Source organism: Pinus tabuliformis, chromosome 7 (assembly GCF_031772625.1).
Source record: "Pinus tabuliformis cultivar Carrire ecotype Pingquan chromosome 7, CPIR1, whole genome shotgun sequence".
NCBI lineage: Eukaryota > Viridiplantae > Streptophyta > Pinopsida > Pinales > Pinaceae > Pinus > Pinus tabuliformis.
The window spans coordinates 995,333,450-995,405,538 of NC_142293.1; the positions used below are offsets into that span (position 1 = coordinate 995,333,450).

General features: G+C 39.4%; 1 protein-coding gene and 1 long non-coding RNA gene across 3 annotated transcripts; one reads left to right on the top strand and one right to left on the bottom strand.

The window, feature by feature from the left end:
* The first annotated feature begins 14,045 nt into the window (after window positions 1-14,045).
* On the top strand, window positions 14,046-27,253 carry LOC149250944 (uncharacterized). The gene is made up of 2 exons (XR_016266850.1): window positions 14,046-14,581; window positions 27,198-27,253. It is a non-coding gene; the product is annotated as an uncharacterized LOC149250944 (long non-coding RNA).
* LOC149250945 (uncharacterized) lies at window positions 20,818-43,449 on the bottom strand. Of its 2 annotated transcripts, none has more exons than XM_089459287.1 (6): window positions 43,005-43,449; window positions 22,052-22,217; window positions 21,661-21,854; window positions 21,446-21,473; window positions 21,215-21,332; window positions 20,818-21,129 (listed from the first exon to the last, which is right to left on the bottom strand). In XM_089459287.1, the coding sequence occupies exons 1-6, from the start codon at window positions 43,314-43,316 to the stop codon at window positions 21,048-21,050; spliced, it is 900 nt and encodes a 299-aa protein (XP_089315413.1). In that variant the 5' UTR covers window positions 43,317-43,449; the 3' UTR covers window positions 20,818-21,047. The 2 variants fall into 2 exon arrangements, with proteins under 2 accessions (XP_089315413.1, XP_089315414.1); XM_089459288.1 differs by having other exon boundaries at window positions 21,215-21,323; window positions 43,005-43,445.
* Between the last annotated feature and the right edge of the window lie 28,640 nt (window positions 43,450-72,089).

Here is a 72,089-nt window from a genome sequence, read left to right on the forward strand (position 1 = left end):
ACGTATTCTGTGGTTTCGCGAAAGGTTTGGCACACCCTTGCCTAGAACTCCAGAGTAGTTTCTTTTGGCCTTTTTCAAACTCTATAACTGAAAAAGTTTGTCCGAGCATTTGTCACTTCGGGCTCGTTAATACATCGAAGGAGACTAGAGTCATCTTTAGCTTTTTCTCGACTCTTAAAAAGTGAAAAAGCAAGTTGTGTCTAAAGCGTCGTCATAATAAAATTCATTCTAAACGGAACATAATCACCCCTGATTCCTACGTTGATCTTAAGGTTGAGAACATGGAACGCACCGACCAAGGGATTCCACATGATGGGAACCCTAGCCCTTTCTCCTCTTGGGGAGAAGTTGGTGCGCCCCACATGGCCACATTGTCGCTTCCAGGACTGACAATTGGCCTGCCAGTTTGGCTATTCTCAACCGCTGTAGTTCAGACCACCACGGTTCCTGAACAGTCGAGTCGACAGTTAGACCCGTCTAGAGCTACCCTCCAACCTTCCACTTCTTATACGCCTTCCTCCGATCCTTCTTCTTCGAGAGGTCAAGCCGCCAAAAGTGCAGCTCCCATAGAAAAGAAGAAGAAAGAAAAGAAGCAGAAGGAGCCAAAGGCGCCTGGGGGCAAGCAGAAGGTATCTAACGAAAACCCACGCACAGCACGGACCGGGCCCAAATCACCATGTGTCATATGTAGAGGGAACCACTTCCACAGAGATTGTCCCAGTATTCCCCGGATACTAAGGGACTGGTCCCCTCGTTTGCACGATTTGGAAGCGTCAACCTCTGACAACCAGGTTGAATGCTTACCGTCGACCAGCGAAAGTGAAGGTTCTAGACAACGAAAGGGATTGAGATCCCCCTGCGAACTGTGTGAAGGCAATCACACCCTTCGCCGTTGTCCCTTTTTAGACGAAGCAAAGAGAGTTTTGGAAGATCAACCGGTGGCACCGGTGCTACTTCCTCCTGGATATCAAAAACTCGCGCCAAGTCCTTCGTTGGTCGAAAATACAGCTGCCCCGCTCATAGGGCCAGCTGAAGTGTCAGTCGCTGAAAGTGAACCTACTGAATCCGGACCGGACGAAAGTCCAAAGGTCGAAACGGCAGTTGACCCGGTTCTCCCTTCAGAAGTTTCACCTTCACACACCACAGTCACTGAGGATTCATCTTCAGTTGACGCCCTCACCGAAGAGAGTAAGGATGACACCGTCCAGGTTCTCTTCATCAACACCGATTCTGATGAACATCAGGGCAATGTGCCCACTCCTTTATCGCAGGAAGGAGCGTCATCAGGATCATATCCGGCCGTATATTCGGTCCCACCACCAAGCAACCTAGTTGCGTCCTTTGATTGGAACCAACTAGGCAGACCCCAGTTACCAGCCAGTATACCATTTAGAATTATAGTCCAAATATACCAAATGGTGATGGCTGGAACTATCATTGATGAAGGGGCATCTGTGAGTATCCTGTCCTCTATTGCTTGGAAAGCACTGGGTTGCCCGGCGCTTTTGCCTGAGAAAAGAAATCTCTCGGGTTTTGACAGAGGAACCAGTCGACCATTAGGGATTCTACCTAATGTGCCTATTACACTGAAAGGGAAGGCTGTCAAGATGAATTTGATGGTCGTCCAAGGACCCTTGGATTATAACCTACTCCTTGGACGAGACTACATATATTGCATGGAAGCAATAGTCTCCTCGCTCTTTCGAATAATGCGTTTTCCATACGAAGGAAGGATGGTCAAGCTCGTAGACCAACTTTCATTTCCGGGATCACGCATCGCAAATAGTCACATACCTACCCTGAATGGTCTATTTGATCTTTTCGATCAAGAAGGGTCTCTACCTCCGGTTCTTCTTCCTGATGAAGGCGAGTGATTCGGGAAAAGAAGGCCGGAACCCAGGGGGCATGCATCCTGGTCTGCTCTGGAGGCAGAAGAAACCTTGGGTGTAAAGTAGAATTTCCGCGGAAGAATATGACTAGTCCGTACCCCGTCCCCTCCTTCATCTTTGTGAATCTTCCTCTGAGCCATCTTCGTGGAGAAGAAGGACAAGAAGACAAAGAGAGACTGGGAATCTCAGAAGGGGCTGTTAGGAGTGGGGTTGTTCTAGAATAGGATTCTTCTGTCAAGGTTACTTGTTTGACAAAGGTCATTCAACTTTGTCTAGATATGTAGGCTCTACCGAAGAAGGGGATCCGTTTGCGGCAGCAAGTAGGTACCGTCTTTGGGTAAAAGGCCAGCCTCACCCATTAAAACAAATGTTTTAAAGGATAAGTAGGGGCAGCCCCCAAAGAAAGAGATGCTATTTGCTGCAACAAATTGTAACCATCTTTGGATAACCTAATGATAGACATCGCCGAAGAAAGATTCTGTTTAAAAGAATTAACAGAACAATCTTTGGGTAACCAGAAAGAGGTAGGCCTCTCCCGGTAAAACAAATGTTTTACCTGCAAATTGAGGGGTAACCTTGAAATTAGACTTACACCTGGGGGCATGCAAACCTCTTAGAATGCAAGCACGGGCGGCTATTTTGTTTTTTAGTTTTTTAGGTCCTCCCTTTAAACCTGTAGGTCTAACCCGTTAAACTCATAGGATTAGCCGATACCCAGCTTGCATAAAGAGAGGATATGGAGCATAGCTTCGTGAGATAAAGCTCCTTAAAAAATAGAGATCTCACACGAGACCTTTCTACATTATGACTGGTAAAATCGAGCAGTTTTAGCATAAAGTTCATGCTCGTTAAAAAATAAACGCAAGATCCGAGCAGTTTTAGCACATAGTTCATGCTCGTTAAAAAATAAACATAAGATTGAGCAGTGTTTTGGCGCATTCAAGCTCGTTAAAAAATGAACCCATCTCGGTAAATAACCATTAAGTATGTAACCTGATCAACCATAAAAGCCTTGGTCGTGTTTTGCACCTGCCACCTCCACTTTCATTTGGCCGATCGTTCACCTCCATATGATTGTTTACCCATTTTGAGAACAGCTGCGAAGAGTGATTTCACCTAGCCATCCTTGTGACACTGCCGTGATTGGAAAATTCCAACCTGTACCTAGAATCAGCTGCTATCCCGGTTCATCACTCGTTCCTCAAAAGACGAGTCTTCTTTAAGCTCTTTTCAACTGACTCGTAAAAGATGAAAAGATTGCCGAGTTTTGGCCTTCCAGCTCGTTAAACGACCGGAAGAGCTATCCCTCCTCTAGATTTTAATCTTTTTGGACCTGAGGGATTATTGCACAAAAAGATTGAGCGCTTGTCTAGTTCGGCTCGATAAAGCTATCGAACATTCATCCCTTCTGTATTGGTTTATACTTTTTTGGACTTAAGGGATTAGATGACGAAAAAGGACCCCTGGAGTCTACTTTACGTACACTTTTCAAACTCTCTAAAAATGAAAAGGACCGAGCTGTCTTTGTCGCTGGGCTCGTTAAAAAGGGGTGATAAGCGACAAACTTGTCTATAGACGAGAACGAGTTTCCCTATCGCTAGGCTCATTAAAAACATAGCGATGGGCTTGCCCGAAGGGCAGGTTATAGATCAAGCATATGTTATCCTCCTCAAGCTTGTCAAAAATAAAGAGGTACTGGTCAGAAATGACTGGGGAAAAATTGGGAAGAACCTCAAAGCTTAATGGTAGCAAGTCGCTCTTGAACATGACACTTTTGCCTCCGTAAATATCGGGTTGGGTTATTATCATTCACCGGTCCCTTCACCATGGTCTCGCCATACCATCCATACATGGGGTAATGCTACCGATCCATCTCATCAGTGTCGTTATATGTTCAAGAGATGTCATTCAGAAAGTGTCAACCGGGTCCCATCCACTACCATACATCATCTTTCATCCTTCCATGACCGCCACCCTGAATCATATTTCACAGATCGTTTTCACCATCATCACCAGCTCCGTTCCGTGTCACTGATGTGGGATTCATTAAGGCCCTCCTTTGACGGATCGCTTCTTGTCGACATCAGCTCACTATCCAAGAAGTTGATCTAGGAACACCCCCTCAGTACTTTGAAGCTTGCATGCCTCAATGGCAAGTTTCTCACTTCCGGCGATAGGTATACATTAATGACCTTCGACCGGGGGACTTTGCGTGGTGTTCGACGTCAGATCCTATATTCACGCCACGTGAATTGTGCTGCAGTACCTTGAGGGTCATCATCATTATCGGTGATTCCTCTTGCGCTTGTTAACAGTTTACATTATTGACTGGTAATCAAGCGATGTCTTTCCATGTTCGACTTCAAGAAATTCTCACATGGATCGACTTGTACTTAGTGTGAAGATCGGAAGTTTGAAGACCCCGGATCTAGTTTCATCCATCCGGGCTGCGATATATATTCAGGAGATAAAAACATAGACATGTGCAGCAGATGATTATCCTACTGAAAGGATGATAATTAAAAGCAGAGAATTATCCGTCTCTTATCAGACGATCGTCTGTTTATGTACGGCAAATGTATTTATGAAGCTGAGCATGGGAAATGCCCGCCTCAGCTAGATCATGAAAAGAAAGTATGAAAAGATAATGTATTGTATTGTATTTTGTTACAGGTCACCTCCCGATGATTGAATGAACTTCGGATCCTCCTAATAAAGCATTTCACCCGATAAACGACCTCATACTTTAGGGGGCAACTGTTATAGACATTTTTGTGCCTCACAGCATGGAGCATGAAATGTCAATAATCTGAGGGATCCAAAGTCCTCAAACATGTTGTTCTTACCCTTAGAAGAACAAGGTCAGCAAACCACAGCTCTGCAAATCAGTCTTCCACTGAAAAAACACTCAAAACAGGTCAATTTTGGATCAAAGCAGCTGCTCCAAAGGGTACCTGCGTTGCATAGCAGGTGCAACAAAGGCTACCTGCGTTGCAAAGCAGGTAGGACAAAGGCTACCTGCGTTGGGCGTAACTGGACATGTGGAGGAATCTTTTTCTCAAAGTGCCAGTGCCCAGGAAGCTTCCAGAAAGGCATGTGATCAAAAGATTCGCCTAATAATGAGTTAAGAGCTTCTAGAACTCCAAGTGGAAGGTAGAAACTCCAAGTGAAGGACTGAAGAACAACTGGAGTTGAAGAGCACAGCAAGTCACACATCAACATGACTTGCCTTCACTCCAAAACTCTATATAAGGATCTCATCCCATGGGATCTGGAGGCCGGAATTTAGCGCAAAGAATTGCTGTTGGTTTACAGTTGTGAGCATTGGGTGATTGCTTGAGGGAGGTGAAGAAGAGATTTCTCTCCGTCGGGAAGGTGATGCTGGATTGGACCTCGCATGGTTGTATCACCGCCTGAACCTTACTTCCATATATTAATAAAGCATTTGAGGTTCTTCTATTCGCATGTGTTTCAATGATGAATTGTCTTACTTGCGTCTTTGATTTATGCTAATCCTTGAATCATTTATACATGCATGCCTCTTGTAGTTTCCTTTTCTTGTCTTATTTGCAGGATCTCGTGTAGCTGGGCCCGTGAAAAGACTTGGAGCTGGGAGCGAGCGGCAAACAAAGGAGATAGGATCGACCATTTGCGCAAGACATCAGTAAGTGGATCTATCCCTTTTATCTCTTGCATGTTATAAAGAAGAAACTTTAGATAGCTTTGCTTTCAGCTGTTGCTAAGGAACTGTCACCCTTAGAGTGGGTTAGGGTCATTCCGAGTTGGATACTTTCCCCCACAACACTATTGTCTTCTATAAACCCCATAAACCCCGATAACGTGACCTCATACCATAACTTTATTTTTCCTTATAACTCCGCTTACACTCTTATAACTCCCCTTTTCTCTGTTTTCTGCCGAAATTTTCCACAAACCCATATCCTCAAACTCCCGGGCGCAAGGTCTAAATACACATGACTATATGCATTTAACAGCACTGTCGTTGTCCCTGTCACATCAACCCCAAAAACGTGCACGTTCACCCTTCGTCGTTCTTAAATCGCAGCCGTTGATCATCCCGATCCAACGGTCCCCGTCACCCCAGCCCGCGCGTTAAACTTCGCGCTCGTTCCCTGCCATCCGGTCGTCCGTCGTTAGATGCGATGGTAGACGCTTTCCCTGCTCGCGCGACTTGCGTGCGCGTTAACCTGTGAGGGCGGTGGTTTTCGTATGCCATGCGTCGTATTCTTATTGGATCGCATGGGGTTATACGGAAACCGCCGTGGGTCCGTAGGCGGTGTGGGGAATACCGCCCGCCCGCAAAACCGCTATCCTCCCGCTTGTTAACGATCGTTCTCTTCTGCCGCCCAATCGTCGTCGGATCTACCCGACCGCAATCCGACGGCCCACATTTGTCCAATCTCGTTTTCTTCCAATCTCCTCCGTAGATTGATCTCCGTCGTCCGCCTGTTTCATCCAATGGCCCACATTTGATCCCCACTTCTTCCCAATATCTAATGTGAAGCGCTTCCCGTCGTCAATCCACGCTATCCAACGGTGGATCTTCCTCCATGTCGGTTGCATCTACTGCCTCTGCCATGCTTCCAAGGGACAAAGGATAGCAGTGTTCAACGATCAGCCACCCTGTAACTGCACAGTTAATATCTCAGCAACTGCATTTAACAAGCAGAGTGGCCAAGGAGAGAAAGTACAGGGCTCGAGAAGATAAACGCGGTTATTAGTTATGGAGCCTTGTATCAGTCAGTACTCCGCCTAATCAGAGAAGGACAACAGAGCATCAAAAAAGGCCGATTTTGTCCATTAAAACACTCAGAATTGCAGCAGAGGCCCATTTCAGATTGTAAATGTGGTCGGTGGTCCATTATGACCCCTCCACGCATAGTTTAGTAGACGGTTTGTAAACCAACTTCAATATATATCCAGAAGACAGAATGTAATAGGTTGATGAATGTTATTTTGTTGTAAGCTTCAACTTCTAGAGACTATAATTGTTATGATACCTGCAGCGTCCGGTCTTCATTTCCAGCTAATGCAATCTTCTTTTGTTGTTAATTGCTCACTTTCCACTTCTTCTTCTTTGTTCTAGGTTGTGCCTGTTATGCATTTATTCATGTGTTGTAGATGTTTAGCATTAGAGGGGCTGTCATCCCACCTCTGTGTTAGAATCTAGTTTGTATCATTGAATTTGTATGCAGGTTTATGTTGTTTTAATGCCAGATAGTTGTCAGCCTGTCTGTGCATTAGGAAATAGATTTACAGACCTTTTAACTGGTTGCAGCCGGCCATCACAAGGTCCTGTGCATCTGCTGGTGTGGTCAGTCTTCTCCATCATCACATTTTCCTTAAAACTATGAGTAATTTGTGGTCTAAAGCCTTGTAGTCTGGGGGTGTTCACCCATGTCTGGGGTCAAGCATAGTAGAAGTGGTTATCTGGCTTGAATATGCAGCATTTCTTTCATTCATCCACCATTTTTCCAACATTTTTGTTGAGTTTGTAATGTTCCTGAGCATCTCTGATGTACAACCTAAGAGAGTTTCTTGGGGTGATAACAAGTATCAGAGAAGATTTCTTTGGGTATATTGTAGGATGTTGCAAGGGATCCATACCGGTTAATCTGAAATTCATCCCAGTCATGCTAGTTTATGATTTTGTGAATAACCCTCATGATCCTGCAAAGGAGATATTTTCATGGTTGGAAGCACAAGTTGCAGATAAATTTTAATGTGAGCCACCTCGTGGTGGCCAATACCAATAATCTCAGGCTATTTAGAGAACATGGAACTAATAACGCAGAGGTCCAATTAGAGGGGATATAAGGAGATCGAGAAGAGACAAAGAAGAAACCAAAGAAAGAACCCGACAAATATCAATCTAGTTCGAGTCTCATGAACCATTCACAATCCCTATTCGAAATGGAAGTGAAGGTCGATATCAATCCATATCAAGGTGAGATCAACAATCTAAAACTAAATAATTAGTTGCAACAATTAGAAGTTTATTTCAATGTCCATCATATAGAGAAAAAACAAAAGATTTCATTTGCACAGTTAAAATTAGAGGGCAATGCACTGATCTAGTGGTAAAGCAACACAAAGACCTTGAGGTTGGAGGGATATCCTCCAATAACTAAGTGGGAGGACTTTAAAACCCTCATAGAGTCACAATTTTACTATATTGAGTATGTAGAGGACCACTAGATCCAATGGCACTACTTCAAGTAGAAGTAGGGGCAACGTGTATAGGAATATACCACAGAATTGAAAAACATAGCCATAATGTTGGGTATCTCTCGAAACAAATCAGATTTACACCTCAAGTATCTAGAGGGTATACATAACCATCCATGGAATTGAGTGATGTTGTAAAGCCCAGATTAATGGATGAGAATTCAGTAAATCCACAGTACGTAGAGAACATAGACCAAAAGAAATGGAATCAAGTGGATCAAAGCAGAAGTAGCATCAGGATGCTTCTAAGGAGGGGGAGAAGAAGTGGAGGAAAAAATAAAAAGACAGCAACCACAACACACAAATGCGCAGCCACCACAACCACTATAACATTGGTAGTCATACAGAGGAAAAGTGCTAGAAGTTGCATCTAGAGCTTAACCTAAAAAACAAAAAGAAAGATAATATGAAGAAGAATCTCATGGCCATTGATCCAAGAAACCAGGTTAAAAGAAGCTTGGACGTGGATGAGAAAATCATATGTACATCAGTGCAAAAGAAGGTGAATTTGCATAACCTTCACCAATAGGAAGAGAACAAAAAAGCCAAACTCTTCCATACAAATATTCAAGTTTAAAAGACTAGGATTGATGCATTGTTTGACTTAGGATCACAGGGAAATCTCATTACATCAATGTCAATCGAAAAATTGGGATTTGAATTTTGTGACCATCCAAGCCAATATCCTTTGGGATGGGTAAATAAGGATGCAAATATAAAGGTAATAAAATAGTGCAAAATCAAATTTGTTAAAATCCCTTATTTTATTGATGAAGAAAAATTAGGTGTGGTTCCCCTTATGTGGAGTGGTGTTTTGAAGTCCCTATATGTGCATGCGAGATGCAATCTTCATGCAGAGAACCAACTAGTACTGCCTCATCAAGGATGGAAAATCCTTTACCATCAACGCATATAAAGGCAAGTCAAAATTTTCACTAGTAGATGTCAACCAAGCCGTGAAATTGATGAGTTCAAGCTATAAGTATTTTTTATTATTTTTAAGAGAAAATCAATCTATAGAAGGGTCAGTAAGAGAAAAGGCATCCCTAGAGATTTGTGCTAAGAAATAGAAACATTATCTTGAAGGATTGCTACAGGAATACAAGGATGTACTCTAGGATCCTAAAGAGCTACCTCCCAAGAGGGAAGTGGAGCATAAGATCCATCTATTGATTGACTCCCCATTGCCAAACATTAGGTTGTACAGGTAGTCAATTATAGAAGCAAGGTAAAGAAAAAGTTGCAACAGTTATTGGAACGATGTGTCATTCAACCAAGTACATCACCATGTGGGTCATCATAACCATTGTGCCAAAGAAGGAATGGAGAATGTGTATATATTAATTACAATCAAGAATAGGTACCCCTTGGCAAGAAAAGATAATATGTTGGATCAATTGCATCAAGTGAAATAACCAAACTAGACTTAAAGTCTGAATGTCACCATGTTCGAGCCAGAGAAGAAGATACCTAGAAGACCGCCTTCAAAATCACGCAATATTTGTATGAGTGTCTAATCATGCCATTTGGCCTATGCAATGCCCCAACGACATTTATGAAGTTAATGAATGATATATTGTGCCCTTTTATAAATTCACGTGTTATTGTCTATTTGGATCATACACTATTATATAGTGCTACTTGGGAGGAGAAAACCTCAAATTTATCATCGGTGTTAGAGACATTAAAAATGCACTAGTTGCTAGAAAATCTCAAGGTGTGAGTTTGCACAACAGCGTTTGGTGTATCACGGGTATGTGATAGGGGGAGGAGAGTTGAAGATAGATCCTACCAAGAGGCTCGGCCATCATGAAATTTCCAATGTCTATTAATGTATCTGAGGTTAGGATTTTTATTGGCGTGGCACAATACCTGAAGAAACTAATAACCTTGTTTTCAGCAATAGCAGCACCACTCCATGCCATAACAGTGAATGGCAGACAAAAGTAGTCAACAAGAATTTAGTGCAACATTTGAGGGTTACAATCAAAAGCATCCAAAGACCTAGGATGAAAATCTAGTATATATATAGCACTCTTATAACAGAGCAATCCACACTTCTACTAGTAAGTCCCCATTTGAAACTTGATTTGTATATTTTCCACTTTCATCTTTGGATGTTTCATATGAGCGGTGAGGAGTGGGGGAGGAGCTTACAAGGGATGCCTTGAGGGTAGAAAAAATTGTTGAATATTTGTCAAATCCATATATAGGTACAAGAGACACCACAGAAGTCACAAGAAAAATATAAGGCCCAACATGATCAGCACAGAACATAAAATTCATTCAAAGTGGGAGACAAAGTATGGTGATAGTTTAACAAGGAGAGGCTATAGGGTCTTGGTATGAAAATCGAGGCTATGTGATATAGTCCCTTTGAGATACTTGAAATGGTGGGAGATAACGCCTATAAACTCTGTATACCCCCATACATGTGCATTTATTCAGTGGTGAATGTAGATAATTTGAAACTCAATGAACCCTCTATGCTAGATTAGGAAGAAGAACATATCCTACCATCTTTAGAGATTTGGCACCATATGCTCAAGAAGAGTTGGCAGAGGATATAGTTTTGCAGAAGAAGTTCATAACTACGAAAAATGGGTCGCATGAGCTTTTGCAAATTGGCCTAAAAGGATAGCTTCTATGCAAAGCTAAATGTTACACCCGAGAGAAGCTGAAGAAAAAATGTCCTCACGCCATTTAGTAGAATCTTTTGGGGAACAAATTTTTCCCAAAATGGGAAGGTGTGATTTGGATTGAATCATTATATTGTTTATCGTCTATATTGACGCTTTCAAAGTGGAAAAAGTGGAGGAATCATTTTACAAGACCATTTTTACCAGTGGTACCTAGTTTGTCAAATTAGGGTCTGAAACCTTTCAAGAGCAATTTGAGACATTAAATGAAATTCTTTAGAGTAAAACTTTAGCGCTTTAGCACAACACCTGTTTTTCCTGTTCTACACAAATACCTTTCCAACATCACAAAAAAAAGCATCAATTGTAATCTGTATGCAAAAATAATGCCACTTGAACACTGACCTTTCTATTTTGAGCACAATAATTCGAGTGAATGCCATGTCAATGCTCATTATTCATGGAAGAGGGGCTAATCACATGATCACGATGAAGAAAATTATAGAAGGGCCAATATTGTAACTCTAGTTAAGAGTTGGAGTCAAACCTAACCACTAACAGGATATCAAGTTGTGTTATCACTGAGCCACTAGAAGGAAAAGGGGTTCCATTCTTTTCAATTGCATTAAAGGGGTTCCATTCTTTTCAATTGCATTTTGTTCCATATTGAGGAATAGGGAGAGGGAGAGAGCACACAGAGAGGATTTGTGCACTGTAGTAGCCCATAGTCCACATGTCTTACTTCTTTGTATTTGTATCTATTTTCTATTGAAAGAAAGACAACAAAGCAACCTCACTTTCCAAACAAGTTTTCTCCCAAAAGATTTTCCCAGGATATATCTTGTGTCAATTGTGGTTTGTGAATTTTTATTTTGTTTTTCTCTATTTTCTACATAATTATAATTTGTGTGCATATGCAATAAACAATGATTTATAGATCCAAAAATAAAAAATAAAAAATAAGAAAGTAAATTTCTCGGTGTAGATTTCATATTTTTAAGTATAATTTTATCAGAGCTATTATGAAGATTTTTCTGATAAAATGAATAGTTATTAATTAAATAACCATTTCCTACCCAAAATAATAGAATCTTCCAAATATATATGATACCATCTTGTGTAATTTAATATACATTGGAATAATACATCTCTCGTTCATTTACATTCTTTAGCTTGTCTCTTGTATCCTATTTAAGGTTAACATGATATCAGAGCATCATTGACTCCGACCTAGGGCAATTTCAAAGACAGTAGGCAAAGCTTGACACGGCCAATTGGAGGAGGAGACGAAATTGCAGTGGAGAACTTTAAGAGAATAATTTTCTTGGCACATCAATGATCGTATAATGTATAGAGATTGAGAATCATAGGGCACCGTAAAAATGTTTAATTCGGGGCTGAGTAATTCAATTATAGTGAACGCAACTGATTAAAAAGAATAGTCGCTGGTAGTTTAAAAAGTCAGGTGATGGCTACAACAAATTGATAGCTCGTATATAAAAGATAGTGGCTCCTGGCATTAACAGTGGCAACTCACTTTAAAAGAAACGGTGGTTTTTTACTTATGTTTTTACCACTACAAATATATATATATATATATATATATATCTTTAAAATTCGTATGGATGCAGGTGTGTGTATGAATTTACAGCGCTGAAAATTAAAACAAAAAAAAACAGAGGGCTCAGCGGCTCAAATTGAAATTCGACAGTCGTGTGCAATGGTTGAACTAATTCAGTATATAGATTGACAATGCATATGGATTGGAAACGCGAATAATTTGAACCTGTTCCAAGTATATATGTGTGTGGGGAGGTTTACATGGCTGAAGAAGTTGGAGTTATACGAAATTTATATATATATATAATGTGTGGCCTCTTATTGGTAATGATGTGCATGTTGTAGTTGAGGAATCACGTTGCTCCCAGCAGGTGTGGTCAGGTTGCTCCCAAGAGCTCTTTGTAATGTTATCTAAAGATTATCTTTGTTGTCATAGTTCGAAGACTTAAGCGCCTATTAAAACACCTCTAGAGACCTCATCCCTCTAGAGAAATCTTGCTTCGTTGAAGGGCGTCAGATCATGGATGGAGTTATCACCGCTCATGAAGTGGTGCACTCCATGAAGAAAAGCAGGAAGCTGAGAATGATTATTAAGCTAGACCTATTTAAAGCATATGATCGTCTAAATTGGGATTTTTTAGCTAGACCTATTTAAAGCATATGATCGTCTAAATTGGGATTTTTTACTCAGAACTTTAGCTACCTTCGGTTTCTCTCCAGAATGGGTGTGATGGGTTCGGTCTCTTATTCCATCCCCTTTCTTCCCAATTTTAATCAATGGGTCACCTTCCCTTACTTTCGAGGCATCTCGTGGTCTCTGTCAGGGGGATTCTCTATCCCCTTTTTTTTTATTCTGGTTGCAAAAGGACTGGGCAGGTACATCAAAGTTGTCGTCAATCAAGGCATCGTGAAAGGGCTACAACTATGGGAACATGATCTTCCACTTCCTCATCAGCAAATCGTTGACGACATTATGTTATTAGGAGAACCTTCAATTCAAGAGGTAAGGGCGTTGGGCGAAATTCTTGCGGAATTCCAAAATGCTTTTGGAATGCAGATCAATGGGGAGAAATCAAATATGTATTTCTTTAATACAAACAAAATGGTGCAAAGAAATATATCCAGAACTCTGGGTTTTTGCATTGGTGGTCTTCCGTCTACATATCTTAGGATTCCCTTGGCAGCAAGTTCACTGAAGGCCTCTATATGGATAGAACTCACGGAAGAAATAGTTGAAATACTATCCAACTGGACTTTCATAGCTCTTAACCTCCCCAGTCGAATTGTCTTGTTAAAAGTAGTGCTCCAAGCCATGTCATTTACCAATTGACGGAGCTTATTGTTTCAAAAGTGGTATACAAAAACATAGTTTACACCTTTTGTAACTTCTTATGGCAAGGTGTTTAGCAGGCTAGGAAATGGGCTCTTGTGGCTTGGTACAGGGTTTGCTTCCCTACGCCCAACGGTGGTCTAGGGATGAGGGACCCAAAGATGCTTAGTCATGTCATGGCAGCCAATTTGTGGTGGCGGTGGCTACAGCGTGGCGCAAAACTGTGGAAAAAGATTTGGAAAAGGAAATACAGCTCAGTAAGGGAACAGGAAGCCGTCAAACATCGTAACTTTCCAAGAGGGGTCATCAATTTGGAAAAACATCATAACTTTCCAGAGGGGTCATCAATTTGGAACTTGGCGAAAGCCCAAAGGCAATTTATCCAAGATCATATCTTCTGGGAAATTCAAAACAGGGGTACAGCCCGGTTTTGGGATGACTCATGGCAGCAACTCCCAAGGTGGGAGAGGAGAGAAGACTTGAGGAACATCAACGAGCACACCACTGGATCAGGAACAATAGCAGTGGCGGATTATTGGAAAATCAGAGGCCCACAGAACTAGTGGAGGATTTGCAATGACCAAAATGACTGAAACAATAATGCTCCCCAACATGAGTGGCAGAGCCTATCGATCCTCCTCCCGGAAAGGAGAATACTTATCGCTCAAGACGGTGATAAGATTTCGATGGGGCTATCAGTCGCAGGGGACTTTCATTGTAAAGGAAGCCTATGACCCCTAGCCAAGCACACCGATCTCCCCAGAGAAGGGTTTTGGCATAGGATCTGGGGTGGTAAACTATGGCCTAAGGTCGCAAGTTTCCTACGGTTAATTAGACAAAGAAGACGGTTAACTAGGCAAAGAAGACGGTTAACTTTGGATCTTCTCCGACCCAAAGTTTTTGAGCTTTTTAAGGTACTTTACCGTGCTTCAAAACTATTTCTCTAAATCATTTCTGAGTTGTTCTAACCTCTCCACAAAATATTTCGGAAGTAAAGCACATCCAATACTAGGCTAAATATGAACGCTTCACAACCCTACCGGTCAAGAGCGCGAGGAGAGCATAGAGTATCTCCTCAATACATGCCTTTATATGGAAATCCTTTAGAATAGGATTTGATCCCTATTCGGACATTTAGACATATCCCAGAACAGCCGCTAGGAAACACTAATCCTGGCAAGCCAATCTTTTTCAAAACACGATTATTAATTGAGCCTGGGTTTTAGCCCCGATACTTCCATGGAATGTTTGGAAGCCGATGATAGCATTGTCTTTAAAGACTAAGCAGAATATAAAAAAACAGTGTTGTCAGAGAAATGGACGGAGGAAGACTGGAAGGTCAAAGGACGGGAGGCTCAAATTTTGAAAGATTTAGAAATATCTCAATGTCTGGTAGCTTCTTTCCCCGCCAAGGTTCAAGTCAGTCTTGGGAAGTCACCCTTGAATTTCTCTACCCTTCATCAAATTGAATTTTCATGGTGCATCTAAAGGTAATCCGCGCCCAGTAGGATTTCGTGGCATCTTCCGAGATAACAGAGGTAGACCTATAGTTTTTTATGCGGGATATTGCGGTAACGCGAGCAATAATGTAGTTGAATTCGTTGCCTTGTTAGAGGGTCTCTTTATTGCTAGGGAACAAGGTTTCCATCGGATTCAGATTGAAGGTGATTCTCTTTTGGCAGTCATGGTGGTTGAAAAATTGTTGAACGGATCGCTAGTCCATAAAGTAATTAAAAGCTGGAGATTGACCTCCTGGTTCATAGCATTCAATCCTTATTGCTATCTTTTTTGTATGTGATAACAGCTCACACTCTGAAATCCAAGAACAAGGCCACAGACCTACTTGCTAATTGGGGGAGGCAAGATCAGAACTTGGCTCTTAGTTAGAATTGGTCGCCTTCCACCCTTCTGTGGCTGGAGCAGCTAAAAAGTATTATAGATTAAGACATGGAGACCCTGATGGGGGTGGATGCAATTGAATCTCGCAACGCAGTCTAGCGTGGATCAACCTCGTGCGAATAACAACTAGTGAACACAAGGTAGGAGGCTAGGATAGTTGTGGATGGGGTTGTGAACCCTCAAGAAGGCAGCAGCAAATTTTAAAGGGTGGTGCATTGTTGTTTGCCATTGTTTTTGCTGGGCATCTTTAAGTCGATTGCAGATTCCCTGAATATTCGGGAATCGGACAGGCATGGGCACGGTCAATTTTTTTGACCGCGCCCATGTCTATCTGATTCCCAAATATTTGGGGAATCCGCAATCGACTTAAGCTCAGGGGATTTTTGCAGGTTATGGGAGATAGAGGGGGTAGTGCAAACATCGTGGAGTATGCACAAGTTGCCGCCTTGTGCATGCTCACCCACTTGAGAATCTCAATTTGGGTAGTTGTCGCTGGGTAGGGGAGTTCAAGGTTTCTTCGACATTGGCACTCGTCGCTTCGTCTAGGACCCTGGCAATAAGGTGCTCGCAGTTTCTCTTGGCAATTGGTTCTCCGAGCTTAGGGAAGTTGAAGTGGTCTTCAGATCTGTGGTGAGTGGCAAATGGATGAACTTGGGCATGCTTGGGTGGTTATCGGTAAGGTTTCTTGTTGGCTCCCCTATCTACTCTTGTTTCTTTCCAACCCATTATGTGGTGGTGCATTTCGATTGTGTTCTAGTTATTTCTTTTTGCGCGAATTTTGGCTATTGTGTCTACTCCAAGCAAGGCAAGATTCGTTTCAGGCTTCTAGAGGCTGTGAAAAGGCTCTATGTGGATTGCAGGGGTGTGAGGGCCCACTTTTGATTAGGAGGTCTCCACTTGGGTGTGGCTTTGGTGCACCTATTGAGCGGGGGAAATTCTACTGGCTCAAGGTGGTCAAGGTGGTGGTTGTCTCTCGACTGGGATTTTGGGTGGTAGATCCCATGTCATATAACATTGAGTATCCTCAATGTGGGTGCCCTAGTGCTCGAATTGTTATGTTGTCACAGAGGGTCGAGGAATGGGGCCGTGTGGTCCATCAGGGGGAAGGGGCGATCAGGGAGGCATGGACGAAGCTGTGGTGGGGAGGTGAGTGGAGCTAAGTGACGACTTGGAGCATGTCCAAGCCTAGTCCCTAGGACGTGTTGTTCAACCTGTCTCTTTGGATTCCCTAGATATGCAAATTTTCCTTATTTTGACCATATTGGAGGACATGCACGAACAGTGCCATGATGACCAAAATGAAGTCATTGCATTCCTCAACGATATGTAACAAAATCAATGGAAAATCCTTGATCGTCTGGCTTCTTTGCAACAGGGTCAGAGGCACACAAACAACCATTTAGACGACTTTAAGGCGCATCTCGCCCATGTGGATTTTCACACCTTTGGGATTTTGATCATCTAGAAAGTGAATCTCATAAAAGACCAAAATGGTTTTATAGGACTCTCCAAGATATAAAAATAGATAAAATACAAGGAAAGAAAAGAACAACGTCACAATCACCAAACTAAGTAAATCTTTCTTTAATTAGCAAAGTTGTGCGCTCTTATGAACCAATTTATTTTAATGAAGCAAATCGAAAACAAAAATAGAGATGTGCTATGCAAATTGAATATGGGGCTTTGCTAAAAAAGAACACTTTGAAATTAGTTGAATTAACCTCGACTAAGAAAGCAATAGGTTGTAAATGGGTATATCACAAAATTCAAATCATATGGTTCCATTAATATATATATATAAAGTTAAGCTGTAAAGGGATATGTACCCAAAAAAAAATTAAAAAAATCAGTGATCATGAGAAAACATTTATTCCTATTACAAAATTAATAACAATCAAAATGTTGTTAGCTCTTATAGCACAATTTGGATGGCAAACACACCAAATGGATATTAAAAGTGCATTCATAAATGGAGATTTACAAGAAGTACATATGGAATAGCCCAAAGGATTTGTAGCGGGAGGAAAAGAAAAATAGTAAGTACATTGGTGAAGGCAAGCCCCTTGAGCATGGAATGAAGAGATCAATAAGTATCTTAAATCAAAAAAATTGAAAGGAAGTGATTTTGATCCTAACTTACATATCAAGGAAAAAAAGTGATGAAATTATAAACATAGTGATATATCTTGATGACATCATAACCAAAAGCAACAGTATGTTAGTTTTTGTAATATCGAATAGTGTTATAGTCTCGAGATTTGGTGGAGAGGCTAAAACACATGAGTTTTCCATATCCCAAAAATCGTTTCTGGAAATTCCACTTAGAGATGGCTCAATTAAATTAATTGACCAAAATTAAAAAATTTCTAAGCCTAACTTATGAAAAGTGGATAATTAATAGGAATTAATTGAAAAATGTGTGAAATACCTAAAAACTCACACGGATCGACTTAGAGATAATCTCAGCCATTGATTAAGTTTTAATCATGGTTGTTGAAGTCTCAACTGAAAATTATAAGAAGTCGATAGGTAGATGGAGAATACACTTTAGAGAACACTTGAAGGTGAGAAGCACTTGAGAGTGTGAGACCAGTTGCAAATACTCAGTGATCTAGACATTGGTTCTCTAATGCAATTGATTCAATAGGAGTGATCAAAGATCGAGTAGCAAAGTGTCAGAGGGGAAAAGACAGTGATTTCCAGATCCGGAAGAAGCAGAAGTGAGTGACTGAAATATTCCACGGCGCAACTAATCCAGAGCAACCGCAAGCGGTGCGCGGAATTTCCTGACGGGTTGCAGTTACAGTCACACAGGTTTTCCCAGTGCAACTGCGAGGATTGCACAGGTTTTCCCAGCACAACTGCACAGATCGATTAGAAGTCGTGAGGGCCTGCGCAAAGGTTGGATGGCCAGTGTTCAGAGGCCGATGTTTGTTTATGGAGAGACAAAACATTCTCTTCAAATATTTTTTTGTCAAATCTTGAAAATTGGCTAGTCAGTTGGGCATCCAAAGATTGTACTCAAAAATTCACTACTACATAATAATAAAACCCTCAATTGTTGCACCGGTTTTCCCACATTGGGTTTTTCTGGGGACATTTGTCTGAAAATAACAGTGTCAATATTTTTGTGTGCTAGTATTTCCCAGTTTCCAACTTTTTTATTTTCGCAACGTTTATTTTATTTTGTGATTAATTCGATATTAATGAAACTATTAATAAACTAAATAGGAGTATTAATTCCAATTGTTGTGTTTCAAGGAAATTTTCAAGAAGAAAAAGATCTTTCTAGATCATTTGATATGACTTTAGAGTTGTTACACTATTGCCTAAGCATTGAAGTTTGGGAACAACCCCATAGGATTATTATTTCAGAAACAAAATATACTTCAAAATTGTTGAAAACATCCAAAGTGCAAAAATGTGATCCAATAAAAACTCCAATATAGGTAAATTTGAAACTTCCAAAAGATGATAAATATGTAGTAATGAATTGCTTTATCTTCAACTTGTTGGAGGATTAATTATCTTACTATAATCAAAACCATACATAACTTCTGCAATTGGAATTTGTCAAGATTTTTAAATTGTCTCAAGAAAACACATTGGAATGCAGCAATTCTTAGATACATCAAACGTACATTATAGTTTTATATTGTATTGAAAAGTAATCATAACTTCATGTTGAAAGATTTTTTAGATGCAAATTGGGCAGCTGACAAAAATGACAGGAAATCTACAATAAATTGTTTTTTCCCTGGGTAGTCAAGTAATTTCATAGACAAGTAAATAAGCAACATTTGGTAGCACTTTCAACAACAAAAGCAGAATATAAAGCAGTTGTTGTACCAACTTGTGAAACAGTATGGTTATGAAGGATAGTAAGTAATTTGAAATTGCCACAAATGTAACCTACAATTTTACACTGTGAAAACCAAATCGCCATCAAGATAAAGAATAATCCAATTTATCATTAAAACAAAACATGTTGAAATTCAACATAATTATATAAAAAACAAATGCAGAACAAAGAAATTGAATTGATTTATTGCAAGCCACAAGATCAAGTAGCAAACATCTTCACCAAGGCGCTCAATAAGGAGTTTGAAACATCATGGAAAATGCTAGGTTATGAAAAATAGAATCATCTTTAAGACAAGGTATTAGATATTGTTGTGACGATTTCTTCATAATATTAATGATATAATAAAGTTGCAAATAATAAATCATTTATGCTATGTATATAGTTAGGTGAATAATTATTAATTATGTGAGTATTTCTTAACAAGAATAGCAGAATATCATAATATATATAACCATTTTATGTAATTTGATATACATTGAAATAATAAATCTCTTGTCCATTCACATTTTCTCGCTTGTCTCTCATATTCAAATGATCCATGACGCATAATAAGTCAATCCCTCCCGCGGGTTCTCTAATGTTAGCATACCTCTAATTAGGATTTGTTGATCATTCTCATCATCAATAACATAATTGGTACTCACCACCTAGTATATCCCTTGTTAAATCTTGCTTGCCTTCGACGATTCCTCGGTTTCAAATCTAGTAATTAACATCATAATGTCCATCAGCCTCGACGTTGAGTTGCGTAGGTCAATATCAATAGATCCTATCCACCGAGTTTTTTTTACTCAAAAATTTGCTTATTATCCTTAACGAAACACTACATGACTTTCCACCATCATCTATATTTGCAAATCCCACAACTGATAACCCTCCATGCCCTTACAATAATCGATAAAGATACATTTTAAACTATTCTCTTCTGTCCTCGACAGCTTCTCCATAAGAATTAGTGCACTCGTTTACCATAAATCTTGACTGATAGGATATGATGCCATTCAAACCTTCCAAAATGTCCAAATTTTCACCATTAAACTATCAATTACTTGAAACTCTAAAACGCCCATCACTATCTAGACTAGCTGACTTGCAAAAGCTATAACAAACAAGTGCATAGTTCTTTTCAATGATTATCTTTTAACCACTACCTCCAAAACCTATCAACCTATGACCAAGCTTAATAGCAGCAAGAAATAATATGAGCACGTTTAACAATGTGTTTGATGTGTAGAACCACGGGCCTATATATATATATATATATTGTTGGACCAGAGGCCCTAAAGAACATGCTCAGGCAACCACGATAAGGTCAAGACTATCAAATGTGTATCTTGTCCTTCGAGATTAAAAAATCAGGTGAATCTAGAGATTGGAAGTCCCGAATAGAAAGAAAAATCATATTTATAGACTGCTAGTATCCTCTGAAATATACAACTCTGCTTTGCAGATTTATTGAAGAGAATCCCAGCATCCACAAAAAACCAAGTAAGAGAAATAAATCTTGAAGCAAATCAAACATCAGGATTCAGAACCGAATTCCCAGCTAATTGAATGAATATAGAGCAAATGGCTTTACATCAGTTGCAGGATGTTATGAATTTCCATGAACAATATTATAGTGCCTTGACAAGTATCCGACCAGTGAACAGTGCTGCTTTCATTGCAGCCTTCAGTAAAAATGGATGTCTGTAAAATCTGTAGCCAGAAGAGAAGTCAGGAAAATTCCATAGAATGCTTGTAAAATAATTTAAGAATGCTTGGACATCATTATAGAACTTACCCAATGAGAGTAATTCCCCATGTTGCTCCAGTGTACATAAACTTGGAAGCGTCCCACAATTTCTTAATTGTATTTCTTCTATACATGCTTTCCAAGACATTAGAAAGAACTGCACAAGCTAAACGTAATGGTAAATATAAAAAGAAATCATCTATTCAACAAATCTTTGCACGCAAATGAGTAGTTGACAAATAAAGTGGTAAAAGAAACCAAAAGGATTCTTCTGAGTACCTTTCTGCAGCTGTTCTGGAGTCATTTTCTGTGAAAGTACACAAGCATTGGAATTAAAAAGTGCAAAAAATTTGCAAGATATTAATAATAAAAATATTTTTTAAACTCTTGCTGAAGATTTTAGAGAATGTGAAGAATGTACACTGAATCACAGATTTGAAATACATCCAAGAACATTTCATCTACCATATGAGCAGCTTTATAATTGATCAAACCTTTGCCTGCGAGTTGGATACAATATAGTTCGCTATGAATGTGGCAATACCATCTACTAAATCTTCTTCAGTAATAATGATATATCCTTCATTGTCCAGTCCGCATCTTTCTTCAACTTTTCTTGTAGCCATGTCATCTGGAACCCAAACCCACAAGCTTGGGTCTTCAGGGTTATTATTCCCCAATATATCCCCTAAGAATACCATCAATGTAAATAACATACGTGTTCAGCGTCTATATGATGTGATAGAATAAATTCTTCAAATAACATAAAAAAGGGTCCAGGCCAAATAACACGTATAGGAAACTCCTGACAGCATAAACAGCATGCTTGAAGACGGTTAATTTTTACACCCTCACAACAACCATGAAAATGAGCATATCACAAACCTTCAATCCCCATGTTTGCTGGATCTTTGGATGTGGCATTTCCATTATCATGAGAAGTCTGTAATTTTGCTAGATCTTTGGATGTGGTATTTCCATTATCATGAGAAGTCTGTAATTTTGCTAGAAAGTTCGGGGAGTCTACAGTGTTCCTTAGCCGCTCATATAGCTGCAAGAAAACAAAATTTAGCATCCACAACTGATGTTATCACCCTTAAAATAGAGTGAGGATGAAAGAAGCAACTAAACAAACAGATTCCTCATCAGGCTCACCTTATTAGAAAACAAATCTAATATTATAAGGCTCATAACGTATTATCAACTAGCATAAAGCATACGTTTATTATTCACAAGCTTTTTAGATATAGGTATGCTTTGCTCAGGCTCACATTCTCACTATAATTAATAATAAGTTGAACCAGAGGAATGCACAAATCAGTGGAAATGATTTCAAATGAATTTCAAGCCAAAATTACCCCCAGCAAAATTGCTGCCAAATTTGTGTGCAAAATGTGATAAAGTTGATCAACAGGATATTGCATTTTCTATTCATTGAGATTCTGAGTCCAAAAAAAATGGCTATCCAAACAGTTAAACAATACAAATGTAATGTGAAAATTACTTTTCTTTCGTTAGTATAGACCATGGAGATTGAAAATATACTAGAGACAAACTACCAAAAAAATTTATTTCTTATTAAAACCAAAATTGGCTCAATAAGTTGTAAACCAAGACTTTTGCAAGGGTATGTGATGTCCTCTTCAAATTGAAGGTTAATGAGGGACGAAATAACCTATCCAACCCCATAGGCTATAGTCTTGATAAAGGGGTAAAAACCCAATTTTTCCCAATTTGGGACAAAAGAACCCAAAACTAGGGGTTGCACCCACAACCCCTCACATCTTGAAGCCCATGGACAAATCTATAAATAAAGAGGAGTTGAGATCAAATCATCAGTATCACCATCATTTGTGGATCAAATCATCTGTTTTCTTGACTTAGCTCTGAGGATTTTAAAAACCCCTTCCCTCCTATCGATTTCGGTGGTGAAAGATTCCACCCTAGTTGATAAACTTATTTCCTATTTTCCTATTTTTTCTACTCTGTTATGGCACAGGATTGTTGAAGAAATTAATGGAATTCTGTCCAAGTCATTCAAGGGTCAGTTGGTGAAGGAAACAAGGAATCCACATTGTTTTTGTGGCTAGGGCATTCATTTGAGGCAGAAGATTAAGCAGGCCAAAACACTCCTGAGCAAGAAAACATCTTTTCTGAGGTCACCGAGGTCTTTGTGGCCAGTAAAAGAGTTTTCTGAGGTAGTCGCAGGTCTTTCTGAGGCTAATTAGCAGGTGCAGATCAATTCTCCTGTGATAAAACCCTAGTGTGGTCTTCCTGTAGCAAAGAAGAGTGTAATTAACACTGGAAAGGGCATTTTCTGGAGAAAATATCTGGACTAATAGCCTTCTCTGGTCACCAAACAGAAGCCCGATTCTTCCTAGAAGGGGTTGAGCTCCCCTGAGTTAATTGCCACGGATCCTGGACTGGTTTGGAGTACTGAGCAGATCGCAGCCTGAAGGTGCAAGTTAGGTGCAAAACCTGAAGCAGTGTGAAGTAAATAATTCGATTTAGCAGATATAGTGTTGAAGATAATTAGTTTAGTTCTTGACCAAAATCTACAAGAATATTTGCTGTATCAGGTCATTAGGATTTTCTGTGGTACTTGGAATTCTCTGTTAGTTTGTTCAATTTCATTACATGAACGGTGGCATTGTTACTGATTAAACAGTGATATGACAAACGTGGAATGATAATGTGAATTATATCTTATGTTATTGAATGAGTTGATGATTTATTGGATGAGAGAAAGAAATTTCACTGAAAATTGCCCTAGGGCATTACCGGATAACAAACCCTTTTGTGGAGACACTTTTATTATAGAATACCATGAGCAAGGAACTATCTTTTGTCTCAAAATCAGATCAGCTGGGCTTGACTGCTACAGGAGAAGCATACCACAGAAAAATATAACCTAGGTCAATCATATGGCACAAGGGTCCACCACAACCCAGTGGACTAGGGCACAGAAATCCATCAACTCCAAATGGGAAACATTCATTTTGAACAATGAAGCGAAAGCAAATCAACCACATGACCCAAAAAAACCACAATCTAAATCAAAAGGTGACCTGAATGTATCACATCCATCAGCACAATCTCCCTGTGGAGGCCGCCTTATCCTCTCCAGATCCATAGAATCGATCCAATCTAAGTCTGCACACAGTCACACCGCTTCCTATAATGGTTGAAGTGAACCAAATGCCATAGTTAAACCCCTTTCGCTTCCAATTTGTTTCAAACACCTAGGAAAAAGTCCTTGCATTGACACCATGAATGCTTGTCTAAACCACTAATCACAAAACATATGCCTCCACATCTATCACTTTCCATTCCACCATGTTAAAAACCCCACAAACAATGCACTCCATATAGCCAGAAGAAAGGACCCAAAACTGCACACAATCTGATTAATCAAACCTAAATCAATAGAATGAACCAGACACACCAATCCTCAAGGTAGGCCAAAAACTACTAAAAAATTCTGCAAATAAGATGAAAGGGCAACCGCACCCCCCCAACTCCCCTGACAAGGTTCTGAAGCCCAATAAGAGCCATTCATACAATAATTCGTAAGATTTCACAACTCAATTCTAGCCAACTTGACTTTATGCCAAAAAAAACATGTCCAATCAAAAATGCAACAAAGCTCCTTAAACAATCTGCTTGTGACTACAAATCATAATCCCTGACACATTCCAAGACAATGGAGAAAGTTTCATTCTAACAAATGACAAAGATCTACACTACTAAATTGTTATCTATCTCAAATTCTTCCCAACCTGGCATATTACAATCAAACAAATGAACCATCATATCCTTGTAAGATTTCACCCACAACTTAGTGCTCATATCAACCACTAAACTACCCACATGAGTGGGAGAAGAAACCTCCCTCAGCTTGTTCGACTTAACCTACCACCCTGGATCAAACTCCATACTACTAGACCTAGAAAAAACTGAACCACCTTAGAACACATGTCTTGAGTGCTAAAGCACTCAAGCCTAAACCATCACTAAGACACAGTTATTGGCCAAATGCTAAACCAACAAACCACCAAAATCCAACACCAATACTAAACCAAAACAACTAGATGAAAAATTACCTGCCCTCAAACCTAAACAACCCACTCCTAAGACTATACCACTGAAAGAACGACCACCAACACCCACACTATAGGCTATAGTCAACTCCTTATCCTAAAGTGACAAAGGTGCCACATTCCCTTGCACCTTGAAAAACAAAAGCTACACCCACAACCTACCCCAACTTGGGTAGACGAAGTTGGCAACCTCTAGAGTCTAATCAGGTGACCCTGAGCTTAACAGGGAAAACACGTATTCGGAAGATTGAGATACCACAACATCTACTGCTTAACTCCATCAATAGTGTAGACAAACATTAAAGGGGGAAGATTCCATTTCAAATCCACCTCCACACAGAGCCTCAGATTTTCCCAAAAAGAATTATGTCAACCATCAACGATAAAAACTTAACCAAATCTTTTAGCAACATATCAATGAAAGGGCACATGTCAATAGGCAGGCCTCAGAATTCCAGTAAAAGCGGATAGTTAGCCTGATTACAGTTCTCTGGCTTGAAATTGCCCTCTATTACTGCAGATAAGCAAGGGATCCAACAATATTCCAAGTACCACACAAACCTTGGGAGATGCCCTAAAAAAATTATGTCAGCCCTCATGGATAAAGACTTTAACAACTATTTTGGCAAACATATCAAATAAAGCACACATGTCAACAAGCAGGCCTCTGAACTCTAGCTAAAGTAGATAGTTGGCATGAACACAATCCTCTGGGTTAAAATTGCCCTCTAGCACTACCCAAGCAAAGTATCCAACAATATTCCAAGAACCAAACTGTAACACCTGGCACACTACAACATATCAATTAAACAATAGGCAAACATATTTTGACCACAAACCCAATAGGAGTGCAAACAAAATCCCCTTCCTTTCCCAGATCAATAGGCACCAACAGTTAAATATATCCTCATCCAACATTCAATGTAAAAAATGGTAGAATCACACCATGGTTTCTAAGTGCATACGACCCCGGGGCCTGAATACTCCTTGTCAACAAGGAAGAAGTTGAAGTCATCAAGATCTGACTTTTAAGAATAACTAGCTTTCATTAGAGCCTACACAGACATAACTACATCCAAACTCTGAACTAGACTAGGTGGTGTAGAAATTGTTGCAATCAAACAATTCAATATTTTCAATGCTTAACCATAGGTTTCCTAGATCTTAACTATAGGTTTTAATATTTAATAGGTTTTATACTAAAGTTTCAAGATGTTCTGTTTTCCTAACTAGCTAGGTTAGAAATCAAACTAGGACTGTTACCCAATGTCTACACTAAAAATGTTAATAGTGACCTCCTCATCCTAGTTCTCTATGTCGATGGCCTACTTATCATTGGGAGTAATGACCAATAGATCAACCATGTGATGTCCAATCATATGATGTAACTTGCACCCTCTTCATTACTTCCCAGGTCTTCAAATCCAATGATCCAAATAAGGGATCTTTGTTTCCTAGTCTAAGTATGCTCTTAACCTACTTCACAAGTTCCACATGGAATATTGTATGTTAACCCACCCTCCTTTTCAATCAATGTCAAACTTTCTGCCAAGTTTTAAACTCCCAAGATTGATCCTACTTGGCAAAGAAGAATGGTAGGAAGTCTTTTCTACTGAACCCATACTTGATCAGACATCTCCTTATTGTTGGTTTGATCTCTCACTTCATGTGAGATCTTCACGGGAGTCAATGAAAGGAAACAAAGTGTCCTTTGCTACATTTGGGGTACTTATCAATTATTGCCCCTTCTTGTACACGAGCATATTGAATTTTGTAGCTATGGTCAGTCTTCATAATGTACAAATTTTGCACTTGTAATGATGAAAGATGAATTATATTTTGTTGTCAAAATAAAAATGTGAAAAGCATGTTCTTCATGGCCTTTGCAAAAGAAGAAAATTTGAATGTCATATGTATTTTTGTGTCCTCAGGTGACCAAGTCGGCCCTCCTATTCTACAAATCGGCTCAGCCTACAAATGGCACCCATTCACATTAGCGGAAGGCTATAAGTAGCCATTCACATCCCTCCAAATGTGTCTCATCTGATCACAAATATCTCTGTTCTATGTGAGAAAGGAAGAAGCACAAGGAGGCTGAAAACAGTAGCATCTAAATCATCTTCCAGCCCTCGTTCTTGTGGACAAAAGAGGCCAAAGTCCATTCAGAAATCTGAGGCATCTTATGTGGATAATGAAAAGTTTTTCTGTGGCACAAATTACTAAGGTGAATCCGAAGTTCTGAGGCACATTTCTGTGGCATAATCTGAAATCTGAGGCTGAGAAAGAGGCTGAAATTCGGCCCTCTTGGAGTTCTGAAGCAGACCTTATTGCAGACCTATTTGTGGACAGATTTGAGACATCTTATCTTGGAAATTTTGGAGGGTTGGCTTGGCACTTGGTGGATGGTCATCCTGCTACTATGTTGGTCAGTTTGTCTTGACTTTGATGTATCTCTTGTTGAACTAAATATTTCTCTAAGGAGAAGGTTGTTGGGTCTTTCCCCAAGTGAGTTTTCCCAGGGTAAAATTGTGTTCTTTGTTTTGGATATCTCTTTATGATCCTACTGTCACAAATGTTATAATGTTGATGTCTTCTGTATAATTACTTAATGATGGAATTATAAATAAGAAAGTGTAAAGAACCAAATAATTGGAAGTATTTATCGGTATAGAAGACACCATAAAATTGAACATAGCAGAGTGCCAAGGAGATATTAATGTCCGCTAAGAAGTTTTTTGGATTTACAATTGCTCAGAGTTTGGTTTTCCCATGACCCACCTACAACTCTTTAGTATGATAAACAAGGTGCCATCCACATTGCGCAATATAGTTGAGTGCCAATGCACCAAACAAATTGAAGTCCCTATGCACTAGATACAGCAACTCAGTCATTATCAAACTCTTGATTGGCAATTTTGTCATTCAAATGATCAAGTCACAAATATTCTCAGCAAACCACTCACTAAATCCAAGTTCCTTCATCTATGATCCTTGATAGGGGTGAAGGAAGTTGTCTTTATGGGGTGATAGCATGTATACCTCCTTTTCTCTCAACTCTAAGTCAATTTTACAGACGGATGTTTGGTGTGTAATTATTTGTCCACATATAATAATAAGTAATGCACAATATATAGCTTTGAGTTATCTAAAATAAAGCATTGGAGCTATCACGATAAGACTAACTTATTTCAGTTAACCTATCTTGACCTTAACATGCATTGACGAAACCAGTTTTCTACGGAGACGCGTCCCCCAGTGTGAGGTGTACGCACCTCAGCCTTCCCACGCACTTGGGATAGAGAGACATCTAGGGAAACATTTTTCCACTTCCCCCGTCCTCCAGGGTGGAGGGCAAGAACCTCATGTTTACCACGCACCTGGGATGGGGGACGCTTGGGGAAACGTTTCCCCACATCACCCTTTTGGGGAGACGCAGGGGAAATGTTTCCCTGGTGTGGGGGACACATTTACCCAAAAGGGGAGCTTGTAAGCGCCCCCCCTCAGAAAGGGCTAGGCATCCCCCCTTAATTTTGCTTGAAAACAATGATTTATGAGTGGAGAAGCTTAATATTCAACACTAGGGCTCGAATAACGCTATGTAATTAATAGCAATGTTAAATTTTTAAAGTAAAATTGACATTCTCCTTTATCTTTCTTTTTTGGGGGGCTTAACACACGAGGTATTTGATCTTTGATTCTCATGCTTTACACAATACTTCATGACAAACGCCAATTGAGCTGCCCCCCATGGGCTCAATTAATCATGACATTCTCCTTTATCTTTCATTTTCATCCTTTCACTTAAATTTTTAACATTACCATGAAATGGATGAATATATTTGAGAGTGGTTCCAACCTCACTGGATTTCATATGGAGAAAGTAGAATTTTAGATATCACTCAAAATCCAGCAAACTTTCAAGATTTCATGATTGGGGGGATTGCAATGTTTCCATTGGATTTTGTATGTATGAGGGTATGGAATTAGCATTAATCAAGAGCACTACTCTTTACTATTTTTAAGTTTTAGTTATAACAATTTACTATTCCAGTCTTCAAATTTCAGTATCTACTATAGTCTATTTTGCTTAGTTCTAATTAGATTCTAGAATGATGAATGATGAATTTTAATTTTAAATCAACTTAGAATTTAGAATGGCGAATGATGAATTTAATTTTTAAATCAATGTCGATTCTAGAATGGTGAATATGGATCAATGTATTTATGCTTTCATTATTGAATATGAATTTGAAATATATATATATATATATATATACCCCGACATCTTCCCTAAATTTCCTTAAAATTTGATGGTACTCCCACACATCCCCCCGGTGCATCTCCCAATGCACGTGTAATATTCCTTTCGGAATATTTGCCTAAAATCCCCAACATTTAATTTCAAAAAAATACACCATAATAAATTATACAATTTTACCAGCGCAAATAAAATTTCAGATATAGAAGAAACTGCAACTTTGAATAAACACGAGACTTATGCAACAAACTCAACAAAATTCAACCTTATTATTATATTAAATATGGTTATGAAAACCTTTTACAAACACCAGCAAAAGGCTGACAATAGCTATTACATCACTGGAAATGAAGCCCAAATTGAAGATCTAGGTGATCCCCACAGATTTGCTCCAGATCTGCCCTCCAACTGATGTCAATGAAGCTCTATGAGACTTCTAAAGGAAATCTCCACAATAATGAGTTGGGGTTTCGTCCAACACAACAAGAAACCCAAGGGTTTTCATCCTAGGGCTCTCAGAACCTGAAAACCAAGTTCTCAAACTTCCCAAGAGAAAATATTCCAAATCCAAGATATCCCAAATGCCTTGCTTTCTCCTCTTTTAAAGATTTGATGGATCTCTCTCTATCCTTCTAGAAGCACTTTTATTTTATTATTTTATTTTCATTTTAAAAGTTCCTCCCTTTTATTTTATCTAAGTGATTTTTTTTATTTTATTTAAGTCACTTTTAATCCCGGAAAATGATTAATCCACCTCTATGATTTCTCTGGTCACTGAAATTCATTTTTCATCATCCCATTCTGTAGATTTCTTTATTCTGGTTCTCTAGATATTTGCTGCAAATAACACCTTTAGCGTATTTGATTAAAATATGCTTGATAATAACCCCGTTTTACAAGAATCGTTGGAATGCAACAAGACCAAGAATGGATTGTGCAAAACTGACCCTAATGATAAAATATAGCAAGCAAACCCCGTCGAACCCCATAAAACCCCTAAAAAACCCTTCGGGCTCACATATGACATAATCCCACTCCTGTGACCTAGCTAACACAAAACTTGGGGCATGGGAATCCGCCCTAACTACATCATAATGGAAACCAAATATGGGAATATTACAAATCTTCCCACACCATAATTGCTTGCCTCAAGCAATCCACATATGTCAACTGTAAAGGCATTTGTACACCAATACTAGGATCCCATATGAAACCATTGTGTCACACCATGCCTCTATGCCACCTAATCATGAATGGATCCCTCGATACATGGATCCCAAACAAACCTTTGACTCATCCTACCACCAATAGACCCACCTGGATCCCATTGCCAACTCGAGCATCTCGTATCCCTCATGTCTAAGGGCTCTTGTTGTGTTATTCCCCTAACTACGAATATCTTTCCCAAAATCGCCCCACCAATAGAATATCAACTCATAATCTCTCCTAAATCCATCCCGTGGGAAGGATCGAATGCATGAACACTTGCACATGGAAAAAGTCCATTATGCCAATGTTGTGCCATGCTCAACTCATGTTGCTCCACCTGGTCAAGACATTAGATCCATCTAGAAAACTTTGCCCCTCTCTCTCCAATGTACAGAGGTGGGCTAATAGTGTTGCAAGCCTTGCCTATCTTCCCCCGACTCGCCCCATCAATAGAATAGCAACTCATAATCTCTCGCCAATCCATCCCGTGGGAAGGATCAAATGCATGAACACCTGTACATGGAACAAGTCCACTATGCCAATGTTGCACCATGCTCAACTCACGTTGCTCCACATGGTCAACCCATAAGATCCATCTAGAAAAATTTGCCCCTCCCTCTCAAATGTACAAAGGTGGGTTAATAGTGCTACAAGCCCTATCTATGTACTCCTAAAGAGGGTTGCTCTAAAACTCCAAAATATGCTCCCCTGGCTACCTAGTTAAGGACGTTAGTTGTTCCCCAACGCTAGATAACTTGGCCACTAACTTGGCACACACAACTCCAAGCTCCTCAATTTTATTGATTTGCTGCTAGATGGTGCCTCAAGGTGTTTGGATTTTCTTCTTCATTGCCATAAGATCTATCCTGAAATGCCCAATCTTCTCTTGGTAGCTATCATCCAGAAGTCTTGTCACCCAGCTGGATGTCTCAGCACCTACTTGCATTTCACAGATGGCTAGTCCCAAGGATGAATGCTCAACCATCTCATCCATCACTATCACTTGAGCCTTCAAAGGGCTCTCCAAAAGAGGAAACTCGTGATCCTCATGATGCAAATCTAAGTCATGCTTCTCCTCATGATCATGCAAGTTAGAGTGCTCCTCATGCATCTCCTTGCCAACCATGGACCCTCAACCATTTCTTCAATCTACTAACATGAATTCTTTTCCATTTCTCGATCTCCTTCAATTTTTGCAACCTCATCTGTTTCTCTGTCCTTTTTAACTCCACACATGTGATACGGTGTCCAAGCTGCCTCACATGTGAAATAGATCTTCTCTCTTCTCATTTGATTTATGCTCTTTCTTGGAAGTTCCTCATATTGCTTTTGCTTTGGCTCCTCATCCTTTCTACATCTGAACCCTCCCAAGGTTCTTCTCATAAAATTTCTTTTGAGATGACAGTTAGCACCGATAGTTGCAAGCTATCTTAATGACTCGTCAAACCTCTGTTGCCCTTTGGCCAAGTCACTCCAACTCCTTGGTGGATCGTCCATGAGCCAATAAATTTGCAAATTTTCAAATTCCTCTTGTGTTAATAGCCATTAAAAGTCCTCCCAAGTTTCAAGGGTTTTGTTACAAAACAAATAAATAAAAAATTGGCATAGATTTTTTCTTGAGAATACCATAAAAATTTACTCAGGATTTACCAGCAACCAAATTAATATGCAAACCCCAAAATAGAAATTCTCCAATTCCAGCAATTAAAATTTTAAGATGGTAAAATTTTAAGATTGTAAAATTTTAAGATGGCACACGGTGAGTAAACCCTTAAATTTTTGGCTCACGAACTATTGGATAATATGATCTTCAACTGATCGCAATTCAGCATCAAATCATCTAGTGATTCAACCCTTGATCTGCTACAGCAATTTTTCCCTTAATGAGTCTGGTAATTCGGCCTAAGAAAGGATAATTTTCCCCCGCAACTTGATCAACTCGGCCTCCTTTATTTGCCTTCACCTAATAAGAAATTCGACCACCTGCAACAATATCGTACCCAGCGATTCAACAACTTGGCCTCCAATTATTTTGCTCCTCGAGATAGGCAAATTCGAATCAGATGAATTCGGCCTTTTCCACTTTGTATTTTGGCCCTTTTCCCTTAATCGATCTACTATTGTAAATAGCTTGAGTGTTGTATGCGGCCCCGAAGATCAATCACTCAATCTCTTCCTTTACCACTTCGACCTGAATCAATTGTTACACACTGGCCTCCTCGCATGGGGAAAATTACAGCCCCTGCGCAGTGGTGATTTTGGCTTTTCTCCCAATGCATGATTTGTGACTACAACTAGCGATTTGTCTTCAAGAATTTCAGTGGTGAACAATGTAATAATTTGGCGACTATTCTACCAACACAAATCAAGACCGTTCAACCTCATCTTTAAATTCGACCTCCTTTCCTGGATTTGTTGTTGATAATTACGGCCTCAGTAAAAAGATAATCATGGTTTAGGCATATTGCTTGCTTACGGTGTTGATTACATTCACCCTTTCCATAGTCGGATCGGCTAGGAAATGTGACTTGTATCTTCACTATGGCCTCTTTTTCAGCACTTCACTCAGCCTCAATAAGCCTGGCAACATGTCCTCTATGCATTAACTCAACCTCCTGGTGATTAAAGAACTTGACCCACAATTGGCCCTTCTATATTGACCTCAATTAATAATGCGTTCCCTAAATTCTTGGAACAGTCCCCGCACCAGATCAATCTCACGTGTTCCAAAATTCATGCATCCATGGCCCTAAATTATCCACTCGGCCTTGATTTGGAATGCTCACATCGTCAACACCTCTTCAGTGGATGGGTATAGTGTTGGGCGTGGGATCCCCCCAAGGCAAGTTTTGGGGCTTAAAGCCCAAATTTTGACTATGTCCAATGTAAAGACTCTGCGATTTATGGGCGCAGAACGCGAAGATGGAAAATGAGTCAGAGGGTTGTCTGCCCTCATTTTTGTAATATAATGTTGGTTCGAGAGATCTACCCATGGTCCGCGGACCATGGGATTGTATAAATAGAGCGAGGCTCTAAGTGTAAAGAAAAGCAGAGAGGAATGAATCAATGGGAGATCTAATAAGGAAGCATTGATTCTAAGTGTAGAGTCGTGTCTTTGGGTCGTAGAGTAGAAGAAGGCTCTGCAGCTGAGTGTGCGGATCCCTGCAACTGAATGCGCAGGGCAGATTGAGTCTGTAACCAGTCGAAGCATTAATAAAGAGAAGTTCTACAATATTTTTGTGTATCTTTTCCTGTTTTATGCATTGAAGTATACTGGGTATGAATTGCAAGTTTACTGTTTATTTGTTGTGCGAACTTATATGAATGTGCTGAAAAAAGTGAATATAATATAAGATATATGTTTACACGAAGATAACTAACTGTTATAAGAAGATAAGTAAGATCCGCAGCGTGACTTGGGGAAATAGTGCAAATCGCTGCTCTAGCAGCGCGAAAGCCCCACAGCCCCTGGTTAGGGTTGCGCGAAGACAAATATAACAAGGGCGCGAAGGCCTCGCAGGCCAGGAAAGTGCGCGAAGTAACATGTGCGAAGGTATTCACAGTTGGACTAAATCAACCCCTCAGACATCTCAAGGGTGCGGAAACCTGGTTCCAGCATCCCCCCATACTGCTTCGAGTGAGACCTCAGTTCGCGCTCCGCGGACTGTTGCCGAAAGGGCCAGTAGTACAAGGATTTGTTTGGCTAATTAACTCTGAACCTGGGTCAGGCCCCAACAAGCCAACAAATGGTTTTGTTGCCGAGACCGGAATCTGCATAGAGATGTCTGATGTCGTATCATTGGAATCCAACTAAGAAAGAAATTGAAGGTTGGTTGGACAGAAGAATTCACAAGTTCGCGGCGCAGGAGAACAGGAATCCGCGACTATCAAAAGAAGAGTGGTTAGACTACTACCTGTACACAGAGATCCACGAAATTTTCTTCGCATCTTTCCCTATTGAGTTGTACGAGTGGATCGCGAAGCTAGTAGATAGCCAAGGAAGGTGCAAGCTCGACAGTCCTATTGTGTGGACCCCAAAATTGGTGCGCAGATTGGAAGCATCGGAGGATAAGATCGTGCGCGTTGTTGATCACTGGCTCGATCGGATTATAGGAGGATTCATTACTAAGTTCGTAGTAGACACTACGATAAGCTACAGCGAGGCCGAGTGACGCTTTCTCAAAGGACCGCGAGGTAAGTACATTAAGTCTCTGAACACTTGGATTAAAATGCTACTGTGTGAAAAGCGGATTATGCGAATACATTGATGTTCGGGGCTACGCGAAGTGGGAGAATTTACAGAAATGAAGGTAGTGCAGAACTAGAAACTAGCCTCTTGATTTCACCTCCGCGAGGGGACAAGGCAGAACTCGCGAAGGTCTCACCAAGAAGCGCGATCAATTTGATAAGGCATAGGATTCTGCGCATACCACCCCCACCCACACCACCACCAGCTTCACCACCTTCACCCCCATCTTCACTCGTACCACCTCCGCGACCACTGCAAGTCAATATGGCAAGCGCGATAAAGTTGCCAATGTTTAAGGGAGTAGGAAATGAAGATCTGGACCAGTTTTGGTTCGTAATAAAGGTTGTATGGAAAGCGCAGGGAGTTACAGATAATAACATAAGGAAAGCAACGTTGGTTAGTGCTCTGCAGGATCGCGCACTGACTTGGTATATCAAGCATTCTAATGACAATCCAAATGCGAAGATCGCAGATATCCAAATTGTGTTGAACAGAGAATTTAGCAGGCCGAAGTCAAAGGCGCAGTCGATCATTGGATTCAAAGAGATCACAATGCTACCATGCAAGACCCCTTGGGAATTGGATCAGAGACTGAAGTGCACAATTCGCGAAGCTAATATGACTTTGACGAATGGACAGCACCGCGAATGGTTTGTAGCATCGCTGACGCCGCATTTGAGGAACACGTTGTCGCAACAAAGGTTAACAACTCAAGCAAAGGCCTTGGAAATCGCGATAAGGCTGCATGAGACCCCGATACAGAATCCTAACCTAGGAGTTTAACAAATCCACGCGCAGTTGAAAAACTTATGTCTGAAACAGGACAGAACAGCTCGCCCAGAAGTGCGTGAAGAGGTATGGTGTGTTAAATGTAAGGGTCAGGGTCATGACAAGGACCATTGCCCAGTGTTCGCGAATTACCTCGTGGGAGGAGGACCAATGCCGTTAAGACCGGAGACCCAAGCAGGACCTAGCGCGGCACCCGCTTTGTGGTGCGCGATTTGTCAAATAGGAGGAAAGCATGCTGCGGACAGCTGCCATTTGTTACAGAAGTACACACAGAATTCACAACAGTTGTTCTGTAATTTTTGTAGATCGGTTGGACACGATGAGCGCACCTGTAAAAGCTATGAGCTGATGATGGATAGGACTCCCACCTACAAAGTTCAGGCCGAAACACGGCCCCTTAACCAGAACACAGGAGTGGCGCGAACCGGATTTTAGGGGCGTAGACAAGGCTGAGGTGGAGGAGGACCTAGAGGAGGTTGCGGACAGCTAATATGTTACAATTGCGAGGGGCCAGGACATTATGCCCATGATTGTACGAATTCAACGCGTCCATCATGTCTGTATTGTACCTTGTTTGATCATGAAACGGAGGATTGTCCCACACTGATAATGAGGTTGCATGACAAGGGAGCGCTCCAACCTCCCCCGACTCAGAACCTGCAGATGATGAGGTCTAAGCCGCGCGAGGAAGACCCTAATGTGAACATTGTGCTCCAAAGTGGAATTACGACAAGAGATGATAAAGGCAAACAACCTGAAGATAGTACTTGGGTTCGCAAGGCTCCGATGAAAGAACCAGAGTTTGATTTGGAGCGCGCTAAGGAAACCTTCATGGAAGCTAGGAAGAGCTTCGTTGATGCCTCCACTTCAGGAAGCAAAGACAGACCAGAGCCAGAAATGGACCCATCAATGCTCACAACGTTCCTAAAAATATGCATGAAGCTTCTGCGCGACAGTAAGGCTGTAAAGAGATTGCAGGAACTTATTAATAGATGCGCAGGAACCGCGCCAGGAGAACCGCGCGTAGTCCGCAAGATTGGAAAGCATGCGACGAGGACGGGAGGAGAAATGAGGTTGACCACGCACATAAGATTATATGAGATGAACCAAGTAATTCTGGACCTAAGGTCGGACGCGAACGTTCTACCGAAGCAGAATTGGGAGTGAATGGGAAGGCCTACACTGCAATGGTATCCTATCTAGCTATGAATGGCGAACCAACAAAAGATAATACCCATGGGGAGATTGCAGGGAATCACCGTGGATATTGAAAGGGCAAGCGCGCTACCAGACTTTGAAGTGATAGAGATTGTTGATGACAACAATCCCTACCCCGCGCTCTTAGGAATCGATTGAGCCATTGACATGAACGGGGTGATAAATCTGAAAAAGCACATGATGATTTTTGAGAAAAAGTCTCTGCACGTAGTCGTGCCTTTAGACCCTGCAAAAGGATTGTGCTACATAGAGTCGGTGCGCAACTACGAAAGCGACGACGATTTGGACTGCATCTACAAAATAACCGCACGAGAGCAAGACTGAGTAAACCCCACCGCGGATGGACAAATCTCATGCGAGCACGAAAGCTCCTGTACATCGGATTCTGATGAGGAAATAAAGCGATGGTAGAACTGGTTGCACGAGGTAACCACACTGAACTATAATATGATGACAAGATCGTTGCATTACGTATCAACGGAAGTAAGGGATCTGCCTACTTATGATGGGTTAAGTGAGGTAGATGCTTTCCTGAACAAATTTGAAAAAGAGGTACCGAAACAACAACTTTTCGAGGCTTTGAAATGGGTACTACACGCTACGCTCGCGAGGTGGTGGGGTACGCACCAAGGAAGCTTTGAGGACTGGCGCAAATGCAAGAGAATGATGCGCATGCGTTTTGGGAAACCTCAGATGCGACTAACAGACAAGAATGACGAACGGGATGATCCGCGCACGCATCTATCCAGGTGGGTACAGGCACATGGTAAACAACCTGCGCGAATGCATATGGACTTCACGTTCGGGAACACGGTTAATAAGCATGTGTTGGCGAGGCAATTGCGCAAATGGTCCCTCCAGTTGGGACGACGAAGTGTGGAAAGAATAAGTGTGCAGAGGGTTAACCATGCAAAAGCCTTTAACGAAGTGTGCGAAGCATGAACAGGGTATGCAACGCGTAGCGGAGTGATTGGAACCTACGCGTACCAGCAGTTATGTGGGCTTATAGGACAATGTGCAAGAAACTGATAGGACAGACACCTTTCTGGCTGGTCTATGGAGTGGAAACCGTAATGCCAATGAAGTATATTGTGCCTAATCTACGCATAGCAGTGCTCACAGGCATGACGGACCACGGAGCCCTGGAGGAGAGGCTCGCGCAGTTGGAGGAACTTGAAGAGGAACGGTTTTTTGCTAGATTCCATCAGCAGGTACAAAAGCAGCGTGAAAAGGCCTGGCACAATCAACATATTAAGTTGCGCACCTTCAAGGTAAATAATTTAGTGTTACTATATGACAGTAAGTTTGATAAATTCCCGGGAAAATTCAGAATGCATTGGTTGGGACCATATGTTGTTAAGGAGGTCATAAACGGAGGTGCAGTGCAGCTGGCAAAGCTAAATGGAGAACCTTTCCCAGGCAAAGTGAATGGCAGTCGATTGAAGCCATACATGGGTGGCTCGGCTATCTGACTAGCCAACAAAAGCACAGTCTTCGCGCTCCAGGTAGCTGAAAGAAGGCGCGGGACTATAAACAGATGCAGGGGACGCAGGAATAGATACAGGGGAGCAGTTCCGACATCGCGGTCTCGGAACAACGCGTACAGGAGATACAGCAGGCAGCCGCTCAGTGCGTTGCTGACCTTGCAGCAATCCGAGCAGAGTTGGGAGGTCTCTGCACGAAGATCTCCACACCGACAGAGTGACTCGAGGGCGAGTCACAATGTTTATGTTGGGGGCCTGTTGGGCGTGGGATCCCCCCAAGGCAAGTTTTGGGGCTTAAAGCCCAAGTTTTGACTAAGTCCGATGTAAAGACTCCGCGATTTATGGGCGCAGAGCGCAAAGATGGTAAATGAGTTAGAGGGTTTTCCGCCCTCATTTTTGTAATATAATGTCAGTTTGAGAGATCTACCCATGGTCTGCGGACCATGGGATTGTATAAATAGAGCGAGGCTCTAAGTGTAAAGAAAAGGAGAGAGGAATGAATCAATGGGAGATCTAATAAGGAAGCATTGAGTCTAAGTGTAGAGTCGTGTCTTTGGGTCGTAGAGTAGGAGAAGGCTCTGCAGCTGAGTGCGCAGAGGCCTAGTAGTCCACAGCTAAGTGCGTGGACCCCTGCAGCTGAGTGCGCAGAGGCCTAGTAGTCTGCAGCTGAGTGCAAGGACCCTTGCAGCTGAGTGCGCAGGGCAGGTTGAGTCTGTAACCGATCAAAGCATTAATAAAGAGAAGTTTTACAATATTTTTGTGTATCTTTTCCTGTTTTATGCATTGAAGTATATTGGGTATGAATTGCAAGTTTACTGTTTATTTGTTGTGCGAACTTATATGAATGTGCTGAAAAAAGTGAATATAATACAAGGTATCTGTTTACACAAAGATAACTAGTTGTTATAAGAAGATAAGTAAGATCCGTGGCATGACTTGGGGAAATAGCGCAGAGCGTTGCTCTAGCAGCGCGAAAGCCCCACAGCCCCTGGTTAGGGCTGCGCGAAGACGAATATAACAAGGGCGCGAAGGCCTCGCAGGACAGGAAAGTGCGCGAAGTAACTTGCGCGAAAGTATTCACAATTGGACTAAATCAACCCCTCAGACATCTCAAGGGTGCGGAAACCTGGTTCCAGCATCCCCCCATACTGCTTTGGGTGAGACCTTAGTTCGCGCTCCACAGACTGTTGCCGGGCCAATAGTACAAGGATTTGTTTGGCTAATTAACTCTAAACCTAGGTCAAGCCCCTACAAGCCAACATATAGAGTAGATTGGGAAACTCTACTCCTTTTCACGTGGGAAATGTATTTTGACCCATCTGTGAAATTCCGCCCTTAAAAAACAAGAGCTCGGCCTTGGTTTTTACACACAATCTGGCCACTCCACAGATATACTGTGACCCTCCTAGGTTCACAACCCTCAACTCAACAGTCCACTTTACTGCAACGCAGGCATGAAGAATTATGTAACTCAGCTCTCGGCCCCTTACACATATAAATCTTAGATTTTGACAAAGGTTATACCAGAATTTGGACTTAGCAAATGGTGGATTTCGACCCTAGCCAAAACAAGAATTTGACCGCACTAATTTTCTTGCTGCATCTTCAAATCAGCTTCCACAAATAGTAAATTCAACTTTGGCAATCACTTGCTCGCGCTAGGGTTTCAGCTCCCATGAACTAAAATCAACCCTGCATGAAAATTCCAACTGCCATGGAAACTTATGAATCTAGTCACTGATAAAATTTCCCCTTAAACCCTCAGGGTAGCAAGAAAACCAACTCTAATACCATTGTAATATTCCTTTTGGAATATCTGGCTAAAATCCCCAACAATTCGTTTCAAAAAAATACACCATAATAAATTGTACAATTTTACTAGCACAAATAAAATTGCAAATGTAAAAGAAACTGCAACTTAAAATAAACGTGAGGCTTACGCAGAAAACTCAGCAAAATTCATTTGTATTATTATATTAAATATGGTTCTAAGAACCTATTACAAACACCAACAAATGGCTAACAATAGCTATTACATCACTGGAAATGAAGCCCAAATTGAAGATCTAGGTGATCCCCACTTCCAACCAACAGATCTACTCCAGCTCTGCTCACCAACTAATGTCGATGAAGCTTTATGAGACTTTTGAATGAAATCTCCACAATAGTGAGTTATGGTTTCATCAAACACACCAAAAAACCCAAGGGTTTTCGTCCTAGGGCTCTCTCCACCTAGAAACCAAGTTCTCAAACTTTCCATGAGAAAATATTCCAAATCTAAGATATCCCAAATGATTTGTTTTCTCCTCTTTTAAAGATTTGATGGATGTCTCTTCGTCCTTCTAGAAACACTTTATTTTATTATTTTATTTTCATTCTAGAAGTTCTGAACTTTTACTTTATCTAAGTGACTTTTAATATGCCTCTACGATTTCTCTGGCCACTGAAAGTCACTTTTCATCATCTCATCCTATAGATCTCTTTATTCCAGTTCTAACGAGCCATTACAGTGAAGTGTTTCTCCAAATAATTCGCTCCAAATAACACATTTAATGTATTTAATTAAAATATGCTTTATAATAACCCTGTTTTCCGAGAATCATCAGAATGCAACTGAACCAAGAATGAACTATGCAGAACTGACCCTAATGATGAAATATAGCAAGTGAACCCCGTCAGACCCCATAAAACTCCTTCAAAACCCTCCAGTCCCACTAATGACATAATCTCACTCATGTGACCTGGCTGACACAAACCCTGGAAATCCACCCTAACTACATCATAAGGGAAACCAAAATTGGGAAAATTACAACCCACATCCCCCCGTCCCAGAGTCTTGGTGGAACATTGGATGAAACCCAAGTTGAAGTAAGTTTGACTTGAAGCATATGCCTATTTTTGGTATAGCTAGTGAGCAATCAACATGCAAACAAAAGTAACCAAGTGTTCATTGTAAATAGTTGATTGAGTTGAAAAATATTTGAGCTTTCCCTTCAATCTGTGGATGTTTCACTTTTGAGGGCTTCATCACATTAATTCTAATGTCTTTTGTGAGTTTGTGTTGTTATGATCCTGTGACCATGTGCAAATTCAAACATATTTTAGTTCTGTTTTTTTAAATTGAAAGTTTACATATTTAAAATTTTATATGTGAGATACCGCAGTCCACCATACACCCCAGGCCCTGATGGTTTTAAATCTTAAAAATATATTCTTCAATGAAAAATAATTAGAGCAAAAGTAACCAAGTGTTCATTGCAAATAGTTGATTGAGTTGAAAAATATTTGAGCTTTCCCTTCAATCTGTGGATGTTTCACTTTTGAGGGCTTCACCACATTAATTCTAATGTCTTTTGTGAGTTTGTGTTGTTATGATCCTGTGACCATGTGCAAATTTAAACATATTTTAGTTCTGTTTTTTTTAAATTGAAAGTTTACATATTTAAAATTTTATATGTGAAATACCGCAGTCCACCATACACCCCAGGCCCTGATGGTTTTAAATCTTAAAAATATATTTTTCAATGAAAAATAATTATTTCATGTTATTTAAGAAAGAAAAAAAACGATTCAGCAAGCTTTTACTAGACCCTGATAAGGTTGCAAAGAAGTTTTCATCAAGTACAAAACAGTTGGACAATTGTGCTATTCAAAAGATAATTGTATATGATCTGGAAAAAAACAGAATGTCCGGTCTCCATTCCCAATCCTATCATTATCATTGTCGAAGTCAATTTTAAAAAGAGCAACTTTTGACCATAAATTTCTCTTGCTTCTTCCATGCTTTCCTAGATGTGAATAGATTGTCTAGCATGGAGACAGAGGGATAATTTTTGCCCATTTAAGATAGAAGATGATTTTTTATATTCCTCAACTGAAAGGAAAAATGTTGTCATTAGAGACAAATCCGTCCCCGGTGAAAAACAGTCCGCCAGAGATTGAAAAGCGATTTCCATATATTGGTGAAAATGCATTAAAAATAAAATAAATAAAAGAGAATGCATGGCGGTGGGTAATTTAAAGCTATTCAGGGCAGAAAATTACAGTATTGAGTACATGTAGCGAGCAATAACCTGGGAAGGGGGGTAATTTAAAGACTATGTAGGGCAGAAATTTACATTGTACAACTGGCTAGTAATAAGCGCCGTTAGGGGGCGTCATTTAAGGACTATTTAGGGCAGGAAATAACAATGATTTGTACAAGTGGCTAGCAATAAACGAATTGATGAATTAATACGAAAATTCTCTCCCATCTGCTGCGGTAACCTGCTTTAAACTTTTCGTGCCGGTGATTAAAAATTAAAGAGCTGATTCGAGAGCAATAACATAATTGACATAAACTTTGCCAAGGGTTTGTACTGGTGCTTAAAAGGCGGAAACAAATCTCGCCGATATGACAGTAAATTTGTAGGGTTTGTTTGAATACTTTCTCCAAATATGAAGCAAATTATAGACTATTTCCCATTAACGGAGAGACAAAATACACAATTACAGCCGGTAATTTCAGACAAGGAAAAAAACGAAAACTCACATCTGAAGGGCAATTTTCCAACTCGGTATATGGGCAACCAGCTGCAAGGGCGTTCCCACAGCTGCTTTGAGAAGAGTTATGCAATTTCTTGAAATCCTGGACATTTTTACAAAATTCCTCCAATTCTGCCTTCAGCCTCTCGTTTTCCGACCTCTGAAAGGCCAATTCTTCCTCCAGTTTTAAACACCGCTCATGGATTGTAACAGATTCCTTGTGTTCATGGTGACGTTCAATAGCATTCCACGCTAAATCTGCAACCTCGGCGACCCTGCCAATCACTTCCAGGTCCGGAACATGATTACTTGTCACCATTTTTTTTTCTTTCGCAAATAATTCTTCCCCTTCCCCTGGCTTTGTAGATTGCAGAGGTTTGAAAGATACGTAATCTTGTTATTATTTTTATTTAGTGGCCTGGAGCGTGAAGAATTCATAAGAAATTTGTTTAGTTTCCATTTGTGTTTCTAATAATTTTATAATTTATTCCCATGATTCGAAAACTTGGAGTGGGGCATTCTTATTTTAGTATGTTATTAACACCGAACAACCATAATATGAACTTCCGATAACAAGTTGAGCAAAGCTAACCATATTATAATATTAGTACAACTATATTAATTAATAAATTAATATTATAATGGTGGTTTGTAGAGTTTTGTGGTGTGGTTTTTGTGATTCAAAATTTAGATATTTTATAGTTTTTATTTTCTGTTGTCTATGTTTGAAATCTAGAACAAGACTTATCCTTAAGATTTATTTATAAAGAAGAGAAGCAGAAGTTATAAATATGTTCAAGATTCATTTACAAAGAAGAGAAGCAGAAGCTATAAATATGGTTTGGAGTGATGTCAAGGTGGAGAGCCGACCAGCTCAAAATGAAAGAAAACAATTTTTATTTATAATTCATTATTTAATATATTTTTATTTTTATTTTTATTTTTAATTTTATTTTAGTTTAATAATGATTTATAGTCTTTTAATTATTGTTAATAAGTTATAATGTGAGTTAATGTAATATTTAATAATATAAATAATGATGTTATTGATTATTTATATAACTATCTTTATTTTATAACTTATTATAATAAATTACATTTTAATTTTATTTTTATTAAATTTAATTTTTTGTTTAATGTTAAAGGAGTTAATCTATTGCTTCATTTTTGCTAGATTATTTAAGCGTGTGTTATTAGTTTAATGATGTTATTTAACTTGTTCTGACGATGAACCACACTGGTTGGTTCCAAACGCGTCAACAAAGGTCTTTAGGCCGAAGTTCTTAACAACTAAAAGTAATATAATGTTGATTATTTATTGCTAATAAATTATTTATTTTAAACCTCCCTAATACTATTTTGCTATTATGTCTTTTAATTATTGTTAATATATTCCAATATGATTTTTATTATATTTGATAATGATATTCTCAATTTCATTGTTACCTTTATGTTTTCAAAATATTGTAATGAGGTTTTTTTTATTCTTTTATAATTTATATTTAATTTAATTTATTTAGGTTAAATAATGATTTTTTAGTTTTATGTATTATATTACTAATGCTTAGATTTCTGATTTATTTAAGCTTGTGTTATTAGATTATTGTTAATATATTCACTTATGTAACTTAATTATACCTATTGTTAGTTCATGATATTAGCTTATATAAGTGGTATTTTTCTTAATAATGTTTAATATTATTTTAGGGTTTTGAGAGTGATGGAGTTGGTAATTAAGGATGAGTCCAAAGAAGGGATGGGTTTAAAAGGGGGGGTATCATTCATACTGGGGAAATCATGAGAGGTATGAAAGGGAAATCATGAGAGGTATGAAAGGAAAATTTTATAGAGGAGAGGGGAATGTGATATAGGATATAATTGTGAGGGGTCGAGGTGTCGGGCGGGCATGATGCAGAATGGTAGGGTCGAAGAGAAGGGGAGGGGAGCATTTTTATTCAATGTGGGGGAGAAGGGAAATCCAATTTCTGCTAACTTCCCAGCCTCCATCTTTATTGAGGTTGTGCAGGTGCTTGATGATTTCGAGTGCCTCCCGCACTTTACGCTTGGAATGATGTTTTCCAATAGCAATGACCTTTGTGTCTTCTAGGCAGATATGGTGGTTTGACTTGCTTGCGTGCTCAGCTAAAGCTGAAGAACGAATTCTTTCATTGCGTACATTTGCACCATGCTCTTTGAGTCTGATCTTGACGAACCTACTTGTTTCCCCAATATAGTGTTCTCCACAAGAGCAATTAATCATATAAACACCTTTCTGCTAGAGGTGCTCTGGGTTGTCCTTGACAGATTTCATTCTTTGTTTAAAAGTCGTCAAGGTTTTGAATGAAGTTTTGATATCTTTCCTCATGAGAACTTTAGCTAGCTTGTCAATGACCCCATGAATGTATGGAAGGTAAGCATTAGCAGATGGTTGGTTCTCAGATTTATCTTTCTTGCTTCTAGATCTGGCTTTCTGAATGGCTTTAATGATGTTTTTATTATTGTATCCTAAGCTGGTAAATACTTTCTTTAAGTAAGTAATCTCTTCTTCGGTGTGGATATCATCTGATATTCTACATGCTCTAGTAAATAAGGTTTGAAGAACACCCATTTTTTGGGCTGGGTGGTGGTGTGAATCAGCATGAAGGTGATTATCAGTATGTGCCTTCTTTCTAAATACTTTGTGTCCTAGGGAACCATCCTTGTTTCTAATGAGGTGGATGTCAAGGAATGGTATGCAAGTATCCATTGTAAACTTAATGTCATCAGACACGCTATTGAGATGGTTTAAAAAGTTTTTAAGTTCTTCCTCCCCATGAGGCCAATCAACACTGGTGTTGTCCACGAACTTGATCCAAAACTTGGGTTTTAGAGGATAGGTGTCTAGAGATTTCTATTCAAATTTTTCCATGAAGAGATTGGCTACACTAGTTGAAAGAGGTGATCCCATAGCCAATCTCGATGTTTGCTCAAAGATTTCCCCTTGGAATGTGAAGAAAGTGGAACGAAGACAGATTTCAGCCAGCTTCGTAGTTTGGGGGTCCGCCACTTCTTTTACTACTTGGATTGCTTCATCTAGGGGAATCTTGGTGAAGAGATGAACCACATCAAAACTAACAATTTTATCACCAGGATCTAGATTAGCTTGTTTAATGAACTCGACATACTGGTTAGAGTCTTTGATAAAAGAGCTGGTTTTACCAACTAGAGGAGCTAGGGTGCTGGCGACATACTTTTCTAGTTCGTATGTGGGTGCTCCAATAGTATTGACAATAGGTCTGAGGGGGACATCAGTTTTATGAATTTTAGGGGCCCCATAAATACGAGGTGTAAATTCATTGTCGGGGGTAAGGCGCCTTTTTAGTTTCTCATTCAGATTGGTATCTTTAATGGCTTTTTTTACTAGCCTTGTAATTTTTGAGATGGGGTTTTTTATCAAGTTTTTTATAGCTACCATTGTTATATAGGTGGTCTTTCATTTTGTTTATGTATTCATCACAATTCATCACCACAGTGGCGCCTCCTTTGTCAGCCTTTAGAATGACAATGTCATTATTATTTCTCCGGCTTCTTAGGGCTTTCAGCTGCTCATGGTTTAGACTCGAAACGTAGACAACAAAAAATATTATAATATTAGTATAGTTATATTAATTAATAAATGTGATTAATATATGTTGATGGTTTAGATTCATCTTAGTTTCGGATCTATCAAACATGTATTATATTTTCTTTTCTTTTTTCCCTTGGAAAAATCATAATTTTATTCAAAAAGAGCAAAATTATATGTTGTAGATGCTAATGAGTAGTAGGTCCTGATTTCTCAAAATCCATAAAAGAATAATCTATTCTTTCCTACCTTTCTTCTCTTCCACTTTTCGCCAACCACTAGTGTTGGGAGTGGAAGTTACAATAGACATTTGATTCTCATTGGTATTAGTAAGATATTCTTTGTCCGAATCTGATCCCTATGGTCCATGGATTCGTTTACTTCCACTAACTTCTTTCCTTGTTGTGTGTTGCTCGTACTGCTGCATAGGGTTGTTGGGTCGTTGTATTAATGCAGAGTTGTGCTCTGTGTTGTCCTTCTGTGGATTGATATGTATAGTCTTCTCGATATTTTCTACAGTGTTCTTTGTTCTCTCCTTTTCTTCTGCTATTTCATCTGGATGCTCTATGTGTTGCCAACCTTTTGGTTTTTGTGATTGTTTCTTATTTCTTCTGGTGTCTTTTTTAGCTTGTGGGCAGGTACTGAGAAGGTGACCTGTTTGTTGGCAGCCACAGCACCGGAATGTCATATTTTCATAATCTATTGGTTGAGTCCATTGTATATTGTTATGGATTAGAATAATGTTGTCATGTAATCCTTGACTAAGATCTACCTCAACACATATTCTGGTGAAGGTGAATATGCCTCTTGAGACTCTTTCTACATCTGTCTTAAGAAATTTTCATATCAAATTCCCCAGAAATGTAGTGGGAGGTTGTGTATCCTAACCCAAACAGGCATTTTAGAAACCACCATAGTAGTGGCATCAAAACCTAGGAACCATGGGATCATGAAAAGTCTTGTGTTGCCCCAGAACCATGGTCCCTCATTGAGGGCATATTCGTTATTCTTGACTGTGTCGAATTTAACAATAAAAAACCCCTTAGAACATAGATGGATATCACAATTTTTTGACCATGTGGAGTAGATCCATTAATGTAGTGCATATGATATAGGCCAAAAACCATTGAATCTGCATATGATAGCCTTAGTATAGAAATATACGTAAAGCTCACTTACCTCAAGTAGAGAGAATGTCAAGGTTGGTATCTGTGATTTTTGCTCCACAGTGTAGGGTCCAGGTAGTTCTGGTGGTGGTGTTGGTTTGGTGTTGGCTTCTCCCTTCCCTTTGACCGCATCTTTGAAGGATCTCGTGCCCTTTGAGCTAGATCTAGAACATCCACCTCTCAATCTCAAATTTAGGATGATGGTTGAATCTGAAACAATTCCATAGTCTTGTACTATGCAATTATCCTACATAATTTGTCCTGCATATATCAAGCTTTGCATACTTACTAATATGCATGTATGCACTTGGATTTCATGTTTTAATTCTTTTATCAACCTCCCCTTCCAGGTTCGCATGCAGACAATCCTTCTTGACAAAGTTCTGATAAAGATTTGTATCAGATCCAGATCTGTGGAGAGTAGATCTATCCTTGACAAGGGTCGATCTGCTATAAGGGGTATTAGATCTAATGGATCTGGGCAATTCGAAACCCAATCCTTTACTTGAATCAGTTGTGTTGGGTCAACATAGCCATGCTTCTTAGGTTTGTGTGGATGCTTTGTCCCCTTCTTGTCTTCAGCCTGTAGGGAAGGCAGTGGGGATTCCTCATCACCAAAAACTGTAGCCCTTCCATGGCAGATGCCCGAATATATGCAAATCACCAAATCTAGCCTATACAGGAGCAAATCTGCTTGTTGTAAGGGTGTATTCATTAAAACAATGAGATCTGATCCAGAGTATGAACCAGAAGATAAGCATGACTCTAAATTTGGTCTATACATGGACAGATCTACTTGTAGTGAGGGCAATACCGTGGAGTCTTTGGCAGATATGGGTATTGCTTTACCATAGGCTGCGTCTGCGGAAGAGATCTTGCTGGCGAGGTTCGTTGCTCCAGTGAGCAAAGTGAGAGCGAGTTGCCTTCGCGTTGCAAGAGTCGTTATGATTTTTGCATCAGCCTGCTTAAGGACACAGCAAGAGATGGAATTCTTGGAAGGATTAAAGGACGAAGACTTGTCGTATGCGGCGAGTAGAGTTGTCTCATTGAACGAACTCCCGCAGGAGGAGAAAGAGGGAGTGTGGAGCCATTTCCTTCCCGATCTATATATCCAACATGTATTATTATTTCTTTTACTTTAAAAGAGGTTTGCAATTAAGTTAGTTTTATTATTAATTATAATTATAATTATTAACTATTAATTTTATATTTTATTTTATTTTTAGTTTTATGTAATTTGAATAAGTGAAAATGTTTCGTTGATAATTATATTATTATTTTTTTTATTTTTTTTGACCAAGTCAAAATGTTTACATGACATTACAAATGTTTACGAAGATATACACCATTGTATCTCTACTGATAAACCATGTCATTGGTCCATGATATTGTAAGAAAATCTATTTAAAAGTTAGTAGTATCCATGGTAAAATGGGGAGAATATCCATGGTTAAGAATCTTGTTATATTGTATATTTATTATAAGTATTAAGTTTTAATTAAAAACAAAAAAAAAAACAACAAACGAACAAATTATTTTAAAAAAATGAGTTATAGTTTTTGGGTATATGTGGTATTGATAAGCCATGGTATTGTAAGAATATCCATGGTGAAATGGAGGTAAATATTCATGATTAAGAATCTTATTATATTGTAAATATTAAATTTTTTATGTGTTTATTAATTAAATTTAAACATGATTATCGAATTCAAGCTTATGTGATCCATAACATGTTAATTTATGAAGATTTTCGGAAAAAATCACATTTCCAACTAGCGAGTGTGGTTCATCTTGAACCAACCAATGTGGTTTATCGCGAGTGTGGTTCATCTTAAACAAGCGAGTGTGGTTTATCTTGTCCTGAGGATGAACCACACTGGCTAGTTCGAAACGCCTCGACCAAATATTGGAAATGTGATTATGAAGATTTTCGAAAAAAAATCACATTTCGAACCAGCGAGTGTGGTTTATCTTGTCCTGAGGATGAACCACACTCGCTGGTTCAAAACGCCTTGACCAAATATTGGAAAGTGATTTTTTCCCGAAAATCTTTTTAAATATGATTATTAAATCACTATTTTAATTTATATGGTAAAATGGATATTAATTTATAATTGTTATTTATATGTTATATATTTTAATGTCATATGTATATTATGATTTTCTTTTATCTAAAAAATTGTTTATAATTTTATTAATAAAAACAAAATTACAATATAAAAAAGTTGAATTTAAAAAATATTTACATCTAACATTTACACATCTACCTTATACTACTCTAAACTAGGTTGTAGAGGATCTCTCCCAATTATTTTATTTATTTATCAATCTAGTATTATATTAAGAAAGATCTTATGTGTTTAAGATCTAGAAATAGAAAAATTGTATTTAAAATCTAGAAATAGAAAAATTGTCAAGATAAATGTGAATAGTTCTAAATCTAGAACTCTATTTGAAGTGGAAAACCTAATATGATTTATTCTAGAACTATATTTCAAGTAGAAAACCTAATGTGGAACTATATTTTAACCTCGTGTGTAATTACTTTACTTATCTTAATCTAGACAAAAGCTTAATAAATAGTAAGAATAATATCATTGTTAATTGCATCTAAATGAAACAATAATATTCCAAATAAGGTAATGGCTTCAATGTGCTTAACGTGACTAAATAAATGATATTTAAATTTACTATGTTATTATTTGGTTTGAAAGTAAAAACATGTTTAAATACTTTTCATTCATATCATCTATTCGATGATATACCAGATAAAAAAAAAAAAAAAAAAATTAAATAAAATATTATCCATTCATTTATTAAAAAATCAAAATTTCTCTAGCCTACATCCATAAATTGAAATAAATAGCCTATCCGCGTAATAAACTTCTCATAGGACAGTTTTTCTCATAAGGGAAAATTTAGAAACACCGACCAACCATAATATAATCTTCCCATAAGATAAAGTTTAGGAACAATGTGTCATTAAGGTAATGGTGATCCCAATCATAAGGATATCCAACTGAAATCAACATTGATTGCCATTTGCTTATTTCTCTCGGTTTGCCATGTCATGTCTAAGTATCTATTTAAACAAACAAGTACAATTATATGCAAAATTTGAGCTACTTTTTAAGTTTAGTTGTGAAGATGGTGGCATGTCAAAGGTGGCATGTCAAGTGTTTATTTGATTTTTGTTTTAATATTTGATTTTTAGTTTAATAATAATGATATTTCAAAATTTTTGATTTAAAATTATTTTTTTAAATAAATAAGTGTTGAAATAATATATATATATATATATATTAATAAATAATAGTCTTAGACACATGATTGCGAAAAAAGAGGGTTTTTCAAAAATTTAATTGGATGGTGACTCAGCTTGTAATTGATGTAGCCCAGAAACTTACATATGGTGCCTTGCTGATGAAAATTGCTAAAAGTTGGCACTTAGATCTAGTGGTGTCTTAGGTCCAAAAACTATTATTATCCTTCCCATATGTGATTACATCTCACCCCCACAGATCAGGAAACAAAGCAGCAAATCTATTAGTGAATTGGTGGAGTTAAGAATGAGATCTCAGTGTTTCATCCCCCAGCCTCCACAAACCCGATGCAGTTGGTATGATCAAATGTATAGTATCCTGGAGAGTGATAGTGCTTCCCCAATATGGGTGAATGAGTAGCAGGATGTGTGTCTTAGGGAGGGTGTCGCCAAACCACCGAGCCCCTTGATTATTAAGGAGGGGTGGTGTGGCACAACTTCGCCATGCAACCTCGTGTGTGGGTTATTTCAAATTTAATGCACAAGAGTGTTAAGTTAATCGGTGGGACAATGGTTGAGGTTAAAAAGAATGGTTTTGAAGCCTGCATGGTGGCAGAGACATTGGTTTTGTGGTCCTAAAAATGGTATTGGCCTTGGTAGTGTGTCGTTCTGGATAGTTACAGCAGCACGAGGAGTGAATATAGGGGAAGGTGTTTATTCTGACAATTTGGGTATGGTTCCTCAGTGGCCATGCTTAGGAGCTTTAAGAGATCTAGGTGGTGGTGAGCCTTCTCAGTCGCAACAAAGTTGGGACCTTGGTACAAGGAACTTGCTACTTGCAAACAACATATGGTCATTAGAATTACAATGCTACTGGAGGTCTCTTGCACATTTAAATGCCAACCAGTTCAAATTTGGGCTCTCAGGCTCAGAGTAAGGTATGGCATGGTGGTCTCCCAGCTTGGTATCATCTTGTAATTGATATTGATTCTAGACTTAGTCTTTGTAATTGGGAGTTTTAGGCTCTTTATGTAAATTATGGTAGCGTAAGTGTCTTGACTTAGGTTTTGGTAATTGAGGTTTCGTTGCTCTGCTTACGACCTGAGGGGTTCGACTAGAGAGGGAGGCATTAGCTCGTTACCTCTTTAGGTCGATCGCTTTGTTCTGGTTAAGGTTTGGAAGGCTCTGTGTCAGTATTTATGGAGATTGAGGGTAGCCCTATCTCTGTTGTTATGACTCTGCACTTGGAAGAGTTCAATCCTTATCATCTTAACCAAAAAGCTGGGTATTCTGGTGGGATTTCTATTTTTGTTTTAATTCTGGGTTTACTTTTGGTTCCTGGAACCTGTCCACTCTTGTTGTGGTCATCGTTTCGTAGTCTAAGTAGGTTGCGACAAGCCACTTTCTTGTTGGTTTTCTCCTTGAAATCTAGTTGATTACTGGAGGGTTCTAGGTATTTTTGGTGGAGGGTTGTGAGTGCCCAATTTCTCAACTCTCCAGAATTTTCCTTGCGTAAAGAGGGTACTTGTTCGAGTGGGAGGATATTCTGGCTTGGATCCATGGGTAAGAAGTCTAGGCGATTTGACCACCTATGGTGTGCTTGTAGTTTATTTATTTTCAGGATCTATTGGCGTGCAGTCCATATTTCAATGCCTCGTCAATAGGGCAAACCTAGTAGGGGGATTAGCGAGAGGGGACAGAATGGCAGACTCTGTTTGGAGGACCCAGGCCAAGGTGAGGTCGTTGACCCTAACCCAACGCATACACCTGGACTTGAGGAGTTGGTCCCCTCTTCGAACAACTTTGGTAGTAAGCTCAGGCATACCACTTTGCTTTTGGAGCAGCTTAGTCGAGATCAACACGACAACAAGAACACGGTAATTGGCTTCATGAATTCTCTCCGGAGAAATTAGTGGCATATGCAAAACAATTTTGCTAACATGCAAAGGGGGAAATGGTACATGAAATAGAAATTGGACCAATTAGAGGGAAGATTGACCCATATGGAGAATCATGTACATTGTGACTTCAGGCTCTGGAGCAGAGCACGCTGCTTCAGTTAATTCTTTCGACTCTTAATGGTTTTTGGCTACATTTAATCTTGAAGGTCTTCTGGTGTTATGTGCTTTTTTGGTTCTGGTTAGCTAATTATTTTTAGCAGTTTGTTATGTGTTTTGATAACTACCTACTTGCCAATTGATCCGGACTTATGCAGGAACGCAACAAAATACATATATAAACATAAGCACAAAGATGCAATGGAAATAAATCTTCATTTCATTAATATCAAATCACTGACAGATGCTTACATACATAATGGAAATAAACTAGCTCGGACGTTGGTAGCTTATCTCTGAGAAGAGATGTGTTGCCTATGTGCCTCAAAACTATGTTACAATGAGGCTCAAGGGCCTTTTTTATTATTGGACAACAAAGGGAAACCCTAAACAACCAAAACCTAACAACTCAATATAGTTGGATCCTCTGCTGGTGAGTGTTCTTGATATGTGTGTCCATGATCCTATTACTTGTGTCTTGTTCGGTGCAGCTTGGGTTGAGCTATGTTGGTGTCAGCTACTCAACAATGTCTGATGTGTCCAACAATGGGGGAAAGTATGGCCGCAGTTGGTCCACATTGAATATTGGGTGCAGGCCAAGGAATGGTGGAATGTTGAGCCCAAAAGAATTGTCCCCTACTGCCTTGGCGATGGTGTAATTCCCATATCGGAGCAGGTGAAGCTTGTGGTGGGCCCCATTGAGGCACTCTTTCTACAAATGTAACCAAACTTTGTTGCCCACCCGAAACTTTTGTGGCACCCAATGTTGATCATGACGTTGTTTGTACTTGGTATTTGTTTTATAGAATATGGTATGGACATGTTAACGGATGTGTTTAATGCTTTCAATGAAGTTGTTAGCTCTGTGAACTTCGGACTTGACATGAGCCCAATCTGCCTGAGTAGCTGGAAGTGGTATGGAAACAGTAATGGGACATAGTGGTTGGAATCCCAGTCCCACCTGAATAGGGTTGTGGCCAACTGAGATATGGAGAGATCTGTTGTAGTTGTGCTAGACATAGGGGAGACTTTCATCCCATGTGCACCGATGCTTCAAGTTGTACATGCACAGGATGTGCACGATCATCTTGTTAACGACCTCTGTCTGGCCATCAGTTTGGGGGTGGAAGGTCATGGACTTAGTGAGCTTGTTATTCAACAACGCATAGAGGCTTAACCATGATGCACTTAGGAACCCAATGTCCCGATCTGAGATAATGGGTTGTGGGATCCCAAAGTGTACATGTACTCATTTAAAGAAGAGTTTAGTAGTGGCTTCTACTGTGATACTCTTCTTGTAGGCCACCAGAATGGACATCTTAGAGAATTTATCGACGACCATGAAAACACAGTCATTTCCATGCTTGGTAGAAGGAAGGCCCGACATGTAATCCATGGAGATGGATTCCTAGGGCCGGCTAGGAGTAGGCAGAGGAGTATACATGATCTAAAATTAAAAACTTGAAGGTTTTCTTAAAAATTCGCAAGCAAGTTTATGTCTTGTGAGAAATGGATCAAGTTTTAAAAACACATAAACTTAGTGTTTTTAAACTTAGTTTACATAAATAAAATAGAGAAAAATGAACCATGAATAACAACACAAAACAACAATTTGATAACAGAGTTCAGCCCTCATGGGCTACGTCTTCGGGTCTAACTTCCAATGTTGAGCCTCTTCAATTATATGCTCAAATATGAAATTACATCAGTTTACAATGCTCAAATTTCAAAAACAATGTTGCCAATGGATTCAAAATGCTCAAAAACCCCTATCCAGGCTCTTCTTGAGCTCAAAAAGGTTGGAAAATGAGCAAGATATGTCTCTTGGAACAAAGTTCTGCTAATTGTTATGCAAATCTGCAATTCTGGCTAATCATCCTACAAATTTTTCCTTTCCACTAGCCGTCGAGTGAGAAATTCACCTAGGACTGGCGGGATTCCTGCCACAAATCGTTCAATTTGTTGCCTCAGTAAATCCACCAATAACCCCTTAAGCGTTGATTTTATAGCCCCTAAGGGTGGTCACATGGGCACATATTGTCGGGGGTCGGGCTAACCGCTGGCCCTTGCTAGTTAAGCGCCTGCTTTGGTAGGTTCTAGTCTCATGGAGCAATATGGCCAGGGGTCGGGGCTAACCACCCATCTCGTCATCTTAGCCCTTGCCTATGGTCACAACTGCTGTCGAGAATATGGAGTCAGGGCTTATCCGCCCACACCCTTCGTTGTGGCTCCTCTGCTTGGTCACGTGGGTTGTGATAAGACCAGGGCCAAGTGTTAACCTCAGCACCTTCATGTTGAGCCTTCATCGATGGTCATGACCATGTCATATGATCCAGGGACAAGGCCATGTGCCCCTCCCCTTCCCCTTATGCGCCGACCACTAAAATTCAAATAGCACTGGGGCCATATACATATCAAGAATCATGTGGCTTGGCGGTAGGATGTGGAGTTGTGTTGCAGGAGGTTTAGGGGTCGAACCCTGCTGAGGCCCTGTTACACTAAAAAATGTCACCATGGCTATTTACAGTTGGTATGGCTCTATCAACAGTCATACTACCCTCTTGAGCAAGTCTTATGTCTCTGCTATTCATGTCAAACTCCAAGAAAGAGAGAAAGTCTTTATAAATATGTTTATCTCTGGGTACGCAAGTTCTCTCAAGCCTTGCCTGCGGGTACGCACCTATTGTTCATAAGGTCTGCGTCCAAGGACGCTCTGTATCTAAAGGGGCAGGTGCGTCCCTCTGAAAAGGTTAAAATGCGCAAGTTTTATCTTCAAAAACTTACTTGTGGTCATTTCTAGAGCATTCTAGAAGGTTGTTTGATGTGTATTGAGCGCCTCCAGATGGTTCATGCACTCCTATCAAAGAGGAACTTATCCCATCAATAAGGGAGTGATCCCATCCAAAGAGGGGGACTATCCCATTGATGGTGGACCTGATTAACTTCCTCTTGAGCACTATAAAAAGAGGCATTGAGCCAGAAGGAAGAGGGTTGAAAGCTATAGATTTCTAAGGGTAAATGCTGCAGGAATTAGGACTCCCATTTAGAAGCTTGTGAGGAGAGATTGTCATCTTTACTTGTTCTATTTGGAAGTGGGTGAGCTTTGTCAAAGTAGAGGAAGACTCTTGTGGACCCTGGAAGGAGCTTGCACAACACCAAGGCTCAGGTTGTAATGGTTCCTTTTGATTACCTTTAATGCAAATTGGTCCATTCTTCTCAATAGCTTGTTGTTAATGGGTTATTTCATGTACTCCTTGGTCTATATGTTGAATATGCTTTGTTTTATGTTATAATCAGGTGCTATTTAATTGTTTGACTGTTGGTGATTGCAGGTTTTGGAGAACGGGAGGAGCTCATCCGGATCAACAAAGCTTGGACTGCTACAACAGCGTTTGGACAGAGGTAAGAACGAAACACTTGATTTCTCATATCATAATGTATGTTTAGAGAAGGATAGCTCTAGTTTGTTTTGTTTGTCATTAGAATGTCTTAGACTTCTAGGAAGGTCAGCTGTGTCCGCACCCTTGACTGATTCCGTGTGACAGGCCCTTAGGCCCTTTAATAAAAAAAAATTGGCCAATAACAGAGGGCCATGTGGTATACCTCATGGTTGGACCACTTCAAACCAAACCAACCAATAAAAATGTGCCTCCTGCCTTAGTACGGAGTTGCCACGTGTTGAGTCATGATTGTTCCTCTTTTCTGTTGTATGCCTAGTCAGCATGTTAACATCATCATGACATCAGTTGTATAACATGCCCAGTCAGCAACCTAGTCAACCCTGCAAGTTGACTTTTTAACTGTTGGGCAAAAACTTCATAATTCAATAACTTGAGCATACGATGTCGGTTTGAGGCGATTCAAGCGGTGTTGGATTCAAGACGAGTGTTATGAATAAATAATTCATAACAGAAAATAATATAATCATAATATAATAATTAATCAATTAATTAACATTAATAAAAATTAATTATGTAAATGAAAGGTCAAAAGGCATGACCAATCAACCCTCGTGATTAGTCAATGCTTATTTAGGCACACCGTCTGAGGGGATGTAACTCACCATTCATTTTTTTATAAAAAAATACAAATTACTTATTACACTTACACTGACAATCTACACAACTACACTTTCATATTGGCATTTCTTCTCTACAGTAGGATCAGAAAATAGGTTCTCCTCCAACAATCACATTTTTCTATTGTTGTTCAATTATCACCTTTGGCCTCTCATACACTCGCTCTTCTTTCCGTTCGAGTTTCCCTGTCGTGCTAACTATCGTTTCCCTGTTTTGTTGCGTACCTATCTCCCTATGTATATACCTATCACCATTGATCAACATCATTGTTAACCCATTATCTTGTCCCCGCATCTAGTCATTGCTCTGCTCCCCGTCCTCTTCCATTCCTATCCATAGCCTTTTCCACTAGCTCCACTGTCACACTATTCCGTCCTATCTTCATCCATCGTTTTCCTTTTCTGTCGACCTGGCAGTCACACGTCTTGTTCTATCCCTCGTAATGTTTCATGTTTCAACTGATAATTAATAAAGTTTAGGCACGACGGTCTAACATTACATATATATTCATTTGAATTATATATATTAATCAATTATATAATTAAAATATTAATTAATATTTATGTTAATTATATAGTTAATTAATTATTTTAAAAAATTACTAAATTATATTGTTTATAGATTTGATTTTAATATATATATATATATATATATTGGTTCCGCGAAGAAAAAAAGGAACTAAATGGGGAATAGTAATTATGATGCCAAAAAATATCAAGAAGAACTCGATAAAGTACGACATCTCCTCGACAATGTTGAAAAGAAGCACGAAGAGTTAGGAGAAGGTCAAAATAGGATAATTGTAACTTAAGAGAAAATGACAAGTGATATTAAAAAAAAAATAACATTGAGAGAATGTTGCTAGGAATGCAAAACGAGTTAATGGGAGGGGTTGATTCATTTTTTAACCATTTAATTGCTCAAGAATCAACACAAAGTCGCAAGACTCTAAAAGGCGAAGATTTCCAAAATCATGAAATTCTGCAAATGCATGAAATTCTGCACATGCCACAAATACACTTCTTAGGTAGTTAGTACTATACAAAATTTTCATAAAAAGACTATCAGCAAATTAAAAAATAATTGCCTAAGTACAGTGGCAAATATCACAGTGGTGCTATTGTGTGGGTTAATAAAATGGAAGCCATTTTTGAATCGAACTCGCCAATAGGTGAACGAGAAAAAATCATGACAACATCCAACAATTTGGAAGCCAAGGCATATGATTGGTTCCTATGGTGGTCCAACAAATGTGAAGCTCGTTCATTCCTTTGGAAAAATTTTGTGGATGCCTTGCTAAAAGGCTTCATGACGAAGAAGAAGATGATTCTACAAAAAATTTGTTCATTTCAAGAAAAAGGATCGGTAAGTGAATACACCCACAAATGGGAAGTATTAGCTACAAGAAAAAGAGGATTTATGGATGAATAATAGATAAAAATGTATAAATGTGGACTTAAGAAGTATATCCGGGCAAAATTGAAATTATACAAACCTAAAACTATCAAAGAAGCTAGACATGTTGCAAAGATTATTGAGCAAAAACATAAGTTCAGAATGTCATCATTCAAGGAAGATGAAGACCAACAACAATACTCAAGAAAAAAAGAAACAAACAAATGTGGGTCTTGTGGAGACAAATGGACATCAGGACATGAAGTTGAGAAAGAATCACTCTTCAAATAATGAGTCAGAGAAAAGAATAAAAAAGAAAAATAATTGTGGCAAGTGAAGATAAAATTGGGTGCCAGGACATAAATGTGAAGACACATCCTTACGCTACTGTAAAATAGTAGATGGGAAGCAATTTGAAGTACAAGAACGTGATGAAGAGATTGTTGTCACACAAAATGAAGATTCAGATTCCGAGGAACCATCATTAGATGCAATCTCATGTGTCCAACAAAATCAAGATGAAGAAAGCAATTGTTCAAAAGATCAAGAACACCAAGCAATTGCAAACAACGTTCCACCACATCTTCAAAAGAAGAGAAACGAGTCTCTAAGAAGGAGAATTAAGCTTACGATACCACCAACAAACATGATGAGGAGATTACGCCCTAAAACACTAAAGCTTAAAGGACCCATAAGAGGCAGAAATGTCAATATACTTGTAGATTCTAGTAGTACTCACAATTGTATAAACAATGATCTTGGTAAACAACTTGATCTTTGTATATGCCCAATCAAGGACCTGACCATGTCTGTCGATATTGGGTAAATGTTCAAAGAAATAGGATAATTCCATAAGGTTTCAATCCATATACAAGAACTAGAGCTACAAACATATATATTTGCCCTACCACTCAAAGAAATGGATGTAATTCTAGGTGCAGAATGGTTAATACAACTAGGAAGCTATACTACAAACCTTGAAGAACAATTCATGGAGTTTAACTGGCAAGGACGACATTATAAATTATATGGTGTTAACACTCCCAGCTTCAAGGAAGGTACAAATACTCATGAAGACTTCGCCAATCAACACAAAGATGCCACTCCATAGCAACATGTTCAACTAGAGGAACCCCTTCTGGTTATGCTTTGAGGACAAAGCATCTCTAAAGGGGGTGGCAATGTTATGAATAAATAATCCATAAAAAAATAAAAATAAATAAATAAATAAAAATGTAATAATGTAATAGTAATTATTTATTTATTTATTTAATTAACATTAATAAAAAATAATTATGTAAATGAAAAGTCAAAAGGTGACCAATCAACCTTGTGGCCAGTCAATGCCTATTTAGGCACATCGTATGATGGGATGTAACTCACCATTTAATTTTTTATAAAAAAAATACAAATTACTTATTACACTTACACTCGTAATCTACACAACTACACTTGTGTATTGGCATTTCTTCTCTACAACGACAAGTAGTATGATCTGGCATTAGTTTCAAGCACTTTCAATTATGAGTATTTTCTTGATCCCATGGATCATTCCTTCCCACTGGAAGCTTTTGGACCACCAAAAGGTTATTTTCAGTCAGCAAGTAGGTGAGGGTACAAATCCCTCACCCTTCCAATCTCAATCCACCTGGCCTTACTTGGATTAGTTCCCTTGAGCCCCACACGAAGGTACTCCACATTGCCTCTGTGTGAAGTCCTTATCCTCCTATCAAGAATAATATCTTGCTGCAATTCTTCTAAGTATTCAAGAGAGAAATCTTCTATTGTTGGAATCTGAACATTCTCTCCTTGATCTTCAATCATAGGAGGCTCATATAATCTCAAGTTTTCCACATTTACAACAACATAAATTTGCATGTATGGTGGTAAATCTAATCGGAAGGCATTATTACCAATCTTCTCCAAGATTTTAAAAGGACCATATCTAATTGGTTTGAGCTTTTTACCTTCACCTTGGAGCCTTTCCTTGCTTATATAAATCCAAACTTGATCTCCCACCTGGAAGTTGTGGTCAACATGATGCTTATCATGTCTCACCTTGTACTTGGCTTGACTCTTCTCCAACTTTTCTTGTACCATCTGATGCACCAACTAAATCTATTCAATGAAGCGCTTGGCCTTATCTATATCATTGTGTCCATCCACCACAACATCTTTACCAAAGATAAAATCTAAGGGAGATTTTGGTAAATATCCCAAACATGCTTCGAATGGAGATGTCTGAGTCAAGAATGCTTGGCTCTATTGTAGGCATGCTAGATGTAATGTAAGTGTTCATCCCAAAGCTTAGGATGCTTGTTGTAGTATCCACAAAGGAGATGTACTATTGTTCTATTCACCACTTTTGTCTGGCCATCAGTTTGTGGATGAAATGTTGTGCTCTTCTTCAACTTGGTGTCCATGAGTTCCCATAAACTTGACCAAAATTTCCCGACAAATTGAGAATCTTGATTAGAAATAATAGAAGTGGGTAACCCAAAGTGTACCCATACATTTTGGAAGAACATATGTGCAGCCTGTTCAGCTATAACTTGCTTCTTACAAGGCATTAAAACACACATTTTGCTGAAATGATCCACAACAACATATAGATAATCTTGACCTTTCCTAGACATAGGTAGTCCTCCTATAAAATCTATAGAAGTACTTTCCCAAGGATGAGAAGGAATAGGAAGCGGAGTATACAAACCCAACTTTCTATTTCTAGGCTTTCTAATAGCACACATGGTACATCCTCTTACATATCTTGAAACACTTTCATTCATGTGAGGACAATAACAATACCTTTATAATTGTGCAATTTTTTTTCCTACACCAAAGTGGCCAACAATAAGAGAAATATGAGCTTCCCTTATGATGTTGACTCTTTCACCTCATGGAGTACATAAATTTCCAAGATTATACAACAATTTATCATGAACATGATAATCTGGCTATTTAACATGATTTCCTTGACACAAAGTTGCATAAACATATTTGAAATCTTCAACTTTAGCATAATGTTCAACATAGCTCTCATGCATGATTGAATTATTCTTAAGAATGATAGATGCACTAACAATAGGCTTTGATAACATATCAACAACTTTGTTGTATATACCTTTCTTATACCTTACTACCAAATGGAACTGTTGTAGAAACCCCATCCATCTGAAATGTCTAGCTTGTTGTAGCTTGGTTTACGATTGTAAATATTGGAAAGGTTGATGGTTAGTATGAATAATCATTTCCTTACCCATCAAATAATGCTTCCATTTCTTTACACTTTGTACCAAAGCATACAACTCTTTATCATTAGTTTGATAGTTAATTACTACATTGGTAAATATTTCAGAATGATAACAAATAGGCTTACCATGGTGCATCAAAATTGTTCCCATGGCATAATCACTTGCATTGGTTTGAATCTCAAATGATTGCTTAAGATCTGGAAGTGCAAGGACTAGTGTTGTACTGATTTTCTCTTTCAATGTATCGAAGGCTTTTTGTTGCTTGCCTCCCCACTGAAAAACATGTTTCACACTTGTCAAAGCATGTAGTGGAGTTGCAATAGATGAGAAGTTAGCAATGAATTTCTCCAGTATTGGGCTACTTCAAAAAAGATCCTAATCTCTGTTACATTATTGGGCTTAGGCCAATTCACAATGACTTCAACCTTTGAGGGATCAATATTTAATTCACCCCCTCCAACAATATGACCCAAATAAACTAAAGAGGTTTTCCCAAATTCACACTTAGACATATTCAAATACAATTTCTCTTTCTTTAAGACATTTAAAACTTGCTTAACATGCTTGACATGCTCTTCACAAGTCTTACTGAAAATCAGAATATCATCTAAGTAGACTATGACAAAATCATCAAGGAATGGTCTCAACACATCATTCATAACTCTCATGAATGTTGCAGGTGCATTACAAAGCCCAAATGGCATAACTAACCATTCAAACAAACCTTGTTTTGTCTTGAAAGCAATCTTCCAAATATCACCTTCAGCAATCCTAATCTGATGATAACCACTTCTCAAATCCAACTTAGTGAAATAAACAACATCCTTCAATTGGTCTAGCAAATCATCAATACGAGGAAGAGGATAGCGATTCTTTACTGTGATTTTGTTCAAAGCTCTAAAATCCACACACATGTACCATGTACCATCCTTCTTTGGAACCAAGACAATAGGAGACCCACAAGGAGATGTGCTAGGCCTAATGACCCCTTTGTCAAGTAGTTCTTGAATTTTCTTCTTGATCTCTGCATTCTCCAAAACTAACATTCTGTACATGCCAATGTTTGGAAGAGGTGCATCCTACTGCAATTGAATCTCATGTTGGATTCCTCTTTTAGGAGGCAACCCTTCAGGTTCTTGAAACATCTTATCATATGTGTTAACAACTTCAACCAAATCATGCTTGAGTTTTTCATCACATCCTTGGAAAGCTTCAGATTCAACAATATATTTGGGTTTGATCATCAACAATACAAAATTCTTACTAGCATTTACAAGCCTTTTCATTTGACCAACACTTACAAGAGACAAGTTCATCTTCTTGCGATGTGCTCTAACAATATACTCAATTCCATCTTTAAAAATATGATATTTGTTCTCATGATGATAGAATATGGATTTTCGATCATACAAGTATGGACTCCCTAAAACAATTCCACATATGTCAAGTGGTACAACATCAAGCTCTACCTCATCAATAAAGTTTGTAGTGATGGCGAATTTAAGTTTACATTTTCTTGTCACTTGCAATTTGGCATTGTCACATACCCAACCCAAAGGGTAAGGTTTAGGATGAGGTGTAGTTTCTAAGTTTAGTTTCTTGACAATAGCTTCAGAAATAAGGTTAACTTGGGATCCACTATCAAACAAGGTATCAACTTTGGTATGTTTTGTAATGACCCTAATATGGAAAATCTCAATTCTTTCTTTATCATTTTGAGGCTTAATAGGCTTATTATAAGAATTGGTACTTTCAATAGAAGTTTTACCTTTCATTCCCATGGTTGTGATTTCGGTCTCATCAGCTGAGTTAGATCCTAGATCATGTTGAGTTTTTGCAGCAGTCTTTTGTTTCCCCTTGTTGTCAAACTTCTTTGGTATCATTTCTGGATGTAGTTTCCAGCAGTGATCTTCATCATGGCCTTCTTTTGAACAATTTTTGCATGTGAGTTTCTCTCCCTCTTTCTTGACTGTAGCATTCTTTTTTCCTTTGCCTTTAAACTTCCCCTTTCCTTTGTCTCTAGATTTGAATGGCTTCTTGCTAGTCTCTTGAGGAACATTCTTCCCTCTTACTTCTAAATGAGTTTCCTGAACACATACTTCATCTAGATTGGTAGGATTAAACATAAGCATTGTATGTCTCAAATAACTATGTAATCCACCTATGTATTTAAGGAGAGTGTCTTGTGAAGAAAAATCTACACCCAAGATTAAAGCTCTTCTTATAAATTCTTATGTGTAACTTTGAATACTTTGACCTTTAGCTTGTCTAAAAAATTTCCAACCCATAATTTCTTTTTGCATGTAAGCTAATGGATAAAATTGCATTCTTAATGCAGCTACAAAATCATTCCAAGAAGATATAATTTTACCATATGGGTCTCATACTTATCTAAGATTCGTAAAGAAGAATTGATGCATTATCACAATAGTTGCATTGTCATATATTAGGTCATATATTCATTGTTCATTAATTTTCTAATCAAAACATGATGAGAGCCATATATCAAATTTGTCATAAAACATACTCATAACCAACATATAACGAACATAAATGACAAGGATATAACAACCATAAAAACCACACATGAACAATTAAATTTACACATGAAATACCAAAGGAGAAGAAACAAGTCAAGGACTTCCACGAACCACCCGACCATAGATTGGGCTGAACCAAATCTTTCTTTCATCCAATCACCCTCGTGACATATTCCGAGCATGAATGTGGGATCTCAAGAAACAAATCAAACAAAACCAAATCAGCGATTCCAAAGGACAAACCACCTCAACCCTCAACCAATGATTCCACCTCACAATCAAACGTCACTAACCATCACCAGATTGATCTCTACCTAATTTTTCTAGGGGGCAGAGTGTTTGTTCCAACCAAGGCTTCCAGGACTAGTAACTCAATCCATAATTGTTATCAAGCTCCAGAGCATTTTTCCAACTAGGGCTTCCAGGACTAGTAACTCAACCCATAATTGTTGCCGGGCTCCAGAGCGTTTGTCCAACTAGGGCTTCCTGGACTAGTAACTCAACCCACCAAGGGCTCTAAAGCAGTTGTCCAACCATGGCTTCCAAGACTAGTAACTCAACCCAAGTTGTTGCAAGGCTTCTAGAGCATTTGTCCAACCAAAGCTCCCAAAACTAGTACTCAACCCACAACTGTAAGGAACATGAGAACCAAAAAAAAAACAAAAGGAAAAAACCCACAACACCATGACTATCCAGGAAATGGAAAGGCTAGGAGAAACCATTGTCAATCCAAGCAATCTTCCATGCCAATTACATATCATAACCAATAAACCACATGCATGTGCCACGCATGCCAAAACTAGCAAGGAAATCATACATGAAACTTAGTACTTGCAAGTGAAACTCGTTGTAGTTGTTGATCCCGATGTCCTCTTTTGCCTTCCTTCTTTTCCTTTGCCTTCTTGCTCCAAATCCCAAGTACACCACACTCCTCTGAGAGTGCTCCAAGAAAACTCTAAGTGTCCAAGAGTATGAGAGAGAGAATAGAAAGTGAAAGCTCCAAGCTAAAACTAACAAAAGCCATGAACTAATCCTTAGAAACCTTTTTATCAATGAGGCCTCTATTTTCTTCATTTCCATTCTTTTCCTTCATTTTCCTCCTCACATGCAACCTGTTACCTTTCACCTTCCTTTTCTCCTAATTTCCATTATTTTCATAAATAAAATGTCAATAAATATCTCATGCCTTTCCAAAGCCTTTGCCAATTTCCATAGCCATTATTAATCACAAGTGATCCCCACCACTATGTTTTTTCCCAACATTCAGCTTGGAATACGTGTCCCATGACCTTGGTTATTATTTTTCCTTTTTAACTTTATTACATGGATTTTTACCAAGGCTATTACAGAAACCTCCCCCTTGGGGGAACACCATTCTCGGTGTTCAATGACACCTATAACTAGCAAAACCATTGAAAAAAAAAAACACTACCCATGGAGCTTTATAACACAGCTCGTTGCAGTATTTACAATGACATTCCACATATACTCATGCAGATTTGCTTCAACCAGAAAATAACCATACTGTTTATGGAGCTTTATAAATCCAACTCAATATAATATTTACAATAATATACACATATACACATTTGCTCAACCAACAAATAAAAGGATATGATGCTTGCATTTTCAACAAGGGAATCCAGAGGCTCACACCTCCGCCCTCAAGAGTAGCACCAGGATTCACCTCTTTCTCAGGAAGTCCATAATCCACTGCCAAAGTCAAACCTGCATCCAACATCCAGCGCTACAATCTTGTGCCACTTGTCCTCTCAATGAACAATTACTGACTCATTGTTCTAGGGCACAGTCCCAATGTGTTGCTGATTCCATCTGGAAATGCTAATGAAAAAAACAAATCCATCCCCAACCTTCCCTTCTCTACTACACAATCCCTTGGGAAATCTGGTCATCCCCTTCTGTGCAATCACTCACCTTCCAAGTTCCCCGACATCCCCTTTCCGGGGCGATCAATCCCTTGGCAAAGTTTCGTCGCATCGGAAGGTCAAACAACCAAGTCATATCCCTTCCTTAAAACCATCATATCTATCATAGCATGCTCATGGAAATCAATTGACACTATTGTGTACCGATGTCCCATAATGGCCCTACTCCTAAAGTGCTTGACCAACATATTGCTTCCTGTTCCAATTTCTTTTTGTTGTTGCTAATTCTTGCAATCAATTTCAACCACCCAACTCAGTATTTTCATGTTTTCTTGTATCAAGCACATAATTTCCATTAGCTTCAAAATAAATTGAAATAAATTCACATCATACATCATCGGTGACCCATCAATAAGGTGCACCTGCAATTCTGTTCACTTCATGTCACAACAAGTCAAAATAGTTGTTTGATCAAATGATCATGTATAAGCATACCACATCTAGTTAGCTCAAAAGACAATCGTCATAGATCAAAATCATAAATCAAATGTAACCATCATAAACCAGAATCATATATCACATGTAATCATCATAAACCATAATCATAGATCACACGCATAATAAAAAATGAAATAAAATATTGATACTTATCCTTTAATCGATCCTTAGCTTCTACCTTTATCCTTCGTCCTTTTCATACACGCATCAAATTAGTTGCCACACCCGAAAAACACCCAGTGCCTTCTCTTTAACCACGTACACATACACATTGTGTGCATCACACACATACAACCACACATGGCATACAACACCATACAATAGATGCACCTAGACCTAACATACAACGCTTACACCTACACCCCGCGTACAACACAACACATACACCTGCATTTGGTGTACGACACAACACATATACCTACACCTAGTGTACAATACAACACAATACATACACCTTCATCCGGTGTACAACAAAATACATTTTCATACACATAGTAGAACACAAAGAATTCACATGTCACGATACCATGACTACACAATGCACATACACATTACCACATGTACAACATGCACATAATACCACATGTGCACAACACAACATGTACAACATGAACAAAATACCACATGTACAACATGTACACAATATCACCTGTACATAGCACCACCTGCACAACATGTACACAACAACACATACACAACATATGCGCATCACCACCTACAAACAACACCCCATGTACAACATGTGCATGACACCACATGCACATAGCACCACATGTACAATCATACACACAACACCACATGTACATAATACCATATGTACAACATGAACTGTTATGCTCTTAACCTGCAAAATGATACCCAAATACAGAATATGCGAAGAAAAGATACCCATAACACAGAATAGCAATGATTTTATTATTCAGAGAGTAATGTTCACTTGCCTCTTCGAGGGGGCAACCTCCAATAGAGCAGAGCTCGACTACAAAATAAGACACGATGCTCCTCGCAAGAAGTCTCTATCCTTTATATATGACTCATACATGCAATACCACGGGCCAATACCGTGGGTTTTATTAATACCATCTATCTAATACTACGGCCCATTTGCAACTAACTATGGTCCCGTCATTAATTGCGGGTTAACCACTTACAAATATTAATATGGGCTTTATTGACTCTTGACTATGACATGATCCCATGACATAAATAAGGGGGTTAGGGTGGGACCCTAACATGCCCTCCCCCTTAAGACTAGCCTTGTCCTCAAGGCTGAAGCTGCGAAAACTGCTGAAGAATAGTGGTTGGTTCTCAAGTTGCATCTTCTGGAGAGGTGTCTTTCCATTTGACGAGGACTTCCTTAATCATGCGGCCGCGCAGGTGCTTGTCTCGTGTGTCTAGAACCTGTTCGGGTTGAAGCCAGATTGACCCTTCTTCGTCCAATTCAGGTAGACTGGTTTGAACTTGGAAATTGTTCCCAATCACTTTCTTGAGGCACGATACATGGAAAACTAGATGGATTTTCGCAGTAGGTGGCAAAGCCAACTTGTAAGCCACTTCTCCAATGCACTGAAGTACTTGGTATGGTCCGTAGAATTTTGGAGAGAGCTTTTGACAACCCTTGTCTTTGAGTGATGTTTGCTTATATGGTTTCAGCCTCAAAAAGACCTGATCCCCTTCTTGAAATTGGCGCTCTGAGCGATGCTGGTCGACCTGTTGCTTCATGCGGTTCTGAGCTTGATGAAGATTCTCTCTAAGATGGGCGAGCATGGTTGCACGGTGTTGTAGGAGTTGATCCATTGCTTGTACTTTGGAGCACCCCTTGAGATAAGAAGTAGGGGAAGGCGGAAGTTGACCATATACTGCTTCATAGGGAGTCATTTTGGTGGTGGCATGATAGTTGGTGTTATACCACCATTCAGCCAGAGGTAACCACTGTACCCAAAGCTGTTGCTTTTCTGAAGTGAAACACCTAAGGTAGCTTTCTAGACATTTGTCGATGGCTTCAGTTTGACCATCTGTTTGCGGATGATAGGAAGTACTGAGTTTTAGTTGAGTGCCTTGTATCCTGAAGAGTTCCTGCCAAAAATTACTGGTGAAGGTCGGGTCGTGATCGGACACAATAGAAGTGGGCATGCCATGCAATTTGAAAATTTGATCCATGAAAGATTGAGCGACCAAAGTTGGTGTAAACGGATGGGGTAGGGCGCAGAAATGAGCATACTTCGACAGTCGGTCCACAACCACCATGATGACTGACTTGTTCCCAGACTTTGGAAGACCTGTAATGAAATCCATAGAAACCTCCGTCCAAATTGATGTTGGAATGGGCAATGGTTGTAATGTGCCTGGTGTGTTGACGGTTTCCCCTTTGTGGCGTTGACAGACATCGCATTCTGCTATGAAAGTAAGGATGTCCTTTTTCATACCTGTCCAAAAAAAATGATCTTCTAGTGCGAGCATACGTCTTTTGAAAGCCCAAATGTCCTGCAATGGGAGATGAGTGCAATTCTGCCAAAATGCGACTTTTGAGGGTGGATGTTGGTGCTATTACGACTCTGTCCCTGTAGCGAAGAATATCATCCTGCCACGAGTAGCCCTTGGTGGAATTTGGATCTACCTGCAATTGAGAAATGAGTTGGGATAGCCTGGGGTGTGAAAACCATTCCTTGCGAGCCTCTTCAATCCATTCTGGAATGGGGAGGGAAATTGCTAGCAGAGTACTTTCTTCCTCAAATTGGCGAGATAATGCATCTGCTACACTATTGTCTTTCCCTTTCTTGTAAATGATCTCATAATCATATCCCAGCATTTTGGCGAGCCATTTATTTTGTTGTGGGGACGATAAGCGTTGCTCCAAAAAATATTTAAGACTGTGATGATCTGTGCGGATTTGGAAACGTCGCCCCAATAAGTAAGGTCGCCAGTTCTCGACTGCATGTAAGATGGCCATCATTTCTTTTTCGTAGGTAGATTGGCCCAGATTCCTCCCACTTAGTTGTTGGCTTGTGAAGGCCAAAGTTCGCCCTTCCTACATTAAGACCGCCCCAATACCTATCCCCGAAGCATCACATTCAATGACAAAGGATTTGGTGAAGTCAGGTAGTGCTAAGACTGGAGTGGAACACATGGCGTTTTTGAGAGCGGTAAATGCCTGTTGTGCTTCCTCGTTCCAGAAGAAGGAATTTTTCTTTAGGAGTTGAGTGAGGGGCTTCGCTATGCGGCCATAGTTGCGGACAAATTTACGATAATAGCCTGTGAGACCCAAAAATCCTCTCAATCTCTTCAAGGTCTTAGGTTGAGGCCATTCTTGCATTGCCTGGATCATTTTGGGGTCCACCGTGACACCTTCACGCCCCACAATGTGGCCCAAATACTCAACTTCTTCCATGCCAAACGAACACTTGGACATCTTAACAAATAATTTATGCTTGCGGAGCAGTTGCAAGAGTAGATATACATGTTGAAGATGTGCAGCCCAAGTGCCACTATAGATGAAGATGTCATCGCAGAAGACAAGGACAAATTTCCTGAGATATGGTTTGAGAATGTGATTCATAAGGCTCTGAAAAGTAGAGGGGGCATTACAAAGACCAAATGGCATGACCAGGAACTCATAATGGCCTTCATGAGTTCTGAAAGCAGTCTTGGGAATCTCGACTTCCTTCATGCGAATTTGGTGGTAGCCTGAGCGAAGATCCAACTTAGTGAAGAATTGAGCCCCATTGAGTTCGTCCAGCAAATCGTCAACCACCGAGATGGGAAATTTATCTTTGACTGTCAACTTATTGAGGGCCCTGAAGTCGGGACACATCCGCCACTCCCCATCTTTCTTGAGCACCATGACCATTGGAGATGAATAAGGACTAATGCTGGGACGAATTACACCTGCTTCCAAAAGTTCCTTGATTATTTTTTCTATTTCATTCTTTTGGGTGAATGGATATCTGTATGGCCGCACATTTAGGGGTTGGGCCCCTGGAACCAAGGTGATGCTATGATCATGTTCCCCTCACGAGGGTGGAAGCTCATGAGGCTTGTCAAAGACCGGCAGATGTTTATTTAAAATCTGTTGCATCTCAGGATGAATTGGCAGAGACTTGGTTTCGACTACCTGGATGGCTTTAAATTGAGCTACCACTCCATGATGGCCCTTTTTTAACAATTTTTCCATCCTATGCGAGCTGATGATAGAGGGGGCTCCCGCCTGGAGTCCACGGAGGATATGTGTGGAGTTGTTCTGCTTAAAACTCATATATAACTCCTGGAAATCCATTGTGATTGGCCCCAGAGTGCGGAGCCATTCAGCGCCGAGGATAATGTCGCAACCTCCCATGTGTATGGCAAACATGTGGGTTTTCAACTGATAATCCCCCATTTGAAGTTTGACATTTTCACAGCGGCCTTCACATTTCATTGTGCCCCCATCCGCAATTTGGACTTGGAAGTTAGAAACTGCTCGTACAAAACAATGCACTGCTTCTGCGACTTTATGATGGAAGAAATTATGTGTACTTCCACTATCAATCAAGACTACTACTGGGCGATGTTTAAGAAAACCTCTGATTTTGAGAGTTTGAGGGGAAGAAATCCGTGCCAACGCATGCAACGAAATAACTGGTTCGTCAGAGAAATTGTCCTTTTGGTTGTCTTCTTCTAGCGCCTCATGTTCCTCAAGTGGTGGATCTTCCTCTGTTGAGCTGTAGTCAGTGGCATCTATTTGAAAAAATTTCGGCTCCTTGCATTTATGACCTGGGGATTATTTTTCATCACAGTAGTAACATAATCCTTGCTTTCTTCTTTCGGCCATTTCCGCAGGTGACACCTTTTGGACCTTAAGTGTTTGAGTCGTGTTGTGAGCTTGTGGGGGGCGACCTTTAGTGGAGAAATTTGGGCGACTGTATTGGGCTGCTAATGCACGTTCCACGTTACGGGCTACCTTGCAAGCCTCTGTCCATGTGGGAGGGTGGTGCAGTAAGACTTGAGCTTTGATGGCTTCTTTAAGACCGCTGATAAAACATTCCGTGTAGAACACATCTGAGAGACCCCAAGTGCGGAAGGCTAAGGCTTCAAAAGCTGTAATATATTCATCCACTGTACCCGTCTGTCGGAGCTTAGTAAGACGACCCAAAAAAGAGGTTTCCTGTTCAAAGCGGTCTTGAAGAGCTTTTGTAAATTGGGTCCAAGTCCTAAAAGGTCCATTGCAACGTTGATGCCATTCCCACCATTGCCACCTTTCATTGTCCAAGTACATGCTCCCCAACATAAGCTGAGTCGCATTATCTAAGATGCGATTCAGTTTGAAATACTACTCCATTTGTGCTATCCATGCCGACGGGTGAGAACCATCAAATTTA

Excerpts from the sequence above, each read along its gene's own strand:
- LOC149250945 (XM_089459287.1), bottom strand. The coding sequence starts at position 43,316 with ATGGTGACAAGTAATCATGTTCCGGACCTGGAAGTGATTGGCAGGGTC. Across the intron at positions 21,855-22,051 it reads AGCAAACATGGGGATTGAAG|GGGATATATTGGGGAATAAT; the intron begins GTTTGTGATATG and ends TGGTATTCTTAG. Across the intron at positions 21,130-21,214 it reads TGGGGAATTACTCTCATTGG|ATTTTACAGACATCCATTTT; the intron begins GTAAGTTCTATA and ends TTCTGGCTACAG.